Source organism: Vanessa atalanta, chromosome 5 (assembly GCF_905147765.1).
Source record: "Vanessa atalanta chromosome 5, ilVanAtal1.2, whole genome shotgun sequence".
Classification (NCBI taxonomy): Eukaryota; Metazoa; Arthropoda; class Insecta; order Lepidoptera; family Nymphalidae; genus Vanessa; species Vanessa atalanta.
In genome coordinates, this window is record NC_061875.1 from 5,324,226 (window position 1) to 5,395,739 (window position 71,514).

The 71,514-nt window shown below is 34.9% G+C and overlaps 8 protein-coding genes across 9 annotated transcripts in view; 3 read left to right on the top strand and 5 right to left on the bottom strand.

The window, feature by feature from the left end:
• The first annotated feature begins 9,814 nt into the window (after positions 1 to 9,814).
• Positions 9,815 to 14,838, top strand: LOC125064215 (myb-like protein X). Its single transcript, XM_047671158.1, has 3 exons — positions 9,815 to 11,517; positions 11,572 to 12,229; positions 12,335 to 14,838. The coding sequence occupies exons 1-3, from the start codon at positions 9,870 to 9,872 to the stop codon at positions 14,691 to 14,693; spliced, it is 4,665 nt and encodes a 1,554-aa protein (XP_047527114.1). The 5' UTR covers positions 9,815 to 9,869; the 3' UTR covers positions 14,694 to 14,838.
• Positions 14,839 to 15,797: 959 nt separating this feature from the next.
• Positions 15,798 to 29,433, bottom strand: LOC125064155 (neurotrophin 1). The gene is made up of 8 exons (XM_047670994.1): positions 28,910 to 29,433; positions 20,226 to 20,624; positions 19,433 to 19,619; positions 18,880 to 19,069; positions 18,052 to 18,201; positions 17,464 to 17,634; positions 16,999 to 17,122; positions 15,798 to 16,820 (listed from the first exon to the last, which is right to left on the bottom strand). The coding sequence occupies exons 1-8, from the start codon at positions 29,378 to 29,380 to the stop codon at positions 15,798 to 15,800; spliced, it is 2,715 nt and encodes a 904-aa protein (XP_047526950.1). The 5' UTR covers positions 29,381 to 29,433.
• A 5,562-nt stretch (positions 29,434 to 34,995) lies between these two features.
• LOC125064432 (glycogen debranching enzyme) lies at positions 34,996 to 45,293 on the bottom strand. 2 transcript variants are annotated; one of them, XM_047671438.1, is made up of 24 exons: positions 45,112 to 45,293; positions 42,959 to 43,077; positions 42,767 to 42,861; positions 42,499 to 42,688; positions 42,225 to 42,426; positions 42,015 to 42,155; positions 41,727 to 41,942; positions 41,460 to 41,572; positions 41,259 to 41,387; positions 40,680 to 40,823; positions 40,540 to 40,608; positions 40,271 to 40,471; positions 40,079 to 40,199; positions 39,697 to 39,829; positions 39,176 to 39,344; positions 38,963 to 39,059; positions 38,736 to 38,894; positions 38,597 to 38,662; positions 38,380 to 38,516; positions 38,081 to 38,303; positions 37,248 to 37,964; positions 37,030 to 37,164; positions 36,793 to 36,942; positions 34,996 to 36,506 (listed from the first exon to the last, which is right to left on the bottom strand). In XM_047671438.1, the coding sequence occupies exons 2-24, from the start codon at positions 43,069 to 43,071 to the stop codon at positions 35,517 to 35,519; spliced, it is 4,710 nt and encodes a 1,569-aa protein (XP_047527394.1). In that variant the 5' UTR covers positions 43,072 to 43,077; positions 45,112 to 45,293; the 3' UTR covers positions 34,996 to 35,516. The 2 variants fall into 2 exon arrangements, with proteins under 2 accessions (XP_047527394.1, XP_047527393.1); XM_047671437.1 differs by lacking the exon at positions 45,112 to 45,293 and adding an exon at positions 43,257 to 43,344.
• A 1,864-nt stretch (positions 45,294 to 47,157) lies between these two features.
• LOC125064234 (D-erythronate dehydrogenase-like) lies at positions 47,158 to 48,556 on the top strand. The gene has a single exon (XM_047671180.1). The coding sequence runs from the start codon at positions 47,301 to 47,303 to the stop codon at positions 48,258 to 48,260; it is 960 nt and encodes a 319-aa protein (XP_047527136.1). The 5' UTR covers positions 47,158 to 47,300; the 3' UTR covers positions 48,261 to 48,556.
• Positions 48,557 to 48,697: 141 nt separating this feature from the next.
• On the bottom strand, positions 48,698 to 51,117 carry LOC125064233 (putative pre-mRNA-splicing factor ATP-dependent RNA helicase DHX16). The gene is made up of 2 exons (XM_047671179.1): positions 50,927 to 51,117; positions 48,698 to 50,339 (listed from the first exon to the last, which is right to left on the bottom strand). The coding sequence occupies exons 1-2, from the start codon at positions 50,983 to 50,985 to the stop codon at positions 48,734 to 48,736; spliced, it is 1,665 nt and encodes a 554-aa protein (XP_047527135.1). The 5' UTR covers positions 50,986 to 51,117; the 3' UTR covers positions 48,698 to 48,733.
• A 3,090-nt stretch (positions 51,118 to 54,207) lies between these two features.
• On the top strand, positions 54,208 to 57,894 carry LOC125063975 (40S ribosomal protein S4). The gene is made up of 6 exons (XM_047670728.1): positions 54,208 to 54,283; positions 54,632 to 54,890; positions 55,185 to 55,282; positions 56,076 to 56,247; positions 57,110 to 57,239; positions 57,734 to 57,894. Exons 1-6 carry the CDS (start codon positions 54,281 to 54,283, stop codon positions 57,861 to 57,863), a joined length of 792 nt encoding a protein of 263 aa, XP_047526684.1. The 5' UTR covers positions 54,208 to 54,280; the 3' UTR covers positions 57,864 to 57,894.
• A 4,930-nt stretch (positions 57,895 to 62,824) lies between these two features.
• Positions 62,825 to 64,094, bottom strand: LOC125064327 (zinc finger protein 574). The gene is made up of 2 exons (XM_047671302.1): positions 63,836 to 64,094; positions 62,825 to 63,453 (listed from the first exon to the last, which is right to left on the bottom strand). The coding sequence occupies exons 1-2, from the start codon at positions 64,092 to 64,094 to the stop codon at positions 62,825 to 62,827; spliced, it is 888 nt and encodes a 295-aa protein (XP_047527258.1).
• A 1,249-nt stretch (positions 64,095 to 65,343) lies between these two features.
• Positions 65,344 to 71,514, bottom strand: part of LOC125064328 (radial spoke head protein 3 homolog) — a 17,984-nt gene continuing 11,813 nt past the window's right edge. The window contains exons 4-9 of the mRNA XM_047671303.1: positions 71,186 to 71,314; positions 70,603 to 70,806; positions 70,238 to 70,400; positions 69,858 to 69,944; positions 69,317 to 69,433; positions 65,344 to 65,879 (exon numbers count right to left, since the gene is read on the bottom strand). Of these exons, the coding sequence (XP_047527259.1) occupies positions 65,866 to 65,879; positions 69,317 to 69,433; positions 69,858 to 69,944; positions 70,238 to 70,400; positions 70,603 to 70,806; positions 71,186 to 71,314 (714 nt within the window). The 3' untranslated portion in view covers positions 65,344 to 65,865. The remainder of the gene's footprint in view (positions 65,880 to 69,316; positions 69,434 to 69,857; positions 69,945 to 70,237; positions 70,401 to 70,602; positions 70,807 to 71,185; positions 71,315 to 71,514) is intronic.

Consider the following 71,514-nt stretch of genomic DNA (forward strand, 5'->3'; position numbering starts at 1 on the left):
CGTTGCAGTCGGTGACAATTTTAAACGGGATTCCAATTAAATGATGCCTAAAATTTTGCAACGCCCTGACGACCGCCAGCGTCTCTAACTCATACGAATGATACCTGCTTTCAGCACCCTGTGTCACCTTGCTAAAATAAGCTACGACTCTCTTACTGCCATCATCCTGGACCTGCATCAGCACGGCCCCGTAGCCTGCGCTACTAGCATCCGTGTGAAGTTCAGTCTCTAAACGAGGATCAAATATTGCGAGTATCGGTTCACTAGTTAATGCTTTGATAACATATTGTCGAGCCGCTTCCTGCTCGGGGCCCCAATTAAATTTAGTGTCTTTTTTTGTTAAGCGTGAGATACTAGCCGTCTTAGTCGCATACCCTTCAATGTACCGCCGAAAATATCCCGCTAGACCGAGGAACTGGCGAACCTGTTTAACATTACTTGGAACCGAAGTGTTTACCAATGCCTCAATCTTTCGGGGGCTCGGCCTAACCTGACCGTGTGCTATAATTCGCCCCAGGTACTCAACCTCAGATGTTAAAAAAGAACACTTTTTGAGGTTTATCGAAAATCCCGCTTCAGTGAGAGTTTGCAAAACTTCTTTTAGTAAGTTAATACCGTCCTGAACCGTTAAACTCATTAAAAGTACGTCATCAATGTAAATAAGGGTATCACCAGCTTCGATAAACTTTTTGAGGGTCTTTGTGATGATTCTCTGGTACACGGTGGGAGCATTACACAACCCAAAGGGCATTTTACGATATTCGTAGTGCCCTTCGGGTGTAACAAACCCTGTTAGGTGCCTTGACTCCTTGCTAATCAAAATCTGGTGGAACCCGGATGCCATATCGAGGCTCGAAAAGAATTTAGAGCTCCCAAGACGGTCTATGTGATCTTCAATCAACGGTAGGGGGTATCTGTCTTTAATGGTAATTCTATTAAGGGCCCGAAAGTCCACACACATTCTGTCCGTACCGTCTTTCTTTTTTACTAGAATAATGGGGCTCGCGTATTCAGATGTTGACTCCCTTATTATTCCCTTATGCAATAAGTCCGCAATCATTTCTCTAACTTTTAGTTTTTCTGGATAAGAAAGCCGATAAGGATGGTAAGTGACTGGTATTTCACTGGTAAGGCGTATTTTCATTTCACCCGTTTTTACAATAGTAGTAGCAGTACCCGAAATTAAAAACGGCAAGAAATCTTTTAGTACGCTTATAAGGGAGTCAAAATCCTCACCGGACAGTGGTGTGTTTATATCATCAAGGGAATTTCGCGTTACCTTATTGACCCCTAGTACTGCCTGATCTAAAGACCGAGTCAGGAACTGCTTATCTTTGGTGCGGACAAACGTGACGCCATCCCTATTTAATACATCGGTTCCGATAATAACCGGCGTATTCATATATGATGACGGAACGATGATTAAATCTACCTCAAGCGAAATGTGACTAAACTCTAAGGTAAGCGTAACGAATTCGCGTGCGATAATTTGATCGCTACTGATACCCTTCAAGATACAGTAAGTCGGCTTACGTCTGCACGCGAAATGCTTAACGGCGTCTGATGATATAAGCGACACGTTTAAGGCGCCGCTGTCTATCAGTACATCAACCGGTATGCCCTGTATAACCGCGGCACTAATGTCGCTACAACGAGAAGCGACCGACAGTTCCTTACATAAATTAACTTTCCTCTGGTTATTATTCTCGGTCCTAGATTTCGCGAAACACTTATTTTCTTCATGACCTACTTTCTTGCAAAAAGTACATGTTACTTTAGAGTAACCGTCAGACGGTTTTCGCTTTTTAGGGCAGGTATACCGCGTGTGACCCGTGTTGTTACAGATGTAACACCTAATGTTAGAATTCTTCGAGTCACGCTTCCTAACCTCACTAGGCCTAACTCCACGGTTATCTATTTTAACATTGTGATTCGGTTTTACGTAAATAGCAAGAATGAAACTAAAGTATCTACCGTCAGATTAGCGTTCATGGCGGCCGCCCTAATTTGTGCGTCAGTAATGCCACGAATTACGATTTCAACCCTTAGGTCCTCACTCAACCCATTAACTATTCGCAGTCGCAACAAGGAGCGGCGTGCGTATTCGGCGTACGTGGGAAACTGATCAGAAGTAGAGGTCATAACCTCAAAGAGAATATTTGCCCTGTTGATCCTTTTTGGGCAAAGAGACTTAAACTCCCTCTTGAAGTTCGACCACGACCGATCATTTGTTGTCCACTCGTCAAGCCAAACCCTCGCGTCCCCCTTCAAACAACCCGCAACTCGAGATAAACATTCTGACTCACCCCAGTAATTCGCAGATTTAGCACGTTCCACTTCATCACACCACACCTCAAAATTATGGATAGTCGGATCAAAATTAGACACATAATAATCACGTTGCTTATTGCGGGTAATCGAGAACAAAGCGTCAGCGAAAGTATGCGCTGATGAAAGTATTTCGTTATCATTCTGAGATGTGTTGGGCACGTTACGCGGAGGAGGCGTTTGCGAGATATTCGTTGTGTTTTCCTCAACCGCATTTAGCCTAGCTATGATTGTACTTAACGCCTGTTTCACCGAACTATCACGTTCAATACGGCGAGAGCGATGATGACGAGACCGAGAACGATGCCGACGCGACCCTCGTTTCGACCTACCGCGAGGTACTTCAACCGAATTTCTACGCGAACGCGACGTATTAGACATAGCAAAATAGATTGATGGTTATTTGCTAATATTGGTACCAAGTGGGCACAGGTGAATCCCACTTCTGATTTTAGAACCAGAAGTAGGAATTACTAAAAGAAAAAAAAACAAATAAGCTAACCTCTACAACAATGACCTTTAATTTACAATAACAATCAATTTACCAGAAAAGATAAAAAAACATTTAATTTACAAGACAAATAACCATCAACGCTACACAGTCAATATGATAATCGCGATCCAATCTGTCTGCCGCCAAAAACTCCCGCCCTTTTTTTTTTTTTAAAAGTGTATTTGTTTGACTTGACGCAGATGTCGCTCGGCTAAGATGTTTATTCCAACAATATATATATATGAATTAAGCATAACTTTAATATTATTTGAAATCAAAATTAGGGTAATATCAACAAATTTCTTAACCTTTTCCTTATATACTTAAGACTGAACACATGAACTTAAACCAGATGTTACAACAGCTATAACAGCATCGCGAATATAATGTCCTGTTTACAAAATATTGAACACCGTAACTAATATCAAAGACAAACTTGTAATCGATGGAATGGCAATCCGAGACGACGATAGCCGCGACGGCTCAAAGGATTGTAGTCTTAACTAACAAATTGTCAATTTGTCGCAATCGAATCGAAACGTAATCGTTGCTTTTCAGCCGTGTAGCTATTCTACAAACGCAACGATCCAGCTGTGGTTCGGTCAAAGTTGGATCTGACTAGGTAAAATAGATCCTCACTTACGATTAAAACTAATTTTTGTAAAGAATAGTCGAAGTTGATCAGAACCGAAGCGGAATATTAAATTCATTTAAAATGTATTTAGAATAAATACGGAGGTATGTACAACTCCATTAGACAGAGTTACTTTTGAATTTATTATATTAGTATAATAAAATAAATGAGATGGCCCAGTGGCTAAAACGCATCTTAACCGATGATTGCGGGTTTATACCCATGCAAGCACCAATGAATTATCATGATCTTAATTTGTGTTCATAATTCGTCTCGTGCTCGACGGTCAAAGTCAAAGTCAAAAATCTTTATTCAATATAGAAGTGTTTGCACTTGCTTATTGATTGTCAAAAATCTACCACCGGTTCGGAATTTAGCACCTCGGACCTGAGAAGAACCGGCGAAAGAAACTCAGCGGGATATATTTTTTTTCATTTTCATTCATTCATCAAAGAAAACATCCTGAGGAAACCTGCAAGAGTCTCATTTCAACTAAATTCTGTCACATGTGAATTCACCAACCCGCATTGAAGCAGCGTGGTGGAATATGCTTATAACATTCTCCTCAAAGGGAGAGGAAGCCTTAGCCTAGCAGTGGAAAATTTACAGGCTTTACATGTTGTATGTATTCTCTGTACGATGACTGAACGCAGGACTTTTTAGACTATCGCCGATAGTCTATAAACGCCCTTAGCATGAGCTCTTTTTTCAACTCATTATATAGCAAAAAAATTATTAACTGCAACATTTCCTTGACTCACGTTTTTCAATCAAGATATTTCGAAACTTAGATACTCTTAGATTGTTGTTGAAATAACAAATAACAACTAGACACTATAATGAAAATAATATAGATAAGTACGTGTCAGATCACGCGGATGATAGGGTTCCGTAGTAATAAACATTTTACGACACAAAGTTACGTTTAGAGTAGGCACTATAGCATGGGGAAGTGTTTTTATCTGAAATTGAATATTTTAAGAGCTGGCTAAACAAATCTATGTTTTAGTTCCTGGGAAAGCGCTAGATGCTATCTTCAGAAACGAGTGTTTTCAAATATCTCATATACATATACATAATTGTTCAATAAAAAAAGCGAGATATAGTCGTATGTATATTCAGCAGTTGCAACATAATATTAATCTATGTTAATATCGAATTGTGTTCAATTTTCATATTACATAGGTATGGTTAATCTTTCAAGTTTGTATATAAGCTTTATGAATATTATTATTTAAAAAAAACCAAAAGAATATTAAAGTCAAACTCACTCCAAAGAATAAACTTTATAAGATAGAAAAAGTCTACTCTCCGTTTATGAGATTTAGTTATTTTACAATTACGTGTTTTCGAGATGGCAGCACTAAGGCTCGCCCTCTAAAGAGATGAAAACTTGCTTTTAAACTCATGAAACGCCTTTTAACATATTCTAATTCGATTCGATTAGTGGATTATTTTTTCCAGCAACATCATTTTCAATTTATCTACGGAATTTAGTACCTCCACAATGTCATTATATCATATTCTCCAAACTGCCAAAATACTTATTACTTAGTTAATATTAAATAACTTAATTTATTTCGATGTAACAAGTGATTATAAGAATTTGAGGCTTATTTAAAAATAGCACGCCTCTCTACATAACATGTAGTGCAGTGCAGTGCCTTTGATTTTAAATACAACAATATTACGAACAAGCGCTAAAGAAATAAAATATCAACAGGGTCTACATCTTTTCGTTAAAAATTATAAAACATGACTGTGTTAATAAATGAATTAAATAATAATTTATAGCCAGTGTCAGTCGGGATAATGGATTCTCGCGACACTGAAAACCATCCAAATACATCCAAATCTATTTAGACATTTAAAAGTTATGTTGGAACTTGGAATAAAAAACTCATACATAACTGAAAACTTACACTTATAATGCTTTTTTGAGAAGTCTTGTTAATAACCATCGTGAGGCACTATGCATGCTACCAAAAAAACCTGCCTCAACCAACCAATAGCGGAGTAACTTGGTGAATGGAGATCCATTGTTTCTTCTAAATGGGGAAGGAGCAAAGACGCCTAAAATAAAATAACTATGTGTTAAAATTCTCACGTATGTAATGATCATTGTTGGAGTGTGTATACAGTTTCTTAAAATTGATTTCAGTTTTTCCAATTTACTCAACTATCATTTAACAGGGTTTAGATTTGGGTCGTTTTTTATTCTTAATTTATATTAATGGTATTCCCAATGTTCTTAAAGAACTTATTTGCAGCTAAAAAATGCAGTATGCATTAATAATTTTGAACTAAAAGCCCATAAACGAAACACAGATGAGTTCTTTCAGTTATTTTTTATTGTATTGTATAAAGTGATATCTTTATATGACCTTCCAATCAGAACCTTATTACCTAGATATGTTTTTAGAGACAGAACCTTTTCAGAGGCTCAGTAATTGACAGTTGTATCTACATATCCGTGTAACGATCTCGTAAATAAAAAAATACATCCGAAAATTGAACACTAAAAATAAAAATAATATGAATTTAATTGCATAAAAATAAAAAACGTTTGGTATATATTTGAATACAAATTCAAAATAAACAACCGGTCTATACGACCTAAAACGAGAGCGGATCTAATGCATTGATACAATCAAATTATCGACGGTAGCAGGTTCTATGCAAGATTCAACTTTCATCTGACCCATAGTAAATTGTTCTAGATGATTACAACTCTTTTGTAAGGGAAGCCAAGGACTTGATTCTCGCAATTATAATTATTAAAAAAATTGCTACGAAATATAGCTATTTTCTTTAAATCAGACTTAGCGTTTAAATTATTTAAATTGCACATTTTTTATACACTGCATGTAATGGTCTCTGTTTTCTAATCGATAACAAAATTAAGCAATAATATTGTAATTGTAAATAAATAATTATCTACGGTACCTGACCTAGACCTATCGGCCGGTTCAATGTCACAGGCTAACGATCTAAAAAACCACAGATCCAAGTTTTGTATTAACACTTACAGATATTTATATAAAAGTCCACATGATTACGAGCTCGTATATTTTAAGCAAAATTTCACTTTTAAATGAGCTTAGGATATACTTACACTAAAATTTATATATAAGAGGATAGTGCCTACTTGAAATTTATTTCGATGATTAATTAGAGATGCAGTTTTTTTATCTGAATCTTCTATTGAAGTAATACCACATATACTCGTATATACGTATACACCAATACTCGTATGCTGTGACAGCAAACGGCAGTATCCTCCCTACTCCTTTATGTGTGTGTGGCGTGTATACAATATACTCCTTACTATATCTTATTCTATAATAATAAGAAAAATATAATTATTTGATTAGAGAAATACTACCTTTTTATTTATTTTACTCCGCACTTATTTATTATTAGGAGCCATACATTTCGACATTCTAGGGAAGACATACAAATAAAAATACATGTCGTATTAAAATATTATTTTTTCTTTTTTCTGTTCTGTAATTGGATGTCTACACATCTATCCTATCACTGAATGTTTAAAACCTTCGATTTTTAAAATTGTAAAGTTTAATTTTCACTAGAACTATGACCGCTATAGTTATGAATGTACTAGTTGCTATAGATGTAACTATGGTTATGATAATTCTAGATGTGGTCCGTGACTTCATTTTGATGTTGAAAACAGAAAACAAGTTCTCAGTTGGCTAACTTAGTTCTCATGAAATAAGCTATATAAATTAAATCGTTCACAAAACTAAAAGGTGTGTCCTTTATCGGTATTTTATGTACTATTTATTATCATTGCATCTAAGAGATATTGTTGTGAAATCAATTCTGAGTTACTGTCCATTTACGTTTATTCTATAAGCAATTAACATTGCAACTCGGGTCCATGAGAATATAATAAAATCTTTACGAATAGGACAATACAATAGCATAAACCACCACGCTGCCTCAACCCTAGATGGACATCTGGGCTGTGGCAGAACTTCATCCGACACGTCTAGGTTTTATCGCTATCTTAAATCAAATTATTGGAATGTTATAAAAACATTAAATTCGTTTTAAACTTATTTATGATGTATTGTGGTTTTATTTCGTACTGGTATCATTAAAGTTAATTATGTCATGTGACGAAACGTTTTTGACATTCTTAAAAAGGATTTTGGAAAGGTATTTAAGTTAATATGAAAGACAAGGTCTGCTTATTTTATTTATTTGAAAACTTATTAATAAAATCGTCCATTCACGACAAAAATTCCGAGCCACTGAAAAATTCAAGTGTCAAATATTCATGCGATAATTAGATGTTTCCTTACGATGTTTTCCTTCATCATCAAGTTCGAGATAAATTATAAATTAAAATACAGCTCATTTAAGCAGAGTCATTTGTACGGTTCTGATTCGGCAATATTTAATATAAATTCACGTGTAGGAGCCAGTGAACAGCTTGACCCACATTTATAAATATTTAGCAAATAAAAGCTCCCACCGCATCAATATCTATGTATATTTGCTAATCTCAGAAAATCATTTAGGATTTTTCACCAACAGACCAATTTAATGACCAGATTTAAGTATAGATATGATTGATATGATGATAAGACGTAAGTGTTGAATACCATGTCAAATTAGATATGTTTTTATTTTCCCCTTGAGAGCTTTTGAGGCATCCGCTTCTCAGTCATCACTCCCGGTCCTACTAATCAATTCATAAAAATAGTAGTCAATGCGTCCACATATATACCTATATATACGAAGACCCACCATGGGTTTCTGTATGTTGAAATATATTGCCTTTTAAAACTCCTCAATCGGTATATTCGAAGTAAATGAAATAAACGATCTAAGGTATGTCTCTTTAAATCCATTTTCTTTATACTATTGATAAATGATACATTTTAGATTTGTACAATCCTAAAGTAATTGTGTTACGTCAATTCGATCAATTGTCCGGCCGATTGCCAAGTACCGTTACATAAAGGAACCCTGGTTAGTTGTTGGTTGCACAAACTGTTACCACTAAAACTTGTTGCGTCAAACCTGTTAAGCTTTTTGGTTTAAATTAGGCCATGTGTACAGAGCTGAAATTACTATAAAAATAATATGTTCTACCTAACAACGATTAACCTTTAGACTGATTGTCGAATGTGTACAGCCGTCTTTAGTTCGTTTTTTAGTATCAATAAAATTAATTATGCAAACTTTTCGTTTCTTTTTATTATAATAATTTGACAACGTAATGTTCCTTTGAACTTATGTAATGTTATTATTTGCAACTAATTATATATTTTATATTAAGAAAGTTACTGATCCATATCATGCTATTAGAAACCGTAATAACGAAATGCTCTTTGTTACGTTCGATAGGACGATATAATACTGAGTTTTTCTTTGTTGCGAGTTCTATATTGTCTTGCTTCGTTTTACGCAAATCTGTCAAAAATTCGAAGACGCTTGGTCAATAATTGATTAACGAGAGACTCCATTGCTTATTTAAAGACGCTCAACATTTACCTTAATTGTTTATCCGAGTGACCATAAATGTTGAACCTTGCTGCTTTAAAAGTTAAATGTAAATCATGTTTGAAATTTCTCAATATGTCAATAATATTATACGGTTATATTTATCGTTGTTATTTCATTATATTTTTGTTAAACATTTATGTTATATTGCCTTCTTTATATGAAAATTAAATTTTAATAAATTTGATTTTGTTTCGCGGCCTAATAAATAAATTCCAGTTTTGTTTTAAGCAAAGCATTCTTATTCTTTTTTTCTTAAAAATTAGACATATATATTACAAAGCATAATATGTCTCCGGGATCTTAGTTAGTCAGGTAAGTAGCTTTCACACTACATCCGGCTGCTTTGTCTTCACAGAATTTATCTATTTCGTTAATCGTCGAACTTGTACATCATTTTTTATCTCAATTTCACTAAACTACAAGTAACAAATGGTTCAAAGCAAAAGCCACATAACCTTAATATCCATATACGGCAACAAGTTAGTTTACAATAATACAATCGTATATGAAAATTTGCTTTAAATAATATGTTTATTATGTTATGTACACAGTTCAATCATTGTTTTATCGAATAACTATATCCATGTCCTTACATGGATATAGTTATTCGATATTTATTTTTTCGTTATAAATCTAATTAAATAATTACTATATTAAGTATTAATGAAAACTTGGAATAATAAATCGATATAAAAAATCTTTGGCTTTTTTTTTTTGACGCTTTCATTCACACTTTGGACCAAAACGTTGAAACAAAGTGCACGATCACTAGCTATCGGTCCGCAATGCCTGACCGAGGAGATAAATACAGTGATCGGCGCGCCGGCCCGGTTAGTTGACCGCTGTATTCGCCCGCGATCCGTGATGTGAACAATGCACAATAAAATAGTGTTCACATTTCTAGTGCTCCAGTGTACGCTCTGCCTAACCATTCGAGTGCCCGTGGACTGGAATGATGATAGTGAAGTGAAAGATGGTCAGTTTGTGGTAACTAATGACAAAATACAAACGCCACAACCGCCGATATATAATGAATACTTTCAATACACTGCGAATAAACCACAATTCGCGATTGATATCGCTGCCGCACATGGCGTGCATTCGCCGGAAAAACATTACAAATCGTATCCTATTAGACCTCACACAAGTTTGACGAAACCTGTATTGGGACAGCATCAAATTTTAAATTCCGATAGGCATACATATGAATCGTACCAACCGTTCCTTCAAAATGCTGATTACTCGAATTATGTAACCCCAGTGTCTACATCATTTGAAGTATACCATCCATATAAAGATGAACAGCATGCTCTGAAAGAAATATATAAAGATCCCGTTTTGGATAAAATAAGAAATGACTTACGTAATAGCAAAAACAGGTTGCAAAAATATGAAAATGAAGCAGGAGAAACAGATATAAATGAAGATGAATACTTAGAGACCCCTAAACAAACTGACCGTAATAAAATTCCGCAAAAAAATATACCAACCCAGTTTGAAATACATAGACCCCAGCGTCGACCCATATATTACCGGATGCCTTTTAGGCATAATTATAGGGAGCAAATATTGAATGATAAATTGAGACATCCTTGGAATCAGAATATTGCTAAAGTAACGCCAAACCATTATCGCCCTGTTAAAAATCATTTATACAGACTGAGGCAGCAACATGCTCTCAAATATGATGATGAACATAATGAATATCCTCAATTGCCCGTTCCAGAAGGTTATAATGAACGTCCAGATGGTTACGATATATATGAAAAAAATAGAGGAAAATATATACAGCTCAGAAATAATTTTGATGAGTCTATTAATAAGGTTGTCCAGCAAAATAGACCAAATACTAACAATAAGATAGAGCTACAAAGTGGATATGCAAATGATGATTCAAATAATAGTCAAGCTGAAGAACTATTCGTACCTATTAAAAACTACGCACAGGTAAGAAAAACTGAAACTATCAAACATCTTCCAAGAAAAGCTGCGCTTCAAGACGCTGAAAATATTGAAGAAATCAAAAATGCACCACGCCTTCGAGAAGCTATCAAAAGCACAAAGGCACAGATTGTTTACTCAGAAGAGGGTTATGAAGACGCTGCATATGACCATGCTGGTGAACAAAAACATGCATCTGATCATGAAAGACATGGTGGTTATCTCAAAGAAAATGAAATAAGTGGCGGTAAATATAAAACACCGTCTGTTAGTGCCAATTACGAGGACAACAGAGGCTTAGTGTATAGGGATCAACAATTACATGGAAAGAAATGGAAAGATAGTAAACAAGAAAATGAAGACGAAAAAGAATCGAATGACTACTCCGAAGATGACGATGAAGATGATCTTAGTAGTGTTATTATAGACAACTTAAATATTGATAACGACAGTGATCGAAATAAACGAAACAGCGACAACCTTGAAATGGAAAGTTCTGCTGAACTTCTAAAGAAAAATGAAAAAAAAGAAATCTCTGATAACTCATCTACAAATAATTCGCAGCATGAGGTGATCAAACGTGAAACATCTTTTAAAATTCCAGAATTTGATTTCAATTCAACACTGCCCTCAGACGATGAAATTCTGAAGCTTTCTAAAACCAACGTAACCCTTCAGAAACTACAAATAGAAGACATAACTAAAAATAATAAAAAAATAAAATATCCCTATTATTTAAAAAATATTAAAATCTTAAATAAAAATTCGCCTCTTCGTTATGCTGAAAATATAGATTTCATTCCTAAAAAATCAAAGGGTGGAACTGAATTCTACGACTCACGTTCAAAACATGAATGTTCTGAAGTTGAAGATAATGTGGACGTTATACCTGAAAAACTAAATAAAGATGGGAACCCGGATGATAATGAAGACTCTGATGGCAAAACAAACGAAAAAAAAATTGATCTGAATCTGAAGGACAAACAGCGACTTAAAGGTCTTGGTGATAAAATTGATTGTTTCAAGGTTAAGTACTTTGGTGAAAATCCATTAGACAGCCCATTTTTTAATGAAGAAATAATTGACAGCCCAGAGCCTATAACAAAACCAAACTTGAAAGTGTTTGAAACCAAAAAACTTGACGATAAATCAAATAATAAATTATTTTATTATGATTCTGATATATTTAGCGTCCTAGAAAAGGTACAAAAGAAAAGTAATAAATTAACAAACCCATTAAAAAATGATTTATCGATTATTAAGAACAGAACATTAAAAAACACTACTTTACTGTCACAATCAAATCCTCATCCGGAGGTTTTGAATATAACTAATAATGGCTTACAAAAACACACTAACTTATTGGAAAACATACAGAATTCTAATTTATTAAATAGACCATTAGATTTAGCAAATGTAACGTATAAACATTTTCAAAATAAAGAGGATGTTACAAAACCTCCTCTATCTATTAGAAAAAAAAGAGCCACGCCTTTTTTGTATGAGCCTTACAAAATTATAAGAGACAGTCAAGTACAAGATTCGAAAAAAACAACAACTTCAAGTAATATAAGTCCTTTGATTAAACAATTACAATCAAGCAGAGTCATCGACAAAGTTACAACAAATATAGATAAAGATCAAGGTAAAAAGAATTCAAAAGCTTATAAAGATATCGGGAAAGTCGATAGACAAAAATCTCCTAATGAACAAATCATTGATACTAAAAATTCAAGTTTCGTAGATATAAGCTCAGATAAACGTCGTGGCGAGCCCCGTTATGAAATGAGACCAACAAATCATAAAACTAGTTACTCACCAGTGGAAAATAAAAGAGCGATATCAGTCGAAGATTATAAAACACAAATTAATAATGATGGCACAGAAACGAATACAAAACAAGTACACTCTACAGTGCAAGCTCAACCAAAACGATCTATACCATCGAAAATGACCTCCAGACCTTACTTTGATGTATCTAAATATTTACCGGAAGTTATAGAATCTCAAAATATTGCTGCATCAAATACAATACGGAAAGTTATTCGTACTACCACCCCAGAAGTAACAACAGAACAAACACAACGACAAAAATATAATACTGATGAAGATGAAAATGAGGAATACGATGACTATGAAGATGATGATGATGAAGATAATGAAGAAGAAATAAATATCACAACAACGACAACAACGACAACGACTACAAGAAAACCTACAACAAGAAAAAGAACAAGAGGTACAACTACTGTTAAACCAATTCCTATAGAAAAAGAAACTGAACCAATGAAATTACGTTTGACTACTAGATTCCGTAATACTCCATCCACGATGAAATCTACTGCACATCACCATGAAGTAGACAAAGATCCTTTTCAAAAAGTATCCAAAGCAGAAAATGATTCTGCTAAATATACAGAAAAGAAGAGAAAATCAACAAAGAGCACATTGGTTACAGATACAAAAACCTACGGAGAAGATGATGATGATATGACAAGAAAAGAAGTAGATGCCTTATTGCGTGTTAAACAAGATATGCATGAGTATATGCCACGTTACGAAAAAGAAAATAAAAATGAAAACAACAAAAATGGAGATCATTCTGATGACAGCGCTGAGGAGATTTCTGATAACAGTGAAAATGAAGAGGAAGAAGAAGAAGAAGAAGATGAAGATGATGATGAAAATGACGACGACGATGACGATGAATTTGATAAAGAAGAAGATGACAACAAACATGATGATAATGATGATTCCAATCATCAAAATAAAAAAAGTAATTTAGAATTTACAACTTCAGAACCAACTAAAAGGACTCTCATTAGAACCACAGTAGCTCCTGCAACGACAACTGAATCAAGAAGTGCAAGAATAGAATTAAAACCTACTGTATTAAAAAAGAAATTTGAAATGCATGAAGAATTGCCAGTCAATAAGTCATCTCCACATGTTACTCAATTTAAGCAGGATATCAAAGAAATTGAAATTATTAAAGAAATTAAACCAAAACTTAAAAAAAAGAATCATAAAAATTTGGAAGCTTTAGATTTGTTTCGAGATGAAAACTTAGCTGAAGAGATTAATAAATTGGGAGATGTAGAAGTTTTTAAGGAAAATTTAAATCTGAAATCAGGACCAAAACATGGCGGAAACTATAGAAGTCTTACATCAGAAGATATACAAAAGGAAATAGTTGCAAGTAAAGTACGTGATAACGCAAATATGGACGACGTTGAGACTTCTCCGACACAACCTAGAACACGCATAAAATTAGATAAAGAACGCTCTTCTAGACGTAATAAAAATTTTGCCACAAGAGGTCAAACATCTTCTAGCGATAATGCTAAAAATACAAAATTTACTGATATGGATGTTATTGACACACGTTTAAATAACATGAATACTGGCAATTTAAAATCAAAAAGCAAAGATACAACACATAATAATAAAAGTGCAAAATTAATTGAGCTTGATGTCGATGACGAAGATGATACATCAAGGATGCATGGAGGTAACTACAAATCTTATGAAAACAGAAACACTGGTCGTCAGATGCATGGAGGCAACTATAAAAGTGCAAAAATCATTCAACCCGAAGACAGCAATAAATCACGATCTAGAAGTAAAATCAGAGACGCGAGAACTAATGCAGCAGCTTTATTAAATGACTATGCGCGTGCCGTACCTATACTCACTACAACCCCCGCTTTTATTTTAGATCCTAGTAAGCGTATGTACTATTACGTAGATTCTTAAAACTCCTTTGGTGTTCTTTAAATGTACTTATTTAAATCTTATAAATATAACATTTAAAAGTAGAAAGTGCCACAAAATTTACTTCGAATCACTTTCGTGACAAAAATTGTGAAAGTGTTTTATATTACTTTTAAAGATGTTAGATGTGACAACGTTAAATAAGTAATAACATGTGTATTATAAAAGTATTAATTTTAAGATTCTGTGATAAATATATTGTTAGACTTTTTTACTTAAAATTTATATTTATACTGTTGAATTTATGAATAAAGATCATTGACTTGAATCTTGTATTTATTTATTAAAAAGATGATACAAATCTACGCATCACTATTCATTCATTGCTTGTCTATAGTTAATGTTTGTAAATCGAGTAGTAATTTTAGTTGTAGAGTAGTCGTTTTCAGTACGGGTTTATTACTCATTCATTACGTTGAACCACAATATATATTTGTTCATCGATTAAATGCTAGGTCCAGGCAGGTCAAGCCACAATTTCAACATTCAAAACGAGTAATATGTAATAGTTAACTGTTCAAAGTAAGGCAGTGTAAACAAATTATTGCTCTAGATTCCATTTTGTCTCGAACGTTCACCTTATCACAGAAACTCTACTTTCACTTTTGATGGCATTTAACGAAAAAATATTGTGACAATTCATACGCGGAAAGTTATCGTATTTCGTTATAACGCTCCATTATCTGCTGTTGAATAATTTGGGATTTGATTACAAAATAAAGCATACTCGTATACAAAGTACTATGGATTTGGATTAATGTTATCTCTAACTACATGATAAAAAGGGAAAAGGTTTTAAAAATATCAAACTTAAAGGTTTATATTTTAATTGGCAAGTTTTTAAAATTGCAATAAATATGTATAAAATAACTTAATATAAATAAAAGCAATAACTTAAATAATTTACATTGCAAATTAAATTTGGCTTCGTTTTTGTTTACAAACTATATTGCCATATGCACTTAAAGCTAGTTAAATAATAACATTAATCGTTCTTCACAAAGACAATAAATGTATTGTAATTTTAACTTATATTTATAACTAACCTAAATAAAATAAACTTTATACTATATTATTTAAAGTCTGCTACTTGTGCTTTTTTCGCTCTATTTTGTTTGTAGATTTAACATCTGAGGTTGGACGGCTTATGGGTTTCCATTCCGATTCTGGGGATACTTCATATGTTTCAACATTGTCTTCTCTATCGATTGGATCGTCTTCTTTATCACCTTTGCCAAAGAAATCAATAATAGGATGATAGTTGTAATTAACTTTCTTAGCATTCGTTGTTTCATCATTAATCATTTTAATTTGATCAGAACTAAATGTACTAAAGTTTCTATCAGTTGTGACAGCATAAAGTTTTGGAGCTATAGTAGCTCTAGGGTTGAAACTAGAACTAACATTTTCTATTTCAGAATCATCTGAATCCTCATTAAACTCTTCCGCGGTTTCCAAATTGTCACTAACATATGCACCTATAGCTGATGTTCCTGACGACATTAAGTCTTCCGGACCACTAGATATCTTTTTTCTAATCGGTCGTCGACTTGGTCTGACAGGACCTCTTTTGAATTGACTGTCAATTATTTTATACTTGTTTATATTATCTTTCGAAAATGAAAATGATGATGATGATGCAGATGGTGTAGGTGGTTCTAAATAACTAGGTAATGTAACCGAATCTAATCCAAGTATTCCACCAGGATTACGAGGAACAGGCCTTTTACTGTTTCTTACAGAACTCGCCTGATTAAATGAATCCGGAAAATATGTATTTCCATAGGAGTCCATAGTATTTGACGGTATGTTATTAAATTCATCGTCATCACTTAGTTTAGCTTTATTGTGACTTGATCCTGGTATTGAATTATGATTATCGACGAATGGTGGGAATGTTTCTAATGGCTTATTAAAACTAAATGGGGGTGTTTTAGATACGCTTGGTCGTTGTACACTGGATTGTATAGTTTCAAAGGCCTGATTTTCACGTTCCGACGACAAATCTTCTCCTGGGAAATGTTCAGACGACGTTTCATGAACTCTGTGACCAACCGGTGGAAAAGATACACTGTAGCCTTCGATGTGACAGGAACAGCAAGTTGGCACCTATGGTTAAATCGTAATATAAAATAAATATTAAATAACAATTATAATATCTAGATTACTCTTAGAATCGAATACTAAAAATTAATAAACAAAAAAAATTATCATAAGAATTTGATATGCGTTTTATCAGATATAAAATTATCTCTAGTAAATGTTTAGAATTTTTTTTTAAACTTACTTTGAATATATCCATATGTAGCCCATTTTGTTGATCCCAAGTCAGTAGTCTATGGTAATTATAAACTTGGACGCACTTCGATTTAAAATTATCAGTCAAATAGGTGCACGATTCCTTTGGTTTTCTGAAAGAAAATGTACAGATTCATAAACAAAAGAATTCGCAAAATTACACGAAGGGTCATACAATATTGTCCTAAAATAGAATATCGTTTTATCATTCAATTTATTAATCAAGATATTTTTATAACTGAATCTTGTAGAGTATCAAGAACATAATCAAACCTTCTAGTAATAAAATCATGAAACAACTAAAGTAAAAAAGGTACTACTCAAACTCTACTAAATTTGACGTAAGTACATACAAAATCATAAATCGATAAGAAAATTATAATTTACCTATATGTTTATTCATATAGTCAACCAAATTTTTGACACCTTAAACTATTATATTAAGCCTACTTACAAACATTTCTCTAATCGCAACGTCTGCGTGTGTTCCCCAGTATTTACGATGTATTTCCATTGTCCCGACGTTGCTCTAGCTCGCTGTGGTCTCGCGTACTTCACTGTGCTTGGACACATAAATCCAGCCTCTCCAGCTCCGGCGAAGTCACGGTTGGCTGTATCTCCTCGTCTAGTGGTAAGATAAAAAAGTCAGACAATCACAATCATAATCATTTATTCTATTGAACTACTTTGACTGAAATGTACTAATACTGTACAGCGAACACCGCGATTATAACTTTTATTATTTTCTATTGTTATCTCTTAAAATAAGCTCGATTTTGGGTGTAAATTAATATGAATGATTTTAGGCGGTACAATTTCTGGTTTGTGGATGATACCAAAGCACACCTACACAAAGTCCTACCATGTAAATTTTACATTTTAAGACGCTTTTAATTTTAGTCAACACATCCTTGTCGAAATATAATGTAAATAGTTTACTGGTCTTACTGGGAGGACAATGCATAAAGGTGAGAACAGTTATCGAGTTTGTTGTTGTTCATCTAACAATCTGACTTCGTCAAATAATTGAAAAATCATTTACCTGTTCGACACCAGGTAATGGTCAGCGGTATACTTCGCTTCCTGAGCAGCTGTGATCCCATCCACAGCGCCTTCACCAGGATCCTTATAATCAGCAAGCAAGGCCCCAGCCGCTGCTTTGTTTCGGCGAATTGACTGCACTATTGCTTCTCTATAAAATAACAAATTATCTAAATTAAAATCTAAGTTTTATTCTAAATCTTACGAGCTCAAATAATTCAGCTGAAATAGTCCATTAGTTTAAAATTCAACTAATGCTGAAGGAAAATATCGTGAGGTAAGCTGCGTGTCGCAGGTGAAAATAATTCGGTTTTCTTAAACAGGACAGGACTTCAGACAGGCGGCATCAGCCCAGCTGTTAATGGACTGTCACTTTTATTATATTTCTGTAGAAAATACGATTTGTATCTATCGCAATTGTACAATAACCTTTTTACGCGGTTTCGCCTAGCAATTGATCGATTTTATTACATACAAAACTTGTCCATAAAAACTCAACCACAAAAACCGTTACTTGTAAAATTCCCTACATTCCAAATCAGGTTTTACTTTTCAAACTGACCACTGACATATCACTTTCGCTTTTGTGCGCCGCCGCTCCGACACAGTAAAGTTTTTTGTTTTTTATTTACTTTTGCCTTCGTTTGTGATCCACTTCTTAAGTCGCTGACCTCTGTTTTATTGTTTTTGCAAATAATTTGTATAATTTTATTGCTGTATCTAGCCTACATACGAAAATATTAAAAATAAATAATAGTCAGATCAAATTCAAAGTTTCAAGTCTCACGGCCATAAGTTAAATAGGTTTTATATTATATGTATTACTCACGTCGGATAATCATCGGAATGTAAGCACAAGGTGTTAGTGAATAGCTCGCATTTCGACTGATCGCTGACTACAGGTAGTTTTCTAGCTGGCATCGGTCTGCGACGAATGAGTGGGCCAAGCGTCGGTTCAGCAGTTGTCCGACGTGATGCAGGCGACGGCTTTGGATACATGCCACGACGTACTATGTTACCTGCAAAATAATTAATAATTATTACCATTATTTATTATTTTAACCATTATTAACCACTTGGTGGTTAATAATGGTTAAAATCGGACACAAGGGCATAACATCATAGTTCCCAAGATTGCTGATGCATTGGTTATATGAGAAATGATTAATATTTCTTAGAATAACGGTGTATTTGATTGACCATTGAGGTGACCATTTACCATCATGTGGCCTATTTGCCAGCCAGCTTCTCTCAATGAAATTAAAAAAAAAGTTATACTTGTCAGCGTTGTATTTTATTGATGACTTTCAGTTTAAGTTTTTACTTGTTGAATATTTTGTAAAATCGTGTAGATCAGATGAAGAACAAATAATTTAACGTACCTTTCCTGTCCATATATCTATTTAACGAACGAAGCTTCTCGGGCACAGGTAGGTCTTGAATAAGAGTCATATTCGTCGAATCTGCTGAAAGGTCCATAGTGCTGTTATCGAGTACACGATCAATATCGTCAAATCTTGATTTAATAGTCGCTTCTGTTGTCAAATATTGTGCTCTTGTTAGATTACTCTGGAAAAATTGTTTTCACAACATACAATAAATTTTACAAATTAAATTTAAAAACCATTTAAAAGATTACACCATTAATTACATTTTACAAAATTCTGGCAACTAACTACCCAATTGGGATATCTAGTGACGCTTCATCCAATCGAACTACACTAACACAAAAGTAAAATAAAATGAATTATTTGATCGAATATGAATTAAATTGATAATGTGAAGTGAATTTACAATAATTAACAAAATAATTTAGTAGGTATATGTTCAACAAATTAACAATTTAGGTAGTTATAATGTGTATTTTGCAATGGTAAAAGTTGGCTCTTAATTTAGCAGTCTCGTAGCATGCGATATCGAAAGTTCAAACATTGACTTATTATTATAGTACTGAGAATTTCGAATTTTGTACAATCCTAAAATTGTTTAGTCGGCATCAAGTTGGGTTTTTGAGATCAAATTATTGTATTACACTTACCGGTTTTGTTCCCAAAAACTTAAAAATATATATGTGCAGCGACTCGTAACTAATTTCTGACGGGCCAAATTAGATTTAAGATACTTTTCAATCCTAATATTAAATTATATTTATTAATATTCGCTTGTCATACTTACATTCTCATCGTTACCATAATCATCGAGTGTAGTGTCTTTAAGTTTATCGTTTTGCGTGTTATTTGTAATTTTATTATCTCGTGAATGTTCTTTGATTGGGTTTGTTGTATTTATTTTAAACGGTACTCTTTGTGATCTTGAAGTGATTCTGAAGTTACGATATTTTTGTATAATGGATTGTGTGGTTGTACTTGATTCGTTTTCTTGTCCACTATCGAATAAATCACCATTCAGTGATGTGTCTTCATTAAATGATCTTCTTTGGAATAGTGATTGTGGAGTTTTTACTTCGCGCGGTTCTTTACCCGGTCTCATCGAACGACGAATCAAATTAGCCGTGTCCAATAGGATTGGTAACATCAAATCTGAAGTGGTGTTGTTATTGAACATTGATCTCACCTGGAATTAAATTAAATATTATTAACAAACATAAAATATTTGTTATTAAATAATTGTTTATTTATTCACACAAATTACGCAAAGGAAGACATAATTACAAAAGGCATAGGCAAGGCTCTTCTAGTCAAACTTATGTTAAACAATTCAAATAATACGAAAGAAAAAATATATAAAGATAACAAAATTAACAAAACACACACTCAAGCTAAAAGAAGTGAACACACATACTTGGTATAATAAAAAAAAAAACCAAAACAATTCGACTCATGTCTTGTTCAATCTAATTGTCTAATTCAATCGTCATGCGAAAATTTACTTTAAATTGTGAGACAACTTTCGTGAGCTCATTATCTACAGTACAATGTAGATTTGATTAATTTTTTTTAGAATAATAATCTTTATATTTGTGTAATTAAGCACTCTTATAGTACGATTAATCTCAAGTGGCCTACACCACTAGTTTGGTAAGGTCATTTATTTCCAAGATTCTAGTTCAAGTTCTGAAGTATATTGTTTTATATTATAAAATACTACAATGGTTAAGCGTGAGAGGTCAGTTAGTTTTAAGACCGTGAGATCGATTCCCGCCGGCGCATAATTCGGCTCTGTTTGATAACAATAAAGTATTAAGGTCTTATCAACATAATTATAACATAGTATTCAACACTTTTGTTACGTTGAAAAATAAAAATACATTATTCTTACAGTTACATTCATTTGAAAATCGAATTACTGTTCAACGAAACTGTAATTCAGATTCAGTCAGATTTATTTGTTTTATTTTTTGTTACTAATTTTATACTATTTTTGTACATTTAGGTCGTTACCTAGCTAGTTACATACCTAGTTAGTTAGTTTTCTTCAACGCCCTTAGACAATATATAAATTTTTATCATTTCTCACAACGCCAATCCGCCACCAACCTTAAGAACTAAGATTATGTCCCTTCTGAAATTTTAACCAACAGATGTAAATTTTAGCACGCATAATTACAAAATCTTAAAATTTTCCTTGAAGACGAAAATTCATATAAAAAATAAGAGCTTCTGGCATTTTTAGGGTACCTAAAGGGTAAAAACGGAATCCTAAATTACTAAGACTCCGCTGTCCGTCCGTCCGTCCGTCCTTCCTTCTGCCCGTCTATCACCAGACTGTATCTCATACACTGCGTAAGAAACTTCATTTTTTACAGATATTTATATTTTTTTTATAACTGTTGTCGCTAAGAACAAATACTAAAAATAGAATTATATAAATATTTAAGTGAGGTTCAATACAACACAACCGACATTATTTTTTGCCGCTTTTATAGATAATGATACGGAACCCTTGTTTCCGCGAGTCCGACTCGCAATTAGACGGTTATTTTATTTCTAACTTGACTTTGAAGGGTTAAAGGACATAATCGATTTTTTTATATGCAATTGCCTACTTTAAAAAGCATCTGTCTTAACTTGCACCGCAATTTCAGTGTTCCGATTTACACTACAGAATTTTTTTTTAATAATCACACAGCACCACTATTTTTAAGTGTGTGTATCTACTTATGTTTAGTTTGCCGCCATTTTACGTCTTTTATTTCTCTGTTTACATAGTGTGTTATTGAATTCTACCTACCACAAACAAGAATAAAATAGCATGGTCAAATGTAACAGTCATAATTTATAATTATATAGTGTAACGAGGTTAAAATGAGTTTTGTGTGATCAACAACTATGCATATTATACGAGCGAATATCTAAATAAACACCTAGATTAATTATATTTTACAATGATTGATTTTGTGTGTCGTATTTAATTACTTCGGATATAATAGAGTTATAATTCAAACGAATCTAAAACGATTCGAATAAATCGATTTACTAAATATTATAAATACAATTCGTAATTCGAATCGAACTGCCCTAATTCATACAAAATGTCAGAAAAGGCAATTATAAATCAATACCATTACTATTGGCAATGCGATATTAACTGGGAGGTTCTGCTGAGTTACGAAAGATGCAATAATTATTATTATTTAAATTTATTAAAATTCTGGAACAATGTTTTTTTTTTTTATTTATTGTTATTACTAGGCAATTTTGGAGCAAGTCCTTTAATATATTACCGCTTCGCTTGACTTCGACGATTTATCATCGATCTGAGTTCGGGCTCAGGTACTACGTACTTGTTGAGTCACGGGATAGCTAACACTGAACTGGCAGAATTTTTTTACTAACCCTGATATTGACCAAGAACCTCCGGAACTGCAGCCTTATATGCTAGCCACTAGACCAATGAGACAGTCGGACATTTCTATTACGTTATGAAATACAGCGGAACTCAATCTTCCTTCGCTGCACTGACTGATCATCTTAATTGTCGTGTAAGTATATGGTTGAATATTTATGGGAAGAAAATTGTTGGACGCCGCTCATCTGTGTCGAACGTGACACTTCGGTGTAAGAATTTTTATTATCAATTTTACAAAGCAGTAAGCTAAGATGGCTCAGTATAGATACAAGCCCGGCCACCACTAAATTTATATCCTATTCCAATCGAAGTAAAAGATAAAAGTAGAAAAAAAAAAAACAAGCCAAGTAGTGTGACATTTAGAGACTATATCTTTTTTTCATCATGGCAGTAATTTGATTTAATTTCTAAATATATTTTTTAAAAAAACTTATTATGAAAATATACCGAAAAAATAAAAACATTATTGCAAATTTCATAATAGTGATAAAAAACTGACAAATACTTTTAAAAGGTTTTACAATAGTGCCTAACCTAGATTGCATTTCTGAAATAAGACTTCTCTTTAAGAATTCTGTCTGATTAAAAAATGTTTTATGCACTTTATAAAACTAACAGTAGTGAGTTCGACTACCGTTCATGAATAATATATTTTTCTTTTATAATGAAATTAGGCGGACTGGCATAGACATTCCTTATATCACCAGTCCGTCAATAACCTTCGGAGCTAAGATGTTATGTCCCATGTGGCTGAAGTTACACTGGTACACTCCTTGGAACCAATAGAACCAAAGCAAATGAGTGCCTGGGGCTGGGGTAATTCCTATCTAGATGCCGCGTCTCTTCCATGTATAACTTTTTTAAAAGTGAAATAACAATTCATAAAAAATTGCAAAACAGTTCAGTAACTTTTTATCTTTGTATTTTTTTTGTTTAGTTGCTATGGACGAGTTAATGCTATAATTTAAATCTTTAAATATATCTTTTCCTCAATTTTTAATAATTTTTATAGTCAAAATTTGTCCACTGAGGGAAAACATGCACAAATAAATGCATAACTTCTCAATTGCGCCGGAGTCGCGTAATAAACAATCTACTCGGTCTAATTGCCGCTGTACAATACATGTGAGAATTTACATCGCAGGACAAAAAAACGACCCCGTTCCGGATCTCGAATGAAACTCGCGGATGGAAGATAATTCGATACACTTCGTTGAACAATGCGTTTATGTTGAAACGATTTATTGAAATTGTGGAGATTTTTAGTAAATATCGATCGATTGAATTATTAACAGAAATTTAAGACAAATTTCAAAATTAATATTACATTGCACCAGTATTTGTGCAATAGTTCTGTTTTTCATTTAGAGTGAAACACTAAGAAAATATCTTCGGTAATTATAATGCAATTATTTCAAATACTTATTAAATTATAATCGAAAATATTAAGCTAAATTAAAATTATATTTCAGATACTATTAAAAATGAATAAACAATAAAACTACTTAATCTCAATAGTAACTAAGTTTAAATTTGATATACACTGCTTGTTTTATTCTAGTTTAAAATTCGTTGGTTAAGGAAAACGAACAATCTTTATTATATATTATATATATACATCAAATTAAAAGAAAATTTATCGATCGAGATTCGCGTTTCCAATTCACACAGAGATTGCAACATGTTTAAACGTTGAGAGTAAAAAGTTTAACACTTGTGGGAATAGATTTCGCTGTTATAAATGTTGTAAAATAGAAGTGTTAATTTTTTGTTGGCCTGCCGTGTAACAAATGAAAACCTTTGTCACTGTTGTAAAAGTAATACTTGACTACATTTTTACTTTTCATTTTATAAGCTTATATAAAATACAATTATCGTACTCAACATTTTATAAAAAATATTTATTTAAATGACGATCTGTAGGAAAGTGTTTTATGAACAAAGAGATAAATAAAACTATTAACATTTCGTGTAAATGAACATTTAAAATAAACATAATAAATGATGGTGCTAAAGTGTGTTTATCATTTTATACAACGATTTTAACAGTTTTAAAATATTTATGTTACATAATAAATGATTATTAAAATTGCATCTGCTATCAGCTTATTGTTAATTATTATTTTTGAATGAATTAATTATTGTCTAAGCCAGGGAATAGCAATTGGACGTTAAGGTTTAAAAACTAAACACATTCTGAATCCGTCAATTAAAATCAATCGCCCAGGACTAAATTTAGCCCTGGACTTTCGGGATAAACTAGAAAGTTTATCCCGAAAGAAAAAGGAAGTACTGTAGTACAACATAAATATAACTATTTTAAATAAAGAGATCGAATATTTTGTTTCGGATTCAGACTAGTAGACTAGATTTGATTAGTATGAGGCTTTCGCATAAGAATACCTTATTGTCAACTCAATGTAATTACGTTCGCTTTTCTAACGAGCTCTGGGAAAACTACAACAAATCCGCATAAGAAATTTAAAAGGAAATTCTCTACAAAAAATTCTAAGAATGAAAAATTAATAGTTGTAGTCATAGTAACTATTTTAATTAAAAGAACGAAACTATCTTCATAAATATATATACATTAATCATGATAAGATATATTTCACACGTGTGTACATAGCATTATATAATAAGAGAGAGCCGTTCTAAATTATAAAAATATTTAAGCTGTTAATAATATTTACTGTTAGGAACGGATTTAACTCATGTTAATTAATTCAATTACGGAACATTGCTTACTATAACTATTATATAAATTGGTGTTATATATAGTTAGTATAACTATTATTATATTTAAGATAATCACAATATGACATCTTTTATGTGAGTATGTGTGTGTGTGTGGATCCGGATTATTTACAAACATGGCTAATCCTACTCGTAAAAGAAACCTCCAAAAACGTAACACAATTTGTGAAGTTACTGAAATAGAGAAGGTATTTATTTATGATAATTAATTTACAATCAATAAATAACTCAGTAATGTTCTGTATACTTTTAAATAACTTATTTATTTATAATTTTGTATATGATTACCGAAAAGATACGAATTACGACATTGTACGTTGATGGTACTATCCTGCATACAAGTATCGACAGTAACTTTACAAAGTTTAAAGATAGGTGTTTCATTCAGGACAAATAAAGAATATAACAACCAACATTTTAAATAAATACAAAATTTTCCTGTTTTGATATTCTTTCTATACATACGTAATCTTAATTTAAAAGTATTGCCACAATTATTGAATCCAAAAAAACAGCTTTATACTAAGCTACCGAACAGTTTTGCAATTAAGATCGCTTTTATTAGAAAAATGCCAATATATGCGAACATTTCCTTTGCACATTACCATCAGTCGAAGAACATCGCAGATAATTTCCAAGTATAACTAAATGCAATATTATGAATAACTGTATGTATTTAACAATACCCTAACATTATTTATGATATAGAAATGATTATATACGTAAACAAGTGTATCAGCCACCTCATGCTAATCCATCATGCGTGGACATTAGCATTATGTAAATAATGGATAAATACTTCTCGGATTACTTTACGTTAGGGCTGCTAGATAACACTGGAAAAAAATATTTGTCTTTTAAAATTGGTCGAACAGTTGTAAGGAAAATAATGTTCATCTGAAACAATTTTACCACATTTGCGTAACTCACTCTCATAATCGAACGGGACGGTAATCTAACATGGCACAAAAATTACCAGATGTAAGACCAGCTTTATGTTCTTCTACGGTTCTCATTTCTTAAGTTCCCTGCAATTATTATATGCAACTGAGAATTTGTCGATCGAATCAGTAACAAAAAATCCAATAATTTTATTTGACCTGGTATTTTATCCTACAGACTAATATTCTGCGTATTGCGCAAATGACGAAGCCGATAAAATATTATTTACTTATACAATAGCACGAGAACAAGAAACATCGCGAAAAATAACTTCGCGATTCCATTTGTACAAATGCAAATTTCTTTCGACCTTAAGTCCAAACTTTGACGTATCTCTACGGTGTTATATTCCCTAAATTTATGTTCTAAGAAGGACGTCTTCGGCTACCTTTTTATTCATAATATAATGTGCTAATCAGTACATGTTGAATATCTCTAATAGTAAGACAATATAAACGCACAATTTAACAAAAAGTATTTCGACGTATATAGTATAATAAACAAACGTAACGTATCAGAAATCATGATACGGCGATTGTATGGCTAAACCAGCCTAGCGGTGTAATCGTACTTTGATCCTGACTTAATCCATATTGGGTTATAATGGGAGCCACTGCAAGGACAAGGATTACCCTATATCAATAATTCTCTGAAATTGCTATTATAATTATCATTGTATAAGATAAACTTTTAAAATTGATTAATATTATATACAATATTTCAATGAAATGGAATCTAGGACCAATTAAAAAATAATAATAAAAAAAATCAGTAATTGGTAATACTTTAACTGTAATAAACAGTGTCTCGATACGCCCATTGATGACAATTTATATGTGATTATATAAGCATGCTTTCCACTTGAAACAGATAGCTAGTGAAAGCAATCATATTTTTATTATTTTAATGTTGTTAAATTACATAAATGTAAACCTATATGGTTCGTTTTATTAGAAGTTATAAAATTTATTATGCGAACTTAAGAACACGAGTAATAAAAAAGGCAGCTTTTTCGTATAAAACTCTTTAATTGGTAAATTAAATCTTTCAATTTAATGGGACGTATATTATGGACGTCTTAAATTGTATATAAACGTTGGAAATATGATTTTGATGTTGTTTTTAGTGATATTATTATTTAATAAGTTTGCTCCTCTCTCGCTCTAGACGGACACATTGAAGGAGCGTCTTATTTCTATATTTAAAAATAAGCTGATTAATATTTAGGTATCTGGTTTGGACTAGAGTCTAGCACAATAAGTTGCTTTATTTATAAGCTCCTGTTTGTCTTTAATTTATTGGCGTCTTACCATGCCTTTGCGTATGTGGGTATGTCCGTATCATTTCTTTAAAAAAATAAGGATGTTGATTATTCGTAATAGTATTCTAGTTATGTTGAAAACATATTCCTTTGTTTAGTTTGAAGAAAATCTTTACAATGAATCATCAAAAAAGCTTATTCTTCAATTTGCCGCATCAAAATCAAAATGTTTATTGTAAATTTATTTTAAATGAGAAACATCTCATTTAAAATAAATATACAATAAACATTCGTTTTAATTTTATTTGTTTTCAGAAGGAATTGGATTTTTTTTTAATAAATTCTTAGTAGAGAAGAATTGATATTAACCTGGACTTGTTGGTTTGTTATTGTAGTGCTATAATATACAGAGTTGGCTGGTTTTTGACAATATTTATCGTGGCCGAAATTCATTTACACCAGTATGAGCTATTTAATAAATGACTACGTTCAAACAAAGAATTATCTTGTAAATTTAATATTGCATATGAGTATCAGATTTATAATATATACCCTAAACACATAGTGATGCTGACTGGTAATAAAATGATATATAAATAAAAAAACAAACCTCAACTTTTCAGATAACATCAGATCATTGACATAAATATAACAAAAAAAAAAGTAAAAAAATAAAAAAGCGAAGGCAGATTAGACTAAATGTTTAATCTATTAAATTAGAAATTAGTAACATTTTATTACGTCCTTATCTGCTCTCGCTTTTAGAATAAATCATGAGCATGCATTTTGCAATGCAGGTACTGATATAAATTACATTAGATGTAATAGTTTAAAAGTTGTTTATATATATAAAATAAATATGTATATAATATATATAAAATATAAAAAAATTCAAATATGTTTTTCTATTCTTAGATAATGTTTTGTTTAATACAACTTTTAACCCAACATCGGTTAACAGATGGACTTGGCACTCATAATTGTCTCTTCTTCTTTATTATTTAAGCAACTGACATGAATTAATACTAAGATTTATATTGACTAAAACTTTCTGGGAAGATTTAAAATAAGGAATAAGTGTATAGATTACCTGAGACAAACTGAGGGGCTGCCTTCCAGGAGGTGTAGTAACTTGACTCGCGACCAGTGACGCGAGTGCCACCCTCTGGTTTCCAGACATCGCCCTGATGATTGGTAGGATCTGCGCGAACTTCCCAACATGGTCTTTCCTCTCCAATGCTCTCAACACCGCATCCCTTATCATTCCATCCTTGTTCTTCTTACTTTTATAATTCTTTACTAAAGCCTTCTTTGTTGTCACATCGTCATTAAATTGTGAACTGTCTGCTTCCAAAGAATCTAAATTGTACTGTGGTCTATGCGAATTTGTGACGCCATTGGGCTTAAAGATCCTGATAGGAGGTTTAACGACCGTCTCGTAATGCCTAGATTCCTGTGCTATTAATAGTTCATTTGGTTCAGAAAACTCAAAATCTTTTAAATCGTCGGCGTTTGCGATAGCCAAGAGCGTTATCAATAAATAAAGTATTAGATTCGCCATCGTGTTCAATATCAAACTCTAACTGCAATATGACATTATTACATAAAAACACTAAACACAGCACACTGCCAATTCACATGTCAGTCTTTTTTTTTGCTTAGGCAGAGATGCGCGCGCGCAGCTTTCTGCCTCGAAGACGAATGAGCGCGTGCGCGGTAACCACACGCATACAACTCTCACGTATTTACAGGTGTCAGATAATACCGGAACTCACAACTTTCTCCCATCCTAGGGTCAAAATGCGACCTATCAAAAAGTGCAAAATCACCCTTAAAACGTACTTCGACAAAATAATTGTCTAAACAATTCGAAGACGACCAATCCAAAACAATACGACCAGGTTGAAATGGAATACATCCGATAATATATCATATATCTTACAGTATAGAAATCAGTTTTGTTTGGTTCAAAGTATTATGTATCGTTTTTAAAGAGATGCTTTCACACAGTTACGTCAGTTATGAAAGCCTTCTATGGGTCGATAATATCGAAACTATTATTAGCTTTGTCATTTATAAATGGATATGTTTTTAGAGTGTCCATTATGAGTACAATGGAATTTAGTGGAGTATATGCATATATTTAATATGTCAATTGTACATGATTAAAGCATTTTTATTTCCTTGTTATAAAACTTAGAAAAATTAAAACAACATAAAATTTAGTACCCAAGATTATTATTTTATTATACATTTACAATATTACTCATTAAAAATATTAACTTTGTATAAATAACATAAGGTCAAGTAGAAGAAGAAAAAAAATGATAGACCTCATTAGTTAGACAAAAATATACAAATATTTTAGAATACCGATATTAGTACCTCATACATATATATTTTTTTTATGATGTAGGTAGGCGGTCGGGTCATCTGATGGGCCTCCTGATAATAAGTGGTCATCACCGCCCTTAGACAATGACACTCTAAGAAATATTAACCATTCCTTACGGCATTATCGGCAATATGCCACCAACTTTCTTGGCCACACCAACTGACTCACTCACCCTTCGAGCCGGAATACAACCCACTCATCATAATATATTCTACCAAGCAGCAATACTTCGTATTGTTGTGGTCTGTTTAGAATAGTGAATTAGCCAATGTGACTACAGACAAGGGTCATAACACATTCACAAGGTTTGTAGTCTATTGGCTATGTATGCGCCAGTATATGGGCGGTGGTGACCACAAACCATCAGGTACCCCATTTACCCGTCCGCCTACCTATAACATAAATATATAATATGTATATAAACCTAAGACGATAATATAAACTTGTATTAAGAGTGGGTATGTAATGAAACATTTAATGGTATAAGTTATTTGACATACAGAATACCATACATACGAAATAAAAAATCCTAAAACAAATATTTCCTGATGTTAAAGTAAAAATATTAATATTTTTTTATTAGGAACTGTAAAATTTATAATATTACATACAAGGTTGTCAAATTAAATAACGCCCGATGATTCTGATAAGTTTGGTATCTTTGGTTTTTCTTATATACTATGTATCAATATACAAACTATATAAGAAAAAACCAAACCTTGTATTACCGATGTGTACCCTACTACTACATGCTTACTTCTGATTAAACAAACCATCCATAGTTTGTAATAAAAATACGTTTAATAATAATACCTTGACTGCCATATAGTTACAGCAGCACATAACCTAACAAGATATTTTTTTAATTCTATCATAATGGAATGAAACTTTGTCTAAATGAATAGAAAATGACAGTCATCGAGCGAAGAAGCGACATCAAAGAAGTTTTGCTAATTACCTTCTTTAACTTATTATTACCTCTTTCAATATATTAAAAAACTAATCACTAAAATAATTACAATCATGAAACTCTTAAAAAAATAGTAACAAATCACGATCAAAAATTCATTTGTATAGTCTGTTGTCAATAGACGCAAGATGGTTGACGCTACTAACAGCTGGACCGTGCTTGTCTCAGTACGAAAAACAACAAATTGTAATCGCTAACGGCTTAAATAATTAATCTATGAAGCAGATTAAAATAACATTATCATAAGAATAATTGGAATATATGAATATAGCTTGCATGATTAGCATGTCACTGTCGAGTCCAAGAGAGGAGATCGCGGCTCAGCAAACGCCGCATAGGAAGCCCTTTAGCCAGTTAGTCCAATAACTTAAAGAATCTGACAGGACCTGTCTAGATAAAACGGAGAGTAGGAAGCTTTGGATCCCTTGCGAGAAGATAGGATTATCACCTAGGTTAATTAAGATGATGATGAATGTAGACATAATGTAGGTAACATCGCGTGGATTTTAATAAAATTTTTAGTTATTTTTTCAAGTTTAAAGTACCCCACAATTACCTTTATCCCGTAATATCATCATAGTCAAGTATGATATAAGTATTTAAGATTATATATGATTATTTAAAAAGTTTTAAGGGTTGTACGGTTATCAAATACAATATGTATTCTGTAACCATACAACGCATGACTATTTAGTAAAAAACGAGATTTTAATATTTTTTTACTAAAAATTACATTCAAGAAGAACGGCACGAAGGCGGGTTAGATCGCTAGTATTATTTAAGTAATCTTATGAGAAGAAAATATAACTTACATGTAACGTACAAACATAAACTAAATAGAACCTAACAATTGATTTTCATTTCAGCACACAATAGCTTATAAGCGGTTACGCCACTTCGCACTTTCCTTTTAACCGCAGATTGACCCGACCGCATTATCTGTGTTTGTAATTTGATTGTATACATGATGCTTAAAACGAATATAAATCCCTAAAATATAAATACATTCAAAAATGATGTAAATATTACTAAACGCTATGTCAGTAGCATATATATAAAACTCAACTTTAAAAATATAAACATTTATAAATTCTACAAACTAGCTTGTAATATTGGTAAAATTTAGCTTTTAACTTGTAAGTTATACGTCAGTAAAAAATAAACAAGATATAGCTTGTTATATGTGTTACCTTTTATGAACAGTCGAATTCGGGAACCGGAATAGAAACGGGAACGTAACATTGATTAACCTTTATGAATTAGTAGAATATCCCCTGAACTATTAACTAACTAATGAACTAGTATTATGTTTGCACCCTTAGGCTTGTAATATATTTCTAAAAATAAGTTAAGGACATTATGGGTCTAATAAGAATTGTACTATCTCATGATGTATTTCTAAACATTCCGACCTTCATTTCCAAATTCAACATAATATTATGATAAAAACATTATATTGTTTCAATATAATATTAAGGAATCACTCTGTAAGCGGATAACAATTCAGGGAACAATGGTTCAAAGCAAAGAAAGTAACAAGTCATATCTTTTAACCGCAGGCGTTTAATTTTAATATCTTAGGTTTGCTATTGCTATAATGTTAAACGAACTATCATAAGGTAATTTGAACTCTGCCAGTCAAGTTATAGAGACGAAATTCACATGTATTTGTTATAAATGCTTCTTTATATTTCGAAATCAGACATTAATTTAAATGATTATCTTTGACATTTCAAGATTTAAATTCTCTTTTAAAAAGTATTTAAATTACCCAATGATTTACCTAAATGTAGTTTAAGGTTAGTTCGAAAATTGTTTTATTTTTGCATCATTGTTCCGTCACGTTGTTGTCTTTGTTTACTGCATTCCTCGGTACTATTATTCGCTAATTTATTGGTAATATTTGTCTAAGAAATCAGTCAACTTCTGCGGAATATTTGATAGTTTTTAGGATTCCGTAGCCAAATGGCAAAAAACGGAACCTTAATAGATTCGTCATGTCTGTCTGTCCGTCTGTATGTCACAGCAACTTTTGTCCGAATCTATAAGAACTATACTGGGTAAGTAGATGTATTCTGTGAACCGCATTAAGATTTTCACACAAAAATAGAAAAGAAAACATAAATTTCGGGGTTCCCCATTCTTAGAACTGAACTCAAAATTTTTTTTGTTTTCGTCAAAGCCATACGTGTCGGATAGGTCTTCAAAAATGGTATTAAAGTTTCTAATACCATTTTTTTCTAAGCCGAATAGTTTGCGCGGATTGTCTCACTTCCAAAGTCGTAAAAAGTGTGTTCTCCTCACCCTGTAACTTCTAAAATAAGAGATTGATAAAACTAAAAATATATATATATGAAGTATATTACCATGCAAACTTCCTCCGAAAATTGATTTGACCGAGATCTAGTAAGTAGTTGTTTTTAATACGTCATAAATCGTAAACCGCAATTTACCTTTATTCAAACAACATAAATATAAAGATAAAAAAAAATATCATAAACATAACCCTTATTACTTGCTGCTAGGGAACCCTTCATGGGCTAGTCCGACTCGCACTTGGCCGTTTTATTTTATTTTATTTAAAATAGGAAGGCATAATTTCTTCAAGTTATTTTTTTTTTTCAAATTGACTCTGTAAGGAACACTGGCTCATTCACCCTTGGCACCAGAATACAACAATAGTAGGTATTGCTGTTTGGCCGTAGAATATAATTATGATGAGTTACCTACCCGGACGGGCTTGCACTCAACTCTAAAACAAAATAATAAAAAAAAAATAATATAAAAAAAAGTAAAAAAAAATAACATTGGAATGCTTGTTTAATATATTATCTTATTCGTGAAAAAATAATATATTGGAGTATTTATTAAAGGAGACTTGGAAAGGTTAAAACAGAAATATTTTAATAAATTGTGCAATTTATTAGATCATTCCTGACATTACGGAGCAATATACGTAGGAAGCATATTTATATTATATTATTAATCAATAACTATATAAACTTTTATTAAAAAATATTACATACAATTTATTCCTAAGAATTAATAGTAGCAGCATCTTAAAATTTAACTATAAACATTTGAATCATCTTTAACAAATACAGCGATATAACTGCCTATTATAAATATGACAAAATAATTCTTCTCTATTTCATAAATAAATACAAAACATCCACTAAACTCTCAACGTATGTTTTAGTCCCCTGACTAAGAACCATAAATTAAATATAATTTTACTTAATTACTCGACTTCGTAAGAGAACTCGTCTCCACATTTAAAGCGTCTAAAGGAGACCTTCAACTAGTCATATGGCACGAAAACGACTATAGGAACCAAATGACCCCTACGAGCGAACTTCAGGCGAGGCTGAGGAAATAGAAGGCAAGCAACGACAACGCATAGAATGCGCCGCTGAAGGCGAGCAGTGCGCGCACCGCCGCCCGCTGCGCACGTGATCCACGTCGACGCGCACCGTTGTTGTAGCGTTCCGTATTCAGCACTTTGCGGCGAAGCACCGCGCTCACACCCCGCGCCGGCCTTTGCACCTCCTCCTTTGCTGGGGCGCCATACGCCTCATAAGTCGCATAAGCGCCCGACACTCGCGACTCCCTCGATACGCCGTAGGAACGCTCGTCAGCGGACGGCGCTGCGCTCGGTGGCCGAGACGGAGACGGCGCCTCGTCCGGTAACGCAAACTCAGGGCGCGGCGCCGACTCAGTCGCGGAAGTGCGCCGACTCGTCGGTGATTCACGACGCCACCTACGCTCAGCGGCAGACAACCGCGTGCCTAACGGCTCGACGCCCTCCGCCGGTTGACGATAATCGAGCGGAAGATATCGTGCGGGATACTCGCCTGGGGCAGACTCGCCGGGACGAGTCTCTAGCGACGGCGCGAAAATGCGAGGGAGATCCCGACGACCACGACGCAGTGGAGCGTAGCGAGGCGAGAGACGAGGGATCGAGGAACCCGCATCCAACAAAACTCCGGCGCGTGGCGCCTGTGTCGGCGGAGGCGCACGCAGAGGCACGTGATGGGCGCGGGCACGCGGGGAAGCGGGCGGCATCACGCGAAGGGGCAGGCCGTAGCGGAAGTAGCGGTCGCTGTACACGACGGTGGATAGCGCTCCGACTCGGGCGGCTGGCAGTAAGTTATACACGACGCGCGAGAGACGCGAAGTGCGGGCGCGGCGGCGACGTGGCAGAAGGCGACGCAGGGCGGCGGCGCGGCGTACAGGTGGGGGCGGGCGCTCGTATGGCTCGGCGTAGAGACGGCGTGGTGAAGGGGAGCGCGGCGCGTGGCGCACGCGGCGCGGGCGGCCGCGGAGGGGCCGTCAGTCGGCGGGGAGGGGACGCGTGCGACGCGCTAGCTCGAGCTCATGCAGCACTTCAAGCACGCAGCCCGAGCTCCATGCCTGCGTACGACACGAGTCGGCGCAGAAGGCGCCACTAGCATTAGTCAATTCCGGCAAACCGCGCCAGGGCGATGACCGTATTTCGGCCACGTGGGGCGCCAACGCTGCGTAAACGGAGGCGATCGTCTTTGCATATTGTCCGTTCTCATGGGCGAATGCGAGGCGGGCTCGTAGATAGAAGCCGATTGGCCACACCCACTCGGGGCCCTGGTGATAGTTGAATCCATGTGCAACACTTGGATCGTCGCTGTTGTTAGAATTGTCATAATCGCTCCGATATGCCCAGTCGGCAGGGTCAAGAGTCTTCACACCAAGCGGACCGAGCAGAAGTCGCTCGACGCTATCCAGGGCGAGCCAGGCGTGTTTCGGGTCAAAGAGATCGGGCGCAACCGCCATTGCGACGGGGTAGTTACAGCGCAGCTGGTAGTCCGCCCAGGGCCGCGTGGCGCCATGTGTATCTTTATAGATAGCGCGACGGTGAACAAGGTCGGGGCGCGCGTCGGCCGCTGAAGGCGCGGCCGGCACCCAGAAGTGTCGCTCGAAGGAACGATGGATGCGGTCAGCCCACTGCGCGAAGGTCCACGCTGTGAGCGAACCGTCGCGATGTCTGCGCGCCACGCCGGGGTAGGGATAGCGCCCGGCACGCTGCTGCGTCGCCAGCCACGACGCGGCGCTGTATGCGAGCGCCACGAGCTCCACCGCGCTCCCGTCGCGTGGTGTAGCCGGTTTGCCGCGAGTACCGGCCGTTTCAGACGACCCCATCTTGTCCATCCACGTGCCGCAGTTGGCATCGTTACCTCCGAACGGGAAACCCGTCTCAGGGTCGACACCGATCTGCAGGTTGAAACCTTTATCGGACATATGCGCGTCGATCTGCCGACCAGCATTGCGCTCGCGGAAAACGAGACCCTGCGGAAAGATAATAATGTCAAAGGGGCCAACAAGAATGGCGTATTAACCAAAATCACTAAAAATAGTAGTATTTTTTTAACGTGAATTTTAAATCTAGCTGTAATTGTAAAATGCTATGTGAAATTTTATTATAAAATCAAACAACCTTCCCCAGGAAGGATGTACTAATTTTGTCAAAGTCATCTTGTTGAAACAAGTTTATTACTATCAACATGACCGATGTTGGTGTATGCATGATTTACATGAACGAAAATGAAACTTCAACATTAACTGGATAGCTTACCTGGAAATGAACGTCGAGAGCCTCCTGCATGACGTCGTGCAAAGGCTGGTCTGCGGCGCCGGGCGGTGCTGGATCGCTATCATCTTTGGGAAATATTCGCGATACGGGGTCCGTCAGCAACGAGTAACCTTGAGGCGCTTCAGTACAGTACTGGAATATTTTCATAAACAAATAAATATAAAAGTGATAAATTATATGAATGATGCTTAATGTTTCATATATCATTAGATCATTAACCTGTTTTATGCTCTGCAACCACCACCAAACTGCATCGCGACAGTTAAAACGCGCATTTCGGCCTCCGTCGAGTAAATTCGGAATGAGTCCATGTCTGAGACACGCTGCGAAACCGAGGATGTGATAACGAGCGTCCTACAAAAAGACAATAATCAGATCTGCTTTTAGAAACGACGGTCCCGTCATAGGTTTCCGAAGGTCCGTCCTTCGGGCCTTACCTGAAAACGGCCAGTGAGCAGAAAATTGCCACGCAACGCGATGAAGGTGTCACGACCCCAGCAGCGCATGTAACCGACGGCGAAATGCGGCAGGCCGGCCGACAACGACACCGAGTGCGCGGGGCGCGGTGGGGGTAACGCCGGAGACAACGCTGGCAGCCGCGCTGATTGCACAGAACCCGCCAACTGCACGCTGGTTAGTGCAAGTGCACGCGACAGACTGCAGCCACGAGCCGCACCGCTCATACGAGCCAGTGCCGTACGTTCCACACCCGCGTGCAAGCCACGCATTACCGCCTCGAAATACGCGGGAACAAGGAAACGCGGTAGCTCGGCCACCACGCGCAGCACCTCGCGGTAGCGCGCGCCGACTGCACCTAGCCTTGGATCGCTCTCTAGGCGACGCCACTGATATTCGAGCAGCCAGTCGCCAGCGCGCAGGTTGTCGCACAGCGGATGGCCCAGATCGTCGCGCGGCGCCACCTCGTCGAGCAACGACAGCACACCCTGCAGGCCGGCATATACGAGCGGTCCATGTCCGGGCACGTCGTAGGCACCGCCACCGCATCGCTCACGCTCCTCGGGCTCGCAACAGTACAGAAGGGCATTGAAGTCAGCGAGGTCGAGCTCAGCGAGCGCAGGCCCGAGGCCGAGTGGATCAGGTCGTCCCGCGTGCAACGCAGCCACCGTACGCCGCAGAGAGGAGAGAGCGGTGGCCTGCAGAAAAACAAGTAACTGTCGTTAACTTTTAAATCGATACCTCTTCAGATATTTTTAAGATTTAAGGTATCGATTTATTTTTCTCGCTGAAAGACATTGGGAGGGACTCCGACCTGCGGTGGATGTGGAGACACCCTTACGGCGACGATAGTGCCGGGTGGCAGCGAATGGAATTCAAGCACGGTGAGCGGCCCCTCTCGGCGCTCGGAGGCGAACACGGACGACTGCGCCAGCGGCACGCCACAACGCACATGCGACTCATATTCGCTCAGTCCATTAATGTACTGCGAGTGTCGGGTGAACGCGCCAGGCGGTTGGAATACGCGTCCCGTACTCCTATAACGGCCAACATAATATATAAGTCAATAAAGTTTATTTAGAGTAGATAATTTTATTTCGTCGATTACGCCACCTGTAATCTTTGTGCCGAAGACCGGCCTCGAGTATTATTTCGTCAAGTTGCCCTTCGAATCGTAAAGGCTTCACGTAGCGGCCACCGAACGATGCGTCCGGTGAGGTGAAGGCAGTGAACGCCACCAAAATCACCGACTGCGAGTAAAATACATTTCTTAAAATCACATCATTAAACGTAACAATCTCATAATCGCGTACCAAAACGTCGTCCTCACCTTTCTAGAGAGCGGTTCGTGTCTAGTCACGGCTACTACGTCGGCGTCCATTTGGTCGACGTAAACCTACAAGAGAAAATAGCAAGTAAAATGAAATTGCAACATATTTGCACATTATCAGATTATAAACCAAGCCGACCTCGCTGTAGCCGGCGGCGGCCAGCTCCACGTGCAGCGCGTTCAGCGCGCGTCGCGCCGCCAGCAGCCCCGCCGCGCCGCACACGCGCCCCTCCTGCCCCTCGTCCGCCTCGGTCTCGCCCCACTCCGCGTACAGCCGCGTCTCATCCACCACGTGGATCTGCAAATACACACACATGGTCACGGTGGTCGCCACGGTCCGCTTCCCACCCGCAAAGCGACACTCACGTGGTGCGGCACCAGCTCGTCGTAGCCGCGTGTGCTGCCCGTCGCACAGCAGGCCATCGCCACGAGTGCGGCCGATGGCAGCATGTCGAACACGCTCCTGTTTTCGAAATACCGCAACAGATAACTATCGCTCCAAAAGTTAGTCGGGCCTGCGTAATTCTAAAACCCCCGCTGAGCTACGTCGATGTAATGTCGGAACGGTTTCAAGCGTACCTCTTCTCGAGAGGCGAGGGGTTGTCGTGCGTGAGGTCGAGCAGCACGGCGTGCGCGACGCGCGGCACGGCGAGGCGGCGCGGCGCGCGCAGGAAGGCGCCCACCGCGCGCCCGCCGAAGCGGTGCACCAGGCGGCCCTGCTCGTGCGAGTCCCACGCGCTCAGCGCTTCTGTAACGCGAACGGAATGTTCAGTTTCGGTCGCTCTGTGGCCTCTTGTTAGTGAGGCGTGTTAACAATATTGGTAAGATTTCTCGACATCGCTTCTGAAATATAAACAGTTTCAAAACATTGTCCTGAAATTACTTGTTCGTTTAGCAGAATAATAAAAAAACTATATTTTTTAAATTAATCGCAATTATGCTTGCATCGCGACAATATTTTATATTAATATATATTATATTATGTTCCTAAGTTCGACAAAAAAAACCTTCAAGAGATCAAGTACTGTGATTTAATTACCAATTGTAATTTAATCACTGTATCGTGGCTTCGTGTGTGGTAAAGGCTGGGCCATTATTACCTCTTATGAGCGAGGTGATTCCGAGACGGTTCACGAAGATGTTGTCGACGTGGTCCGAGTTCGTAAACAGCTCAGCGACTACATACAGATCCGGCTTCACGTTACGCGCACAGTCCAGCATGTACTCCGCGACCTAACATATGCTATTGATAAACACTTTTGCCAAATATATTAACATGACATAAAAATTACCCATAAAAAACGAATAATAATAATAACTTATTGTTTCTTGCGTAATTCATTTAAAAAATAATAATATTTAAGTTTAGTTTATATGTTATTTGTTAACCTATAGTTTTGCATTTATATACTGAATATGTTAAAACTGTATAATTCAATAAAATAAAACAAAAAATAATAATAATAATAGGTAACATCTTACGTGCAAAGGCGTCGAGTGACAATTATCGAGTCGGACACCATCAAAAACTTCAGCTGTTAACTCAACATACTCGCGCATCTGTCCCCAAAGGAAAGGACTGTCTTCCGGCTTGTCACCGTACCTGCGAAGGATAATTGTAATAAATAAATAGAGTCGAAAAGGAGTTTAATTTTTGGGATTCTTCATGCGCACCTGAGTTTAACACTGTCTCCCCACGCAATCAGCTCGCGACGCATGTAGACACGTCCGTCGTGCTCGCGAGCTGCGAAGTCTTGGAGAGGGTCCGCGTTCATTACCCAACCGTTGTGAGCCATTACCAACCGTCCCGCCTCGCCGTAGATTATTGCTTCCATATCCGCCAGCGAGCCGACTGCACTCGGAAACGTGAAATACCTGCAACACAGTACTGTCTCACTAGCTGCTGTGCACACTTGGTTCGACCCACCGTTGCTCGCACTCACCTGGGTACCAGCGGATTTTTGGCGCTCACCTCCTCGATCTTTGGCCCGTCGGATTGGAGTCGGAAATATCTGGAACAGTAAATATATATAGACACGTTGTAACTTTTCACCAACGAAGGTGAAGTAGCAAAGAGGCGCACCGCATGCCAGCCACGCAATTATCGAGAGCAGCGCAGAGGTGGTCGCGCATGCAGTCGGCCGCCGCCTCGTTAAGCTGCTCGAGTCGACGTCGCAACTCCTCGCATGACTTCTTCAACCGCGACTCCTCATCGTAGCAATCAGATCTGCGAGAGATCGAAGCTTATATTCAAAATCTACAACAATATACATATTATACTAATTGTTCTACAAGTATAATATATCACATCTACAAGGTTTCTAACTAGAAGAATGGCTATGAAACTTAATAATACATAATTAACATACGTTTATATATATATATATATATAATTATATGTTAAATTTATGATGTATGTAAGGTATACTCTAATAAATGTAAATCAAAATTTCAAATTGTACATATGATACACAAGGCTCATAATATCGAATAAAAATGGGCGTACGCACCATCCGTTCCAACGATTTTGATGTTTTATTTCTCGTTAAAAGTTGACACACAGTTTTTTGTATTAACAAATTTCTATTTATTTTGCCTATTGACAAATATTACGGTAAGCTTCCTGTTTATTTTTTAATACTGGCTTTCTCGCAATACCAACCTGTACACGTTATAGATCTGCAGCGCGAGGTCGAGGTCGACGGTGGCGGCGCAGCGGCGGCGCTGGGGGTCCGGGGTCAGTCGCAGCGCGTCGCGCGCACCCTCGCCCACGCCCTTCACGGGCGGCACCCTGCAACCCGAACAGAATGTCATACGCGTTCTACTCAGGACGAGGCGGCACGACACTACCACCGAAACTCACTTGTTGCGTGCCATGTAGTAGAATTTCTGCACGGTGTCGTCCACGTCACATGTGAACATCTCGTGCAGCCGCGCCTCAGGGATTCGCTGCGTCTGCAGTATGTGCCGAATTGCCTGCGCGAGAGGGAAAAAAACATAGATGACAGAATTGGACGCAGGCCTGTCTGATTAGCTTCCGTCTAAGATTATATACCTATATGATTTAATTATATATATAGAACTACTTAAATATAGGACACAAGGCACGGATTACATGGCGACCGGTCACCTCGATATGGTCGTGTTGCGTGACGCGTCTCGGCACGGCAGGCTCGAGTGTGCCGCGCGCGACGTCGTCGCTGAGTCTGGCGAGCACCGCGTCCAGCAGTGCTGCCGGCCGCAGGTGCGGACAGTTGTAGCAGTTGTACGTCGCCTCCGGATGCTCCGCTAGCCACGGCGTCTCGTTGGCAGTGTGGTTCAGTACTACGTCGCATATCGACAACATCTGCAATAGATGTCCGTTTTGGATTAGATAGTCACTCAACCGATTAGGGAAAGTGCTTCGGACACCACTCGCCTTCCAGTCACTGCGCATCTTGGCGACGATATTTTCGATGTCAGCGAACGTCGCTTCGCGACCGGAGTTCACGTCATTGAAACGCGGGTCGACGCGGAGCTGGTTGGCGATGCTGTAGCTCGAATTCGACGCGCCCAGCTCCTGTAACACCAAGTCTTAATTCGATTACGTAGTCACGAGAGATATCACGAAAGAATGCGATGATCGTACCTGTACAGGTGTAAAGTGTATCATGTTGTAGCCGGCCTCGTGCGCGACACGCAGCACACGCAGCCAGCGCGGCAGCGGCCCGAGGCACTTAGCGAGTACAGTCTGACACATGACACCATCTAGCGGTACCTGCGATCCGCCCGCGGACAGTGTGGGCGCTACGTGGAACCAACCTGAACCCTGGGGACCCACGCGTGACTCCCTACAAATAACAGTACGATTAACTTCAGCGATACAATCCGACTGGGGATGACGGATCTAGAAGTGTACTGACGGGCTGTCATATACGAAGTAGTAGTGGAAGGATCCGGCACGTGCTAGGCGCAGCTCGCAGTAAGTATCGGTGTCAGTCAGAAGCAGACCGGAGCCGAGTGTCTCGTTTGCGTTCTCACGTTTCCACTCCAGTCCGTAGTATTGATTGCGCACGAACTCCCCCTGCTCGCCCTGCTCACCCTTCTCGTCCGCTGCGACATTACGCAATATTATCAAATAATTTGATTTACAATATCATCGTTTTACTAAATGATGATAATATTACTTACGATTGTCTGAGACTACATAATTGGTGTACAGAAAGACCTTGCGACCGAGCAAACTTGGTCCGGGGCAGAATTGTAAATAGCAGCCTTTTTCAAATCTGAAGATCAAAATTAATCGTTTTACTTTTACCGTTTGAAGAAAATAAGTCCAACTTTATGTTGCTAAAAATTGATTTTTAATGCTATTTCAAATACCGGAAAAGAGTTGCATCCTGGTGCTCGCCGTGGTTGAGCGTGAGCGTGCGTACAACGGGCGCCTCCGCCTCGCTCTCGCGCGCCTCTTGCGCCTCGCGCCGCTCCACCGCCATCTGCCTCTGTAAAACACCGTGACTATTTTAATCTTTTTCACGATATAAACGTTGGTATAGTGATAGAATAAATAATAATAAAAAAAAAATTACAATACACGAAACGACGCGTTTATAAAAAAATCGAGATCGAGTAACGTATAATTTGATACAATATTGATAGGAATTCGTATATAATGAGTAACCTTTTCGATAACAGCCTTTTCGTGCACCTTTCGGCTGTATTCGCTTTTCTCGCGAGTAAGCATTTTCTGCATGACGTGCGGATCTGCACGACATGAGCGCACACGCTGCAGTCGCAGGCTTCGTGCTAAGCTTGCCTTTATAAACGCGGGAAACAAGGAAAATACGATCTCTCATTCGGGATACGGTTACACACTTTTGTGATTCTCGCTGGCAACTAACCCGTCCTCAAACAAAGCGGTCACCTCATGCGTACGACTATTATGTTCTTTGTAAGTTCATATGACGTTATAATTGTGCGGTTAACAGGTTGCCTTTAGAGCTGTATTATTAGAAAAAACTAGTCTAACGTTTAACAAGCTATTGTCTATACATTTCAATTAGTTGAATTTACTTATTATTCGTGGCGATACTATGAATTTCGTGAAGTCAGCACTTTATCGACGGCGACGGTAAAAAAAAAGTGTGACAGAGACAAAGACGTGAATATTGTTAGATTTATATATAATATATAGAAACAGTCTATAATTATAGACTAATAATATACATTTTATTTTTTTCATATTTTGAATATAGCCTAAATTATTTAACAGTTATTAAAAAATATATGTATGGGTTTATAAAATATTAAGAATTAAATGTGCCACAGATCATGACAAAAAATAATAACTGAAGATATGACACAGAAAATTAAATAAAAAAAGTTGAACACAGGCCCGTTTGAACCAAAAAATCAGGATGCCATGCATTTGGGGGTGCCTCAACAACGTGATCAAGTTATGGACCATCAGTGAGGCACTTCAGGGGTCTCTTAAATATATTTTTAGAGAGTCCACCATAACATAACTTGCACTTGGGTTTCTTTCTTTAATATGGAGTTTAAAATGCATTATGGTCAAATGAATGTTGATGAAATGATAAAAATGATTTTGTTTTTCTTTTAACAGTATTGGTTTTTAAAATTAATTTTGTTTATTTCTTCATATATGTTTATTATATATGTTGATGTATAAGATACTGATATGATATATGTTGATAACATTATATCAATTAAAAAATACTGATCACAATTTCTGTTAATTTATTTAAAAATTATACAAATTAAATACAATATTATTTATTTTTATATTATTTTATACATATAGTATTATATATTTCAATTTGCTGCAAATATTTAAGGGTAGAATAGACAATGACCTAGATCTCATTTTGCCAGTGCTGCCAACAATGATTGCCAATATAAGCTCTGACTTTATTTATCAAGAAATGACTCATTTGCTGATTTTCGTTTCAATTATTTAAAAGAAAATAATAAAATCTAAACACAATATCTCCTTGGTAACTAATATTTTAATTAACAAATAAGTAATGTAACATACCTTGAAGCATGATATCTTTGCAGCATGCTTGGATAAACAACAAAATATCATGTCTTAAGATGAACTGATTATGGTCTAAATGATAAGCACATTTGATAAGAGAATCTCTGTTTCAAGTATACCAATTTTGTCATGCTAATTTATCGAACACATTTCCATTACAATTCAATTTCATTGAAATGCTTTTATTATCAACGTTAAAGTCTATACATTAAGGATAAACTTTTTTTTAGATTTTAAAAAGGTTTCAATTAAACAATAAAGAAAAACAAAATTAAAAAAAAAATATTACCTGAGGTTTATAAATAAATATGCAATTAATGTCTAAAAATATATTCAAAAAACTTGAATAGAACATGTAAATTGTTAAGTAAGACTAAAAATTATAAATTAACTCGCATAAAGATAGAAAGCAAATACTTAAAAATAAAAATTACACATTGATTGAACACACATGATTTAAAAATAAAATACATACCTGTATATTATTCGGTTTTAGCTGACCGGCATACAGCACTATTTAAAGCTTAAAACAGTACTATACCATTAACAAGAAGTATCTAGTGCATAAGTAGTCGTTATTATTATTTCTTACATCAGTATTGATAAATTTGAATTGAATTCCAATTCCCTCTCTTAGCTCAATTTAATAACAGAAAACTTTATGACAGAAGTGACCTCAGTGTCCTCTAAAATTTATCAATGTCAAGTTTGACAGACTTGAAAACAGAATATCAAATTAATGAAGCATTACAATGAAATTGTTAAATTTCGAAAAAAAATCTTTATTCGTTTGTATCTGGAATTATAACAGATTTGCAAAACTCTTTTTATAACATAAATATATTTTAATGTTATGTATAGGTTTAAATTTTAAATAGTAATAGAAAAAATCATAACATACAAAATAATACATTGTCAAATTATTAAATTTGAAAATGTAAACTTGTAACTTCAAAACTATAGTAGGTAAGTAATAATATAAATTGTGAGTTGCTTAATATAGGTAATTATAAAACATTGGAAAAGCAGCTGTTAAATAAATATTAGCATTATCTGCCTGTGTACGTACTATATACAATAAACTGGAGTAGGTACAATGATACTATAAACTACAAATGTGCCTCGCAGTTTCACCCACGATATTTTTTGCTTTTACGTCGTTATATTCATTATTACAATGATAGAATCATCGTCTCGGCGTTTATAGATGTTGCTTTCAAACAAGTTGTTTTCGCTACATATTATGTATTATACTAAGGATCTTGACGATATCTCTGCTTTCTAAAATCATGTGATGTCTTCCTGAGTCCTGACTGATTCTGGTCACAACGGTAAATCTCAAGAGACCAGCCAACTACGCATGACAAATTATAGTGCATAATTGTGTGAGCAAAACCAAGTGTAATAAGTATAGCAGTGTACTTCCAACTTCTAAATTATTATATTATATATTAATTTTTATCGGGCCAACCAAGAGCTTGAACCCAGAAAATCTCGGGATCTGTGGTTTTATATCTACCAACTAGACATAGCCGGAGTGTACACTCTAGTTACGTACTTGATGACTAGTGACGTACTACGACTCTAGAGTCGTAGTACGTCACTACTACGTACTTGGTCGGTACCGACCTACTGAAATTGAAGAATTTTAACTAGTTGCGTATTTTAAGATTTGGCGACCCCAGTAAAAGTAATTTCCGGAAATTTCATTTCATATATATTTTTCTTAAATACATTAAATTATTTATTGTTATTAAGCGAATTACGGTAACTTACGTACATACATTCATTATTAGCCTGTAAATTTCCCACTGCTGGGCTAAGGCCTCCTCTACCTTTGAAGAGAAGGATTGGAGCATATTCCACCACGCTCCTCCAATGCGAGTTGGTGGATAGGTAACTTACAATTAACGTTATTTATAGTACTCGTTTGTTGATGATTTCAAGTCATTCAGACCTTCAAATTTAATTTGTGATGCTGCATGTTAATAAATATGCAGTCACACAAAAATAAAAAAAAAATTAAAGGGATGTCTGTGGAGATTCAAATACGAAAAAAAGTTCAAGTCAAATCAAAATATTACCAAAAAATAACGAATACAAAAGGCGATTAGGTTGCGCACTGCCGCTTCGACCACGTGCCTCCTTGTTCATAGGGTAAATTTATACGCCACTGATTTTAACACTCGAGTAAAAGTAAGTAGGTATATCATTTCGTATTAATTTATTTTTGTTATTTGATATACTTCGGTTATCATTATATTTTTATTTCCACCTTTGACCTTAAAATTTATATCTTATCTTTAACCATTTAATAAAACTGTAGTAGTGTATGTCTGTACGTGAATAAAAATCGGAGCTACTAGTCCGATTTAAAAAAATAAATTTCTAGTGCCTTAATTTATAACTTCACACTGTAATCACAACTAGATAACCATAATCGTCAACTAATCTACCAAACCGTAGATAAGTATCATCATTGTGTATGAATCGAACATGAATAATTAAAACTGAACCAGGGTATAATCGCCAGGCAAAACTATTATTTTATAACGATATAAACTCACGAATAATAATAATAAGTCACTGAATTAGTTAACAACTCACTCAGAAACTAGTTGTATTTTGCACTATTCTTTTTAATCAAGAGTCACCGTCACCAAAATGAACGTTGTTATTACCGGTGCAGCAGGATTTTTAGGATCGCGATTAGCAAATGCTTTGCTAGCAGATAATTCAAAGATATCTGTTGCGCGACTTGTTTTAATAGATTTAATACAGCCCTCCCCATATAACGATCCACGAGTTACAACACTATCAGTTAATCTAGCTGACCCTTCCGCAGTTGATCTAATCATTCAACCCGATTGTCATATATTATTCCATTTAGCTGCAGTATTAAGTGGTCAAGCTGAAGTTGATCTCGACCTAGGTCTTCGTGTTAACTTCGATGCAACTCGAGCCTTAGTCGAAACGGCAAGACGTCGGGCCCCTAATCTTCGATTTGTGTATACAAGTACAATTGGAGTATTTGGAGGTAACCTTCCATCTGTTATTAGTGATCTAACCGCAGTCACTCCCGAAAATTCTTATGGCTCCCAGAAGGCTATGTGTGAACTACTTCTAAACGATTACGCTCGCCGTGGTTACGTTGATTCACGAATAGTAAGACTGCCTACAGTGAGCGTTAGGGCTGGTACCGCGAACAGAGCAGTAACATCGTTTGCTAGTGGAATAATACGCGAACCGCTAAATGGGAAAGTGAGTATTTGCCCGGTTGGAACAGCGCAAAAATTATACCTAACAAGTCCACATACAGTAGTGCAAAATATAATACACGCGGCCACGATTCCGGCAGACGCTCTGGGTTCATGGCGGGTAGTTAATTTACCTGGCATTTGCGTGTCGGTTGGAGAAATGATTGAAGCGTTGCGGGAAGTAGCAGGTGATCAAGCAGCATCGTTAGTGCAGTTTGAGCAAGATGAAATGATTGAACGTATGGTTGCAAGCTTTCCGAGCCAATGTGATTACTCCCGTGCTACGAGTCTTGGTTTTGCAGTTGATAAACATTTTATTGATATTATTCGTTATTACATTCAGGATGACTTAAATGCTTCAAATTAATGTGTTTTTGATTTAAATTGTATTAGATTTTGAATTAATAATAAAACATAATTAAATTAATTAAAAAGTTTTGTGATTTTAGTATAAGAAATCAATGAAGTCGTCACAGATATTTAAAAATGAACAGTAAAAAGATAAATTAAGGTAAGCAAAAAAATATTCTTAAATTATATAAAATGAAAGCTGACAACACTAAAATTATTCATTTAAAGCCCGCGACTCAGGCAAGATTTAATTTTGTGATAATTATTTTTATATTGGAAGAGTAGCAACAACTTTAAAGTTGTAATCTAAACAGAAAAAATGTTCTTACGATAACATAGAAAATCATTACTTTAAAATCTCATATATGTACTTTGAATATGATAAAGTAGTTGCAAGTATTGAGCAACTGTTAACACTAGAAATATCATATTTTTTAAAATAAAATTGTAACATCAGTTTCTTTCTTTTAATGTTAATTAATAAAAATATCAAAAATCAAAAAGATTTTTTTCTATAGCTTGTTCCGAGTCCCAAACGTCAGTGGAATCTAGTTCATTCTTTATATACTTTGCTTTTTTTGCTACATGTTCATCTTTCATACTAGATTTTCTTTTACGTTTCTTTTTAGCTGAAATAACAGGGATAGTTTCAGGTTTTGTTTCAGCTTCTGATTCAATTTCAACTTTTCTCTTTTCTTTTTTATGTTTCTTTCTCTTCTCCTTATTTGATGGTTCTGTTACAGTATTGTTTAAGCGCTCATTAATTGATGCTGAAATCTTGGTAGCCTTTTTATAATTTATTCCAAATAGAGGATGTCGGCATTTTGTTTCCGGTAAAGGAATAAAGTTTATCTGATTATTGACCATTACATTCTCTTCTGGAATATGTGCCTTAGGTATTCTTTTTCGTAAATTAATTGAATAATTTATCGGAACATTTTTTACAAATAATTTATTTTTGTTAAGTGACATAATAGGGGCTTTCGTTATACAATTATCAATAATGGAATCATAAGATTGTCCATTAAATTTCAGCTTACATTTTGAGTCTAATTTTATATGAATACCTTTAAAATCTTTAACATTTAATTCATGAGGGCCATTGATGATCCATATTTCATCATCTTCTGTAATAACAGACTCTGCTTGAGCTTTAGGTGTAATTAAAGATAATTTTTTGTTGGCATTAAAAAAACTTCTTAGATGTTTTGACAAGTTTGTTTCATCATCATTTTCTTTAGGCACTGAATCTATACTATCTTCATCTTCAAATTTCAATCTCTCTAATATTTTAGGAACCTGTTTTGATGGTTTATTGTTAGAAGTAAGTGATTTATCTGTATTTAATTCTATCTTTGTTGATTCAAAATTTAAATCACCATTGGTTTCTTTGATCTGGTCATCATCTATGAAATTATTATTTAATGCTGAATTATTAATACAGCTTATTTCTTCTATCTGTAAATCTTCACTTCTATCGAAACTGTTGCTATTAATTACCGTATCACGTTTTTTTCTTTTTAATTTCTTCTTTGCTTGGAAATTTTCATCAGATATTTCAAAATCATCATTTAACGCAATAGTGTCACTTGATTCTTTTTTACTTTTTTTCTTTTTTTTCTTTTCTACAACTTCTTCTCCGAGGGTTATTGATTTATCATCAATTTGAGAACCTTCAGTAGGCTTAGGAGTATCTGCATCTACTTCTTGACTTGTGTTATCTAAATCTTCAGAACTAAATGATTCTGAATTCTTTTTAACTTTCTTTTTTTTTTTAGATTTAACTGGAGCAGGTTCCAGAAATGAAACTTGTTCTTGCTTTACTTTGTAATTAAGATAACTGTCATCAAAATCTGATTCCTGTATCTCTTCATTGTGGTTATGATGCTTTTTCTTCTTCTTTTTTCTTGGTGTATCAAAATCACTATCTGGTTCAGATTTTATAACCTTTGGTTTTCTATCGACAGTTCCATTAAGTTCAGCTGGTTCCTCATATTTCCTTTTCTTCGCCTTGTTTTTTTGTTTATGTGATCTATCTTCAACTAAATTGTCGTCTTTATTATTGTCACTCTCTTCTTGTTTTATGTCAAAATCCCTGAAAAATAAATTTCAGATTTTTATTTATATTGTCTGTGTTAATGCATGTTTGCTACAAAAATATTGCTAAAAAAAAGTTATAAATGGTATCAAAGCACAATTTAGGGTTATAATAATTTGTTGTTTAATATTTTTTCTTCTCAGATATTTAATTTGACATTGATAATGGATAATTCTACTTAATCTTTTCATCTTTTTAAGGAGCCATTTAAAAGTTCTTATGATAACAACAACTAAATTGTTGTTCAAAATTAGCATTTTCATAAATGTAGTTTTCAAAATATACTACTTTTGCCAGTGACAATATGTTTACATTTAAAATATAAGTAAGTCTAACGCCTAAGAAATCTTAAGTACAAAATACTTGAGTAATTGGCGGTAACGTTTTCAGTTAAAATTAAAATAATAATATTTTTAATTCAGCTCAAAATAATAGGCAATGAAGGCAATCAACAATATAAAACGATATCCTTTATTATTATAGGTAGTTGTTTTTTTCCTACCAAGATTCATATACTATAATTTTTAAAGACACCTATTACTTATTATCGTACACGCCAATAAATAAATATAAATCAAACATACATAGTATCAGAGTCGTTAGAAGCATCAGACCAAATAAAACTGTCATCAGAGAACTCCATATAACATTAGCAAATTTATATATTGATTATTACACTTAATTTAACTTATATTTAAAAAATAGCTATGTATATATAACCAATATTCAAGTATTGCCATCGGCATGGTATACATGACATATCTCTTAACCTCAAAATTTCTATCAAAATGGACTTTTGAAATGTTGTTGTTGCTTTAATCATTGGCTTAGTTTTTATAGGCAAAGATCTGTTCAATACAGCCCAGACCTATGTAGCGTATGTAGCGTATGTAGCGTTCATATTATTCATTTTATCTTTTTATTAAAATGTCGCACTTACTTATAAAATATTTAAAATAATTGTATATTGTTTTATTATCATATAGGTAGCTTTTATTTATACTTAGTATCAGGGGTAACTCTTAACATAGAACAATAACGTGTTTTTCATGCGATGTTGAGTAATCGTGCAGACAAAAAGCCTGTAATCATTTTAGACTACAACAAATTTAAGGGTAAAGCAAAACAGAAACAGTTACAGTTGCAAAAGAAAAACAAAGCGGTGGCCTCAAGAGGTAATTAGTAACATGGTAGACATATCAGCCTACAATGTTTTTATATTATTAACAGCTGCCAATAGCAGCTGGAAGGAAGACTGCCTAGCAAAACGGCGTCACTGTTTGGAAAACTTGGGTATGCAATTGGTGACATCGTAAATAAAAAACAGAAAAGTATTACCGAGGGCACCATTTACAACAGAAATTTCAAAAAAGCTTCGTCAATGTAGTGACAATGTACAGAGTCCATCAACTCAACAAAACACAAACAAACACTAGTTCAGCTAAAAAGGCTCCCAAAAGAAGTCGTTGCCAACTATGTGCTAAAACTGACAATAAAACACCTTTGATCTGTGTAGATTGTAAGAAATTCGTATGTAAAAAACATTCTAATACAGTTGTACTATGCACCCAGTGTAATAAGATATAATTTAATTTACATTTTTTTACATATTGCTGAGTCTTTTTTTATATAAATGTCTAATAGCGTATATTATTTTTAAATTAGATGTATTAAATTAAAATTTATATAAAAAAAATATAGTAATTCTGTACAAATAATTATAATATGTCAAATTAATCCATTACAAATTTGTATCTTAATTTTTTGTTAATTTTTTAGTTTTTTTAGTTTACTGTTTCAAATCTGACCCGAAGCACGGCAACGTTTGTAAAATTAAAGACCTTATGAAGGTTAATAAAAAATATTGTTTAACTGACTGCTAAATTGCAAACTTGAATGAGAGGCCTAAGAAAGCACATTTCGATCGAATTCTGTATCATCTGAGCTTGGCCGTAGCGAGCCACCATGGGCAGAACCTTGGTGATGATCGAGAAGAAACACTGCTGAATTCTGAACTTATTAGTGTCCCTGAGCAGTTTATTGTACAAGACGTCATTGAAGCCATATTCCTGGTACTGTTTTCTCAACAGGCGCAATAAAAAAGTCAGTGGCTGTGCCATTCTCGCACCTAAGAACTGTGACCAATCATTATCATCATCAATCAACAGGCCAAAGACAAACTACTAGGTCAGTTGCAGTTACGAACGCATTAACTCTGTTGTTACGGAAAATTTTGAAAAAAAAACTTGATACCCAGTTGGATTTTCGTACAGACTCAACGTGTCAGAACTTCCACCTCGCAACTTACACTTGAAATTTTGTTCAATTGTCACCCTGCCTCGTAACTTGAATGTGAAGCCTAGCCCTTCTAAAGCGTCGCGAATTTCCATTTGGCATTTGCTGTTGATTAGTAATCTCATATGATGTCAACTCTGATCTGTTTGGTTTAAGTATTATGTTTGAATTACTTTAAATTTGGGATGTCAGTTTTATTTGTTCAGATTGAATTGTGTCATATTTGTAAAGTAACATGTCTAGTTATCTGACATAACTTTTGTATTTTATATAAATTTAATAATAATTACGTTTTATCAAAATTAATTCAAAATATTTAAGTTAAAATAAATAGTTTTCTGATTAGTCCTTAAATGTCTTTTTGGTTTGAAAGTGATCCCATTAGTCACATCTACCATTCAAGATTTGCCATGTCGATTAACAAGAGCCAAGGACAAAGTAAGCCTTTATTTGCCGAGTTCCGTCTTCTCACACGGTCAAATACACTTTACAATATCTCGAGTCCGTTCTAAAACCCACTCAAGATACAAATTGTCAACAACTAGCAGCATGGTGTCATTAATGGAGAAGGACCATATAATAAATGAATTTAATTAAAATAACCATATTTTAGTTGTAAATTGTGCAAGTTTAATGTAAATAAAAGTAAATTAACTTGTTATCAATAAACTCCAATTCTAACTGAAGTAATGTATATTATTTGACATTAAAAAAAATCATTTAAAAAAGGTTTCATCATTTTGGCGCCAAATTTAAATAAGTGATTTGCAGTTTACAATTAAATGAAATCAAAACTAAATCTGTCATAGGTTTGAAAATTCCAAAAAAAACTATTTCTATACTATATTTATTTATTTATTTAATATTGTAATTGTGAAAGTAATTCTGTCTGTCTGTATGTCTGTCGCTCTTTTACGGCACAACCAATGATCCGAATTTGACGCAATTTGGTATGAAGCAAACTTGAATTCCAAGAAAGGACATAGGCTACTTTTTGCCTAACCCATGACAACCAACCCCTTAACCGGGAGCGAAGCCGCGGGTGACAACTATATTGAATAAACGCTCATTTTCATTTCATTCCATGGAAGGCATGTGCAATTGGATTAAATGCAGTAAGTAATAACATTGGAATCAAAAATACTAAAATGTGATAACTATATATTTTCCTGATAATTAGAAAATATTGTCATTGTAATGGCGCCTGTGAAGCCTATAATATATTATTCTTCTCTATTGATGAATGTAATAGAAAAATATGGGATAATATGTTTATTTATTTAGGACCATCATCAATCAAATACAGTGTAATAATAAAATCATATTTAGGCTTAATATAAAGCGTGCGACTCAAAGACGGCCCAACAGGCATTTTAAGGTACAATGTACATATTACATATTTTTCTGTTGAAATAATTTTATATTACTAAAACACTAGAGATATATTAAAATACAGCCTGCCTTGTTTTTAACATATTGTATTAAATTTTAAACGTTACGAGAATTGTTGTAGATGTGATTACTTACCATAGACATAGAGGATCTATATTACACTTTTTTATTTTATATTCTGTTCCCTGCGAAAAAAAGACTTGACGTACGTTTGACGTTTACACTCTTTCTTGTTAAACTTTGTGTCCAACATGGTGAGTTAAATTTAAAAAACCGCGTTTAATCCGTCTAAATCTATAAATTTCTTAATCAAATCAATTGTTTTTAGTGATTAATGCATAGCTTAATTCTACAACTGATGTGTTTACCTATTATTTTTTGAGTTCATGCAATATTTTAGCCGAAAAGTAGAATACAACATAAACATTTTGTGAAGTAAACCCAAACTTAATTTGCTTAAATTTTAATTTCTATACAGCAATTCAAGTTATACCTTTTATTAGTATGCTGAAATAAAAGAATTAATATTTAACAAGTTTTATTTGTGATGTCTTAATATTTAAGGTTATAGTTTTTTTTAAACTTTATTGTGATGATTGTAGGCTCGTGGACCTAAAAAGCATTTGAAGCGTTTAAACGCTCCTAAAGCATGGATGTTGGACAAATTGGGAGGTGTGTACGCACCTCGTCCATCCACTGGACCTCACAAACTCCGCGAGTGTCTGCCGCTAGTGATTTTCCTCCGTAACCGTCTAAAGTACGCGCTTACCGGCAATGAGGTGCTCAAAATTGTGAAGCAGCGTTTGATTAAAGTTGATGGCAAAGTCCGAACTGATCCTACTTATCCAGCTGGTTTCATGGGTAAGTCAAGTAGAATCAAACCTTCATCTTGTCATTTTCATATTTTACTCTTAACACTGTATTATGCTATTTATACTGTTTGTAGGATTATAGGCTAAAAAGTGTAATTACTTAATATTATTTTATTCATAACAACTCATATAATTTATTGATGTAACTAATTTAGACTAAGCTGTTGTTGTTAACTAAATATTTAAATTTAGTTTCAATAACAAGGGCATTTGGTTCATATTCAATTTCAATCAATTTCGAAATTAACTTGACTTTCGAAATTATAACAATTTATTTTTACAGATGTTGTATCAATTGAGAAGACCAATGAATTATTCCGATTGATCTATGATGTTAAGGGCCGTTTTATTATTCATCGTATTACACCCGAGGAAGCTAAGGTTTGTTTTGTTTATAAATTAAGGTTATTTATTAAGAAATAAATAAAGTCAACATTTTAAATTGTTTTAAATTATACTAAAATTTATCTATTTTTTAAATTAAATGCATCATGTGATGTAAAATATTATTTTAGTACATCTATATATCATTTAATTTGCATGGATTCAATAGACTAATAATATATACTGTCCCATATAAGTTATATTGGAAAACATTAATTTATGGCCATGTTTTTTATAAAAAAAAAATATCTCAATCTGTTCGATTTTAAAAATAAAAACCCTGAGCTGTAATTTTTTAATGGCTAGTCTTCCTTTAGATTTATTTAGTCAAGTTTATAGTATCCAAATTTGCCCAGGAAGATAGCAAAATTGAAAATTATATATTAAAGAATATCATTTCATTACAATTTTGTCATATGATAAAAAAATAACTCCTTGTAAACAGTAAAAGTTCCTAATTTTTTACTGGTTCTTTAGTAATGAGAAAGAGAAAGTAAAAGTAACTCATGATTATTGTAGAATATATATCACACCATATCATTATCAAAGATTTGTTTATGTGATTTGTTGGTGCTTAAACATAATTAATAAATATATTATAAGTATTTAAATATGTTTATCGATTACATGGGCAATAATTGGCCATTACAATATTTTTAAATAAAATAATGGATACATTTTCCTCTGGGGTTGTGTCAATCTTATACTCAACCCAACATTAAGTTAACTTCTGCTAAGGATCTTCTGACTGAATTAATTCATTTGTTAATTTAATATCTTACTATTTCAGTACAAGCTGTGCAAGGTTCGTGCTGTAGGCACTGGCCCTAAGAATGTACCTTACCTAGTGACGCACGACGGTCGCACATTGCGCTACCCTGATCCTCTAATTAAGGTGAACGACTCTATCCAGCTGGACATTGCCACCGCTAAAATCATGGACTTCATCAAGTTTGAGTCAGGTTAGATAGTTCTTTCAAAATATTATATATTCATGGTTTTGAGATTACATCAATAAAAGGTATTTTGCCATATTTTCATAGTGGCAGAAGCAAATTATCTCTCCGGAGGTTTCGCTTATTTAAAAAAATAATGATAAATTTTCCCTTTACTTTAATAATAAAAAATTTATAAACATCATTTTATATAAACTTCTGGTTTTACATATTTCACTTGATTTTTAATACTTTTCATAGAGTATGTTATGATAGGTAAACACTAAAAACATGTTTTTTTTTTTATTAAAATATAATATTAAGTTTATTTGCAAATAGAGATTTTTCAAAATATGATCTTCAAAAATCATATATGTTCTATCATTATTTTTTTTTGGTTAAAAGCTTTATGATCTGTTTCTTTTGTAATAGTTAGTTTTATAATTATGACACTCCTAGATACTATTATCCTTACCTTGCTAGCTGATTATATTAATTTTGAAAGAATGTTTATAGTTCACTTGATTGTAAGTGGTCAATCTCATCCATAGACATTAGAACTGTTAGAAGTATAATTAATTTCTTAGTGTAGAATAACTGATGAACTAAACTACCCACACTATATTTTTATTAAATGATTTTTTATAGGTTTTATAGTCTGGTAGGAAATGCATGAGTAATTTAATTTAGTATAAAATATGCCTGTTAATATATTAAAACTAATATTAAATAGTTGTTGAATATTAGTTTTTAAATATATTGCATATTCGATAAAATAAAATAAATGTTTTGTCTAAGAAAAATAGTTGATATATATGCTCGATTAGTGACATGATTTTATGAAATTAATATAAAAAAAATATTGTTAAATATTGATGTATGATTTCAGGTAACTTGTGCATGATCACGGGAGGTCGTAACTTGGGGCGAGTGGGCACTATCGTGTCACGCGAGAGGCACCCTGGTTCCTTTGACATTGTACACATCAAGGACTCCACGGGACACACCTTTGCCACTAGGTCAGTTATTTGATAATTTTGTACTTTGTTCCTATAAAAAAATTTAAATAAACAATTATTAAAAAGAAAAAATCAACGTACGGATCCAGTAGAAAAAATCTTAAAAATAATTAGATCTAAAGATCCTACAGGATAAAATGAAATTAGTTTAATCATTTTATACATCTGTGAAAGTAACTTATAATTTATTCCACTTATTTGATGTTGCAGTTGATGTAACCTCATAATTTTATTACATAACCTATTTGCTCTTTTTGGCATATTTTTTCAATATTTGTTTTATTGCTTTCTAAAGTTCTTTTAATTTAAACATTTTTTATTTTGATTGTGCACCTTTTATAACTTTATAGTCTGTTCTAATTAATGTTGTGAAATGAAAAATGTATGTTCTTATGTTTCATTTCTCCAACTTCTAGTGTGCGAAATAAAGTCAAAACACTTATTTTTAATTTATAATTACAAATATACTAATTAATTAAAATTTCGTTTTGTAGGCTCAACAACGTGTTCATCATCGGTAAGGGCACGAAGGCGTACATTTCTCTGCCCCGCGGCAAGGGTGTGCGTCTTACTATCGCTGAGGAACGCGACAAGCGTATCGCCGCCAAGGTCGCTGCGCACTAGCCTTAGCTCTAATATTAAATATTAAAATCTACTACTGACCTTTTATTGTTTTCTATAACCTTCGTGATATTTGTTATTAAGGTGTAATCGAGTGACTCGTCTATGTAATATATAATGATAAATCATTTTAGTAGATTACTCACTAGACTATATTATAGCGTTTAGCGATATAAAGTAACTCTTGGGATTAGATATGAGTGATGAAGAGTACCAAATTTAATATCTAGTAAGAGTAATGAAATAACATAAACATTTTTAATCTGGATCCACGCTGTCAATCTACTCAACCTGACTAGCGCTGCCTCAATGTTTTGTTTATAATTTGCTTAAAAATATAAATTTACGCATTTTTTAAAGAGTTAATTATTATGGAGCAGAATTAATAATTATTGGATGTAATATTAAGTCCTTACATATGGAATTGTCGTACTGATCACTGATGTGGAATATCTCCTCTGGTTAAGAATTATTCATTTAGCTGGTACATTTGAGTGTTGAAAACAGTCATTCATTTGTTTTTTCCACATTATTTTTTTCTTTGGCGTCGCTTATTATAGCACAATAGAAAACATGAAATATCGGTATATTAACGAGTAAGAGTTCTACCGTGGCACCAGTGCTGCAGAAACAGCTCGAAGTATTATTGATATTTACTGGTGTCGCAAAAGAAAGCACGGTACATTTTTGGTTTCAATGCTTTCCTTCTGGAAATTTCGACCTTCAGAAGAAACCCCGTGGACGGCTGGAGACCAAAGTGGAAAATGAAGAAATAAAGGCTATTGTGGAAGCAGATCCATTCCAATGCACTTCAGAAATAGCTGCAGGATTCGGAATAAGTGATAAAACTATTACAAATAGGGAAAGTAAAAAAACTTGAACGATGTGTAACCTCATGAATTGAGTGAATCGAACTTGCAAACTTTCGTTACTTTGCTCAATCGACACAATAATGAAGGGATTTTAAATCGAATCATTATTTATGATGAAAAGTAGATACTACGAAAATGGACTCAGCCAAATCCTGCCTTAAACGAAAATTGACTCAGAAAAAGTTAGTTGTGAGCGTTTGGTGGATTAGCGCCGGTGTCGTTCACAGCTTTCTAAGCTTCAATTGGAATGTCTGCGACATCCGTACGTCCGCACTCACCGGACCTTGCTCCAACAGATTACCATTTTTTCCGGAATTTGGACAACTTCTTACAATGAAAAAAAATCAACTCCGATGCGGCAGTCCAAACCGCCTTCAAGAGTATTGATTCTCGCCCCCATGCTTTTTTTAGTAAAGGCATCAATGATCTATCTATGAGATGGCAAAAGTGCATATATAACAACGGTGCATACTATGATTGAAATATATTTTACAAAAAAATATGTCTTTATATTCCACCCGTACAATACGCTATTTGTAATTTCATATGTAAGGACCTAATCATTTAAAAATATTTATATTAAATATTTAATATAAAAATAATATTTTACCTGTTTCTAAGTTGTATCAGAAATTTAGAATTGGGTGGAAATTAAAAATATTTTGACTATGGGTATGGTAATGGGTTATTGAAATGTACCTAATAATATATTATTTTTAATAATGCACAGACTAAATAGTATCTTAGGAAACCAATATGGTTGATGTAAAAAAATTGAGAAAGCAGCTAAGGGATTTTAATTCTGAGAACAGTAAACTTTTTTTGTATTCAGAATTTACATCTTAATTTTGTCTCGTTTTTAGTGTTCCGTACCCAAAGGGTAAAACGGGACCCTATTATTAAATCCTTGTGCCATTTTAACGATTTTTTTATTTAATAAGAAATAAATATTTAGTGGATGCTTAATCTTAGTTTGAATAAAATTAGGAAAAATCATACGTATTTATGGCGGCCAACGGTTAATGCAGTAGACCGGAATCGTCATGCCGGCGTCTATACGCTGATGTGGTGTGCCCGTACGGCCCATGCCACTGTACGGTGCACCGATATGGGTTGACGCTCTCACCTTTCGGAACAGGGCTCTTCTGCAGAGTCTGTAGAGGGTCGTAGCGGTGAGGGCGATATGTGGATACCTGTCTCGAAGCGCGAGGTGTTGGATGGAGATGGTCTTTTCTTGCGAAAGTGTAATGTCGCAGAAGGGCCGCGGAGCGGGCGCATGAGGAGACTGACTCGTTCCGCCGAAGACGACCGGGGAGAAGGCGTCGGCGCTTTCCCCCGCTGTCAGCGTCGCCGGGAGTATGCACTATGCAGGTTCTCTATACCCCGGAAACATATCTAGCTTGGAGGCCCGCAAAGGTGGGTCGACCGTCGGGGAATCACGGTACTGCTGGTTTTTTAGTGGGTATTCCGGCGCGTCCCACATACCCACTACACGTGGGGGAAACGCATAAGAGCGTGTTTCCAGCGAGAAAAAAGAATCGACGTAGATACTTACGTATATTAGTAAAATACAGTATGTATTTTACTTGTAGAAATAAATAATTTAATACTCTTTATTGCACTGAGAAATTTTACATAGTAATTTTACTCATGAAATTATTGTTCACAATGGCGGGCTTATTTCTAAAAGAAATTTCTTCCAGCCAACCCACAGCTGTAAGAGATAGTGTTATGTAGCAGGTATAAATAGTGCAACATTAGCATTAGCATTAGCAGCCCGTAAATGTCCCACTGCTGGGATAAAGGCCTCCTCTCCTTTGAGGAGAAGGTTTGAGCATATTCCACCACGCTGTTCCAATGCGGGTTGGCGGAATACACATGTGGCAGAATTTCGTTGAAATTAGACACATGCAGGTTTCCTCACGATGTTTTCCTTCACCGCCGAGCACGAGATGAATTATAAACACAAATTAAGCACATGAAATTTCAGTGGTGCCTGCCTGGGTTCGAACCCGAAATCATCGGTTAAGATGCACGCGTTCTAACCACTGGGCCATCTCGACTCATGATGCAACATTAGATACTCTTAATAATTTTATATAAATGAAACAATTTTAATATAATATAAAATAATTTTAATATAATATGTATTACGCTTACATAAATATCTATAATATAATAAATACATATATACAAAATTATTATTCTTATACTACATCTAAATACACAAATATTATAAATATATCTACAGTAAAAATAAAAAATAAAATAAAAGATAATAGTAAATTTGTCAAATTTATGAAAGTAGTGAGAGAAAGTGCTCTTTTACTCTTTTTTTAAAGAGGTTGATGTTTGGACTCTTTTGAATATGTTTTGGGAGACTGTTCCAGAGATTTGCTGCACGTACCGTGAAGGAGTTAAGCAGAAACTTTGTATTACCTCTAGGCACTACTAACTCTGAAGTAATACAGGAACGTCTGGAACGTGTTGGAGGAGGAAGAAGGTTGAAACGGGAGCGAAGGTAAGCAGGAGAATTTGGATCATTAAGAATATTAAAAAGGACTGAAAGGATGTGCATATCACGGCGAAGGCGGATAGGGAGCCATTTAAGTTGATTACGAAATGCAGATATATGGTCATATTTACGTAGGCCGTAAATGAACCGAATAGCCAGGTTTTGAAGACGCTCTAATTTATTAAGTAGCTCCTCAGTCACATCCAAATAGCATACATCAGCGTAGTCGAGGATTGGTAGAAGAAGAGATTGCGCTAGCATAATTTTTGTGCTGAAAGGGAGAAAGTATTGGAGACGTTTAAGAGAGTACTTATAGACAAAAGTCAAAAACCTTGTACTTGTTTTTTTTTTTATAGCAATATGTTAGTAATTAACAACAATTTTCGATTATTTGGTATCATGTACATTAAACTTAAAAAAATTAAGTATATTTTTTTTAATGTAATCTGCGAGCACCATCCGATTATCGTTTTTTTATGTTCATCAATAACAATATATATAAAAAAAAATAATATATTTTTTTATTTTGGTAAAAAATATGATATTAAAAAATTTGAACATAAATTATTCGTTGAGGCAGCATTTTTGGTGAACTGAGAGTAATTAGGTATTGTAACTTGAGTATAATTGACCAGGACCCTTCACTTCAGGTGGTGCAATGCACAAGAGGCTCTCTAACCTAGGCTTTAAAAAGAGCGGGTCAGCCAAAACGCCAGCTCGTGAAGCTAAAAAAAACTCGACTTTTTTTGCGTGGTTTTTTATTTTCCTATGTATAATTTTGAAGGGCTATATTAGTTAAAGAGGGGGTGGAAAGAGTTGGTGAGGGTTCGATTATTTTTCTATGCACCGGGGTCCTTGCCCACCTAACAACGCCACAGGGTATATGGGATGAGGAGGCAAGGAGAATTCGTACTAACATCATTTTGTAGGTATTTGCTTTTTAACTTCACTTTACGGCCCTATAGCGCGTGCCATTTTTTTGGTTTTATATATATTCTGTGCCATTCTCCTTGGGTTCAATAGAGATAGGTATCTACATATTATTTACCCTGAAGAGGGAATAATCTAAAAAAACAGGATTTTAATTTTTAATGGACTATTAATGAGTTTTTAATTTTAAAATAATTAAATGTGTATTTCTTAAACACGGCTCAAGTGATTAGTAATTAGACTATTTTTTTATTTTATAGTAATTTGAATAAATATAATATTTATATTTTTTAACTTATAACACAATAAGCTCCAATGTGTTTGGTACAGGATTCAGTGTACGGGTAAGAGCATTAGGTAATCACAGAATCAAAAAGTCTGAGAGAACACACTATTTTGTAATTGAAGTAGGTAATCGAAACTCAAAATATTAGTACTGAAACTACAATATACTATAAATTTTAACTTTTTAAAAGCTCCAGAATGTACATTATTTTATTTGCTTAGAACACTTATAAATATATAGAAGAATATTTATTTAGAAACTCTTATTTACAGTAAATATTACAAAACGACGACTAGACAAAAAAACGCTGTACAAATGATCATAACATGAAATGTCTCTTCAAAAAGAGTCGTAAATGATGTTAGCGCATCTCTGTGTATGCGGTTTCGTCGGTATCAGGTAGTGAAGAAAGTTGTTGCGGGTGGTGCGCGCGCAGGTGCCGCAATAAGTCGCGCCGGCGTGCCAGCGGCTTATGGCAAAGCGCGCACGCGTGCGTTAAAGCACCCCCGTCCCCTGTCCTACCCGTTTCCGTTGCGGCGTGCAAGCGTACATGCTTGTTGAGGTTGCTGGGGTCTCCGAAAGCGCGCAAGCAGTGTCGACAACGTAGTGGCTTGTAGCCAGTGTGCGTGCGGATGTGGATTTTGAGCCCGTATTTTCGCGAGTACAGTTTGCCGCAGTAGACGCAAATATGACCATCGCGTGAGCGTCCCCAAGCCGCCGCCAGAGCTTCGAGCTGCGCAGGATCTGCAATCGGTGTCGTAGGCGGCGGCACTGATCCGATGCGCAGGGTCGACGATAGTGGAGATACTAGTGACGGACCTAATGTGGAAATTGTCGTAGTCGTCGAAACTGAAGAACGTAGCTGTGAAATGCAATGCTTCCAAAATGCGTCAGGCTCGAACGGTCGACACGAGAGGAACATGTGAATCTTCAAAGGATTTGGCTGTTCAAATTCTGCATCACAATTGTGACACGCGTAGTTTTTCTTTCCTGTTGAGAAATTTGATGCTTATTTATAAAATAAAAAGTAGTATATCAAATAAAAACTCGACAATGCTTCGTTCATACGATTGCAGCATCAATAAAATAAATAATATTAAAATAATATATAGCATAAATAATAAAATAATAAAATATTTAATCTTCTTAATCTTGATCTACTTTTAAGATTAGTTTGCGTTTATTAATTATTAAACAGCAATATATATATAACAAATTTATATGTATGCTACAAAGTATGTAATACTCGTATTAAGAAGATAAACAAGCACCATTCATTTAAATATTTGCAATAGTAGGCACATACTTTAAAAACAACCAATTGTATTTATGTTTCTCAATATTTAAATTATTGGAAAAAAAAGATGATTACCAGTGATGTTGCGTAAAGTCAGGAATGGCATATTAAGATGTGCCAATGTGTGTTCGTCGAACCATAGAAGCAGCTCGTGTAAAGGTGGAGCATCGGTAGTCAAACGTAGGCATAGTCGCAGGTCATCGGGTGAGGCAGGCGTTGGTCCTCGCTCGAGGCAAAGCAAGGCCGAAGCATGAGGAGGTGCTGGCGCGAGGCGAGCGAGCCGTGCAGCTCGGGCTGGACCACCGCGGGCGGTCAGCTGTCCACATGCATCCATTTCCATATAAACCTAGTAAAAAAAAGTTTTTTGATAAAATAAAAATTATTGCGCATTTTAAGATATAAATCAACTTTATAATAATAGTTCCCGTGTCTAAAATATATGAATATAATATTAGGTATTAATAACTGTACAATGGTTATACGAACATTTTCTTCCTGGTTTCTTTGCTTTATTTCCGCTAGATCAGCAAGTGAGAAATGTCGGGAACGGCAGCCGTTCTTAAGACCTCGTCGTGACATAACACGCCCCCACTGTCTTTCTGACATCCTATAACACTTCACTTAGCAATTCACCAGCACTAAATGTTACACTAAAAATTATCAAGTAATCCAGTTTTGTGTCGTGATGAAGAAGTTATGATGTGCGGGCGCAGGTGGCGTGAACGAGTGACGGCAGGTTCATGGGCTAAACCTATATATATGGAGTCATTCGGAGGGCGGAGGGTGCGCAGAGGGCTGTCGCTAAAATCTGCGGAACACCCTCCGCAAATCAGTCTGTGATTAAACAATTGTTATTGAATCGCGCAAGCCGGGCTCCGCTGATTTGACAGAGGATACGCCTCCCCACATACCGAGACTAAATTGGTGTGCGGGGTAGACTTGTCAGCTGAAAAAGGTTATTGAAACAGCTAGTTGTATAAAATAAGGATACAAATGTTATATATTTGTAATTTCATTTTAAAAGAAGTTCAGATATGCGTTGTACAAGAGTCAAGAATATCTAAAAAATATATCATAAAATTTAAGTAGGTAGTATTAATAGCAAAAGGATAAATTAAACGTAGTAAATATATATTTAAGACCTTTATTTTAGAAACTATAACAAAATATTTAAATAATACCTAAAGTATACAATTTACAAACGTACGAGTTATAAAAGTTTCCGTTGCATCGTGTGTATAGTTAATTGTAATAATGCTGTTTACAAATTAAAATATTCATATTGTATTGATATTATAAATGTTGCCATTATATGTTCATTTACCTACTTCTATCAATTTATTTTTATCCTATAAAACACAATAAAACATTTCAAAATGACAATATAATAATAACTACGTAATTTCCTATGGTTAATTAAATTATCGTAGTGCGCACAATCCCATATTGTGTTATGAGCATTATTTTATTAATTTACAACTTAAATTGATTTCTAAATAAGAATATTGTAACAATATACCTACTAGTTTTTTTTAATAACACTAAATTTATTCGATATTTGTACAATACAATCTGTAGCTAAGTTAAGTTAACAAATCAAAGAAGATTTAAAGACGATCAATATAACATAATAAGTAACTCGTAGGTAGTAAAATTGCACATGATCCGACAATGTTTTAATAAGTCATTTTTATAGCACTTCAAACGTGCAGAATATGTTGTCAATGTAACATTATAATTCCAAACAAAAGAAGGCGATTAAACATTTTGTATGATGTCTTTAATATCTTCGTTTTATGTTATTCAAGTGTTATATGCTAGGTTAGACAATAGGCATAATAAAATTGCTATGAATGTTTATATTTAAATCACGAGACATGTTTGGCGCCAAATCATATGTTTAATAGGAAACGTAGGAACGGTCACACGCCCTTAAATTGACTATAACCTCTAATGTAGAGTCCAGTCCTCATATTGTAAGTTTTGAAATAATAAACTCGAAAAATAACATGTTTTAATTCGGGTTCTTGAAATACGTCAAGAAATATAGAAATTTCTTAACTATGTACTAATAATTTTATCCAGAGCCAATACACGTAAAGCGATCACTCCTCCGGTTCTGTAAGTAAAAAAAAAAAAATTATGCCTCTTAATTATTATAATAACTTAAGTTCATAATACTAACACAATACATCACAATACTATTCACAATATGCTAAATAATATTATTTTAATAAATTAATGTTTTGCTCATTTATGTTTTGTATAAATGAAAATAGAAGGATTAAAAAATATATTTTGAGCTCGGTGATGGTTTTTATCTTGTTATATAATTATGTATTTATTTTTATAACATATCAACCTATAATAACATGACTCTGAAGGGCTTGAGAAGAATAACATAGAAGTTTACATTTTGAAAGATTTTCAGATATTTGTGAAAAAAAAGTTTACAATAGTAATTATTTTCAAATTATGTTCCAAAAGTGTTTAATACGCTATAAGCGAAGTGACCACGCGTATTGTACACTTGACATAATCCGGGCATCGCTGTCGTGCGCCCGCACCGTGCGGGGCGTTTTGCTTGCACAAGCTACAGTGATTTGTCGGACAATAGGGAAGTTATTTAAATTTTAAAAAGATTAATCTGCTACAACCACCATGAGTGTACTTGGATTGAAGCAGTTTTACAATTTGAACTTTTTTATTATTAAATGAAAAATTGACTGAAATATGAATTAAAAAATTCATTGACATTATTTCACGGATTTCTTTTGGCGTATATGATACCTATATTGTTTGTCGAATAACCGCCTGATATATGACATAGACCAACATGTAATACCTAAATATAAATGTTAGATAATAACAAAATTAAACTACAAACTCAAAAAAGTTTAGTATCCATGTAATATTTAATTTTTTTTTGTGTTATTAAAACACAAAAAAAACGCCTGTTACTAATTTATTATCATAAGCCAAGCGCTGGCAAAATGTATACGCTTAAAACCATACGCTCGCAGTATAGAATCGTAGCAAGTGTTTTTATGAAGTACTTCTAATAGCAACGTTTAAGCTCTACATTATTATCGTATTGTACGGAGGCGACGTAAACTGCGCTCGCGTCTGCAGCTGCACAAACAACTTTATTCCGATCGACTTTGAACTTTATTCTTTGGCAACACGGTTTATAATAAATTGGAGGTTTGCTAGGTCTGTCCAATTCAATTACAAATCTAAATTTCCGCTATGCAGTGGAGATGTGTAGAGAGATAGTGTTGCAAATGGCTAAGGGTTGGTTAAGGGACGGTCGATGGTAACCTATAATTGTTTGTCAGTACCGCTAATGTGCTGTGAGTGTTGCAACAATATTGACGTTGCAAAATGTAGACTCGCTGATTTAAGTCAGATGTAACTCGATATTATATTTCGTATATTCTACGAAGAGTTTATTGAATGTAACAATATTGCCAATGGCAATTATTATTTAATTATTATATTAAAAATTTATAATTTTATTTCATTCGTCACATAAAACAGTCATGGAGCAGCAACATAATTAGTACAACGTTACATAAAAGGTATTTCTTTACTTTAATAAGTTTAGTTTATTTTCTATTATTTATTTATCCAAGAAAAAAACTCGTTCAACCAATGTATGAATTGTTCTGGTCATATAATATTTTTCAAGCAATTTATATGATCTTATCATAATAATCTTATTATTATGTTTTAATTTTATTCTAAACTAAAAATGTTTCCCACTGCTGGGATAAGGCCTCCTCTCCCTTTAAAGAGAAGGTTTGGAGCATATTCCACCACGCTGCTCCAATTTCGTTGAAATTAGACACATGCAGGTTTACTCACGATGTTTTCCTTTACCGACGAGCACGAGATGATTTATAAACACAAATTAATCACATGAAAATTCAGTGGTGCTTGCCTGGGTTGTATGATTTCGGGTTCGAATCCCGAAATCATAGGTTAAGATGCACGAGTTCTAACCACTAGGCCATCTCGGCTCGATTTTTTTTTAATTATTATAATATATTTCCGTTTCACAAGATTTTCTCAAATTATTATCAATTATTCTAACAAATAAAAATATATTTACTTTCAGTCTTATATACGAAATGTAATAGTTACTATATACATTTATAAAATGTGATTGTGTGCGAATGCGTCAGGTGTACGCAGTTCCACACGTTGCGCGGGAGCGAACACAATACATGCTTAATGCTTTTACACTCTTATCGCTGCAGTCAGATGTGATCAAGATAAGCCATTGTAAGTGCGAAAGCCCGGCTGTGTTTGCATTTCGGATATATTTAATTATTAAGTACTTATTTTATTTTTCTGTACTATATATTCGAATGATTTTAAGATATTTTTATCCGCCAATAGGGTACGACTCTAGGTCTGATATTTTACGGCAGTAAAGCCCTTGTCCATCATTATATTTAGCAAAACTAAGCAAAGACATGGACGCTATAGACAGAAATAAAATGTGTATAAATAACTATAAAAATCATAAGATATTTTAAAACATATGATTTTTTTTTTTTTTTAGATACTTTAATGGAAAACATTTTTAAAAGAGACAGTTTAGTTATTATTTTTATTTAGTTGATTGAATTATTCTTATTTAAAAAGTAAAATTAACATCTTTTGTGATAACAATAATTAATCATTTAGTATTTACAATCGAGTGAAATCTCAGAAAAGAGACGTTTAATTACCTTTCATTCGCACTTTGTTATAAAACACGAGGACAAATGATATATAATTCATTTTAATTTTAATAGCGCCGTCCTCGAATAAACGTCCAAATAAATTAGTTTGAAAAACTTTGTACAATAGCGAGAATGGTATCGCACGTGCGTGAGCGGCGTTTCGTATCAAAACGATATTATAATGTCATCACAGCGTATCAATCTTAATCGCCCGCGACCGCAGTTGAATCGCGACCCCCTATCTATGTTAAGCTTAGCGACTTCCGCACCAGTAGTTACATACACATAAGAGCTAAAATCGCTCGGGTTGAGTGTCGATAGGATAATATTATAAGTAACGATTTCCAGCAGATTGTTATTATTAAGCAAGGTCGAAATGGTAAGCTAATAGGGATGGCATATCGCTCTAATGAGTGTATTCATTCAGAGCGGGGTGCGGCGCGCGTACGCTGCGCTGCGGTGCGGGTGCGGCCGCACGTGCGCCGTGACCAATGTGCGGGATGGCGACAGGTTGCACTTGTTGCTGTGTGTGGCATTTTTGGCACGCGTCACATATCCTTGGAATACTTATTATATTATACGAGAAATGTATAATATACAGGTTTTATGTTAAATTTGCCGAATTATTGTCTTTAAATAGTTAATATAGATATTTATATTAGATGTTTTTATACTGTACAAATACATAAGTAAAGTCTACATCTGTTGTAATATATTTGTAATTGCTATCAATTAAATATGATCGTAATAAAATTGAAACGTATCTGATACGCAAGACAGCAAATACTGTAGCTCGAAACAATAAATTTATAAAAATAATTACCTTCCTCCGAGGGTGCGGAGGGGGGCGTGATTGAGTCAGGTGGAGATACACGTTGAGAGTCGTGGTCATCTGTTCCGAGCAGTTCTGCGCGTGTTTCCACCACGTCGCGAACGATCTCTGCAAAGTGATTTGGAGTGTTAGCGGTAAATAGGGGGCGATATATATGATGTATCCGGCTTATGTAAGAAAATTATATTAATAAACATAATTTTCTGCACTGTTTTTGTTGTTTAAGAGAGGAACATCATAGCATTGTATCAAAAACGATGCCAGCAGTTACCACGATTATTCCAGTACTAATGAGTTTATTGAAGATTTTAAAGAACCAAATTATATTAAAAAAAAAATGCAATTGTCTTAAAATATTTTAAAAAGTTAAAGAGTAATAACTAAGTTTCTCGTCGGAAGAGGCTAATTTTCAAGGTGGTGGTAGATTTATGAGTGTACTTAATTTAATCTTGTTACATGACAAATCAAAATTGGTCAAAAGTGAGCAGAAAATGATGATGCTGCGAAATTTTGTATAGATAAAATACATTACCCGCGATAACGTCTCTACTCGTTATTATTGACTCGATCTCGTGAGACACTTCTTGTATCAGCCAAGGCATAAACTCCTCTTCAACTCCTGTAATGGACATAAACACTTGTATGTATTATGTTTTATATTCCAGTGATAAGAATAAAAACCGTGTGGTTGGAATAGAGCCACCCCATCTCAATTATGTACAGCATGCACCAATCAAACACGTAAGCACGTAAGCCTAATCAGATTTAAAAAAACAATTTAAAGAAAAAAAGTCGCACTAGTCTTACCGTTAATTATTTCTAATATAATTGATACTTTCACTTTCAGTTTTAAGTAATTTAAATTGATTAAAAATTAGTCTAAATTTGAGGTTAAAATGCTATTGTTTATACCTCTCCGCATGCGTCGTACGAGGTAGCCAGAATCTCTCAGCCCAGCTAGCACAGCCGGCAGGAGTTCCGCGACGTAGCCTTGCACCAGCGTCGCGGCAGCCACCCTTGCGCGCGCTTCTTCGCCAGCCACTCGAGCCGCACGTGCTTCCGCCACGCGCCTTTCCTAAGGTTATTGTATAACATCAACATTCTAATTTTATCTCAGTAAGGTTATGTAAAGAAAAAACGATAATTCAAAAACTCATATTAAAAAAAGGTCTACTGCAACTTATTGTAAGTGAAACAATTTTAATCTGTTTTCAAGTTTTAATTTTGCTGATTGTCTGTTAGATAATTGACTATATAAGTAGTAACAGTAAATATACCTTCTCTTGGTTTAATCGTTCGTCCCGTAGTTCAAGCCGCTGTCGCTCGGCGAGCTCCGCGTCACGCAGTTCCCGGTAGCGGCGTTGCTGCTCGCGTAGCGTTGCCAACTCTTCTTCCTGCGCCACTTCCGCCAGTGCCTGCTCTGTCGTCTTCCCAATTAGCACCTCTAATATCGGTTGCACTTCCAGGTCAAAGTCGAATAGCTGCATTAAAATATTTTTTGTCAATAACACTATGCAATAAAGTTTTTTTTCTATCACTGGGTTCACAGTATGTAATGTATGTATGTTTTGCCACCTTCGAACTATGTGAAATATCGAAATAAAATTGTTGATTTTACATAAAATTACCTACATAATAATTTAAACAAGTTGTCTTGTATATATTATAAATAGATAAACTTAAGTGTGTTAGTTTAACAGTCTCATTTCTATTGTTGAAACCAAACATTTTCCATAATCACTGTCACTTCAATTTGTACGGAACTTCTTTTGAATCGTTTATTTTCAATTTTGATTTATTTGGTTTCAAGTATTTTATCATTAGTATCATATACAAACATATTGTTATGAGTTAACTTACATCTCCAGGTTGTATTTGCGTGGAGGCGTCAGCACCAGTCTTCGCAGGTACGTAGATGGGCGTCGCGGGCCGATCCACGAACAGGTCCGTTTGGACACCTACCTCCATTTCTACCCCCTTATCGAATAGCTGAAATCGAAATGTTAATATTTCAAATATAGGCAAAAGGTAATTAGTTACTAAAACCACTACTCAGTAACGTTTAGTAGTTAGTTAAAAATATATTTAGTAATAAGTCTAACAGCCTTTGTGTGAAGTAAATGATCTTCATAGTGGAAAATATGCTAGATTTAGTACATTCACAATTTGCGTCCATCAATTCTGGCCGT

What these genes read in the sequence shown, in the direction of transcription:
- LOC125064215 (XM_047671158.1), top strand. Translation starts at nt 9,870, where the DNA reads ATGCACAATAAAATAGTGTTCACATTTCTAGTGCTCCAGTGTACGCTC. An exon ending in GCAGCATGAGGTGATCAAAC is followed by an intron (nt 11,518 to 11,571) that starts GTGAAACATCTT and finishes CACTGCCCTCAG; the next exon opens with ACGATGAAATTCTGAAGCTT. An exon ending in TTAAAAAACACTACTTTACT is followed by an intron (nt 12,230 to 12,334) that starts GTCACAATCAAA and finishes TTTATTAAATAG; the next exon opens with ACCATTAGATTTAGCAAATG.
- LOC125064155 (XM_047670994.1), bottom strand. Translation starts at nt 29,380, where the DNA reads ATGGCGAATCTAATACTTTATTTATTGATAACGCTCTTGGCTATCGCA. An exon ending in ATTATGGTAACGATGAGAAT is followed by an intron (nt 19,620 to 20,225) that starts GTAAGTATGACA and finishes CAATTTTTCCAG; the next exon opens with AGTAATCTAACAAGAGCACA. An exon ending in TAGATATATGGACAGGAAAG is followed by an intron (nt 19,070 to 19,432) that starts GTACGTTAAATT and finishes ATTATTTTGCAG; the next exon opens with GTAACATAGTACGTCGTGGC.
- LOC125064327 (XM_047671302.1), bottom strand. Translation starts at nt 64,094, where the DNA reads ATGGATGCATGTGGACAGCTGACCGCCCGCGGTGGTCCAGCCCGAGCT. An exon ending in GACTTTACGCAACATCACTG is followed by an intron (nt 63,454 to 63,835) that starts GTAATCATCTTT and finishes ATTTCTCAACAG; the next exon opens with GAAAGAAAAACTACGCGTGT.
- LOC125064233 (XM_047671179.1), bottom strand. Translation starts at nt 50,985, where the DNA reads ATGGAGTTCTCTGATGACAGTTTTATTTGGTCTGATGCTTCTAACGAC. An exon ending in TCTAACGACTCTGATACTAT is followed by an intron (nt 50,340 to 50,926) that starts GTATGTTTGATT and finishes TTTATTTTTCAG; the next exon opens with GGATTTTGACATAAAACAAG.
- LOC125064432 (XM_047671437.1), bottom strand. Translation starts at nt 43,328, where the DNA reads ATGCAGAAAATGCTTACTCGCGAGAAAAGCGAATACAGCCGAAAGGTG. An exon ending in ACGAGCTGGTGCCGCACCAC is followed by an intron (nt 38,895 to 38,962) that starts GTGAGTGTCGCT and finishes GTGTATTTGCAG; the next exon opens with ATCCACGTGGTGGATGAGAC. An exon ending in ACGAACCGCTCTCTAGAAAG is followed by an intron (nt 38,517 to 38,596) that starts GTGAGGACGACG and finishes TTTTACTCGCAG; the next exon opens with TCGGTGATTTTGGTGGCGTT.
- LOC125064234 (XM_047671180.1), top strand. Translation starts at nt 47,301, where the DNA reads ATGAACGTTGTTATTACCGGTGCAGCAGGATTTTTAGGATCGCGATTA.
- LOC125063975 (XM_047670728.1), top strand. An exon ending in TTACACCCGAGGAAGCTAAG is followed by an intron (nt 55,283 to 56,075) that starts GTTTGTTTTGTT and finishes TTACTATTTCAG; the next exon opens with TACAAGCTGTGCAAGGTTCG. An exon ending in CTTCATCAAGTTTGAGTCAG is followed by an intron (nt 56,248 to 57,109) that starts GTTAGATAGTTC and finishes GTATGATTTCAG; the next exon opens with GTAACTTGTGCATGATCACG.